The sequence below is a fragment of the Loxodonta africana genome, chromosome 3 (assembly GCF_030014295.1).
Source record: "Loxodonta africana isolate mLoxAfr1 chromosome 3, mLoxAfr1.hap2, whole genome shotgun sequence".
NCBI classification, from domain to species: domain Eukaryota; kingdom Metazoa; phylum Chordata; class Mammalia; order Proboscidea; family Elephantidae; genus Loxodonta; species Loxodonta africana.
In genome coordinates, this window is record NC_087344.1 from 3,874,292 (window position 1) to 3,940,603 (window position 66,312).

At 41.5% G+C, this 66,312-nt stretch overlaps 2 protein-coding genes and 1 long non-coding RNA gene across 5 annotated transcripts; 1 reads left to right on the top strand and 2 right to left on the bottom strand.

Annotated features, from left to right (window-relative positions):
- Positions 1-5,549: 5,549 nt before the first annotated feature.
- LOC100672764 (zinc finger protein 555-like) lies at positions 5,550-29,189 on the bottom strand. Of its 2 annotated transcripts, none has more exons than XM_023540942.2 (4): positions 29,082-29,189; positions 16,034-16,217; positions 15,399-15,582; positions 5,550-14,965 (listed from the first exon to the last, which is right to left on the bottom strand). In XM_023540942.2, the coding sequence occupies exons 2-4, from the start codon at positions 16,065-16,067 to the stop codon at positions 13,639-13,641; spliced, it is 1,545 nt and encodes a 514-aa protein (XP_023396710.1). In that variant the 5' UTR covers positions 16,068-16,217; positions 29,082-29,189; the 3' UTR covers positions 5,550-13,638. The 2 variants fall into 2 exon arrangements, with proteins under 2 accessions (XP_023396710.1, XP_010599542.1); XM_010601240.3 differs by having other exon boundaries at positions 5,560-14,965; positions 16,034-16,160.
- A 14,311-nt stretch (positions 29,190-43,500) lies between these two features.
- Positions 43,501-51,309, bottom strand: LOC104847102 (zinc finger protein 555-like). 2 transcript variants are annotated; one of them, XM_064280222.1, is made up of 4 exons: positions 51,183-51,309; positions 47,215-47,341; positions 46,576-46,759; positions 43,501-44,439 (listed from the first exon to the last, which is right to left on the bottom strand). In XM_064280222.1, exons 1-4 carry the CDS (start codon positions 51,183-51,185, stop codon positions 44,421-44,423), a joined length of 333 nt encoding a protein of 110 aa, XP_064136292.1. In that variant the 5' UTR covers positions 51,186-51,309; the 3' UTR covers positions 43,501-44,420. The 2 variants fall into 2 exon arrangements, with proteins under 2 accessions (XP_064136292.1, XP_064136291.1); XM_064280221.1 differs by lacking the exon at positions 43,501-44,439 and adding an exon at positions 44,905-45,882 and having other exon boundaries at positions 51,183-51,308.
- A 126-nt stretch (positions 51,310-51,435) lies between these two features.
- Positions 51,436-60,669, top strand: LOC135230589 (uncharacterized). The gene is made up of 3 exons (XR_010321163.1): positions 51,436-54,035; positions 54,375-54,602; positions 54,808-60,669. It is a non-coding gene; the product is annotated as an uncharacterized LOC135230589 (long non-coding RNA).
- Positions 60,670-66,312: the final 5,643 nt, after the last annotated feature.

Below are 66,312 nucleotides of genomic sequence, written 5' to 3' on the forward strand. Positions count from 1 at the left end.
AATACCAGAGATCGAATGATAAAATTTTGCAAGACCAATGACTTCTTCATTGCAAACACCTTCTTTCACCAACATAAACGGCAACTATACACACAGACCTCGCCAGATGGAACACACAGAAATCAAATTGACTACATCTGTGGAAAGAGACAATGGAAAAGCTCAGTATCATCAGTCAGAAGAAGGCCAGGGGCCAACCGTGGAATAGACCATCAATTGTTCATATGCATGCTCAAGCTGAAACTGAAGACAATCAGAGCAAGTCCACGAAAGACAAAATATGACCTTGAATATATACCACATGAATTTAGAGACCATCTCAAGGATAGATTTGACATATTGAACACTAGTGACTGAAGACCCGACGAGTTATGGAATGACATCAAGGACATCATCCATGAAGAAAGCAAGAGGTCACTGAAAAGATAAGAGAGAAAGAAAAGACCAAGATGGATGTCAGAGGAGACTCTGAAACTTGCTTTCGAACGTCGAGCAGCTAAAGCAAAAGGAAGAATTGATGAACTAAAAGAACTGAACAGAATATTTCAAAGGGCAGCTCGAGAAGACAAAGTATAATGACATGTGCAAAGAGCTGGAGATGGAAAACCAAAAGGAAAGAACACGCTCCGCATTTCTGAAGCTGAAAGAACTGAAGACAATATTCAAGCCTCAAGTTGATATAATGACAGATTCTATCGGGTAACTTTTAAACGACGTAGGAAGCATCAAAAGAAGACGTGAAGAGTACACAGAGTCAAAAAGAATTAGTCGACGTTCAACCATTTCAAGAGGTGGCATATGATCAGGAACCGATGGTACTGAAGGAAGAAGTCCAAGCTGCTCTGAAGGCATTGGCGAAAAACAAGGCTCCAGGAATCGATGGAATATCAATTGAGATGTTTCAACAAACAGATGCAGCGCTGGAGGTGCTCACTCATCTATGCCAAGAAATATGGAAGACAGCTTCCTGGCCAACTGATTGGAAGAGATCCATATTTATGCCTATTCCCAAGAAAGGTGATTCAACCAAATGTGGAAATTATAGAACAATATCATTAATACCACACGCAAGCAAAATTCTGCTGAAAATCATTCAAAAACGGCTGCAGCAGTATATCGACAGCAAACTGCCAGAAATTCAGGCTGGTTTCAGAAGAGGACGTGGAACCAGGGATATCATTGCTGATGTCATATGGATCCTGGCTGAAAGCAGAGAATACCAGAAGGATGTTTACCTGTGTTTTATTGATTATGCAAAGGCATTTGACTGTGTGGATCATAACAAACTATGGATAATACTGCGAAGAATGGGAATTCCAGAACACTTGATTGTGCTCATGAGGAACCTTTACATAGATCAAGAGGTGGTTGTTCGGACAGAACAAGGGGATACTGATTGGTTTAAAGTCAGGAAAGGTGTGTGTCAGGGTTGTATTCTTTCACCATACCTATTCAATCTGTTTGCTGAGCAAATAATCTGAGAAACTGGACTATGTGAAGAACGGAGCATGAGGATTGGAGGAAGATTAATTAACAACTTAGGTTATGCAGATGGCACAACCTTGCTTGCTGAAAGTGAAGAGGACTTGAGGTACTTACTAATGAAGATCAAAGACCACAGCCTTCAGTATGGATTACACCTCAACATAAAGAAAACAAAAATCCTCACAACTGGACCAATGAAGAACATCATGATAAATGGAGAAAAGATTGAAGTTGTCAAGGATTTCATTTTATTTGGATCCACAATCAACAGCCATGGAAACAGCAGTCAAGAAATCAGAAGACGCACTGCACTGGGTACATTTTCTGCAACGGGCCTCTTCAAAGTGTTGAAGAGCAAAGATGTCACCTTGAAGACTAAGGTGCGCCTGACCCAACCCATGGTATTTTAAGTCGCATCATATGCACGTGAAAGCTGGACCATGAATAAGGAAGACCCAAGAAGAACTGACGCCTTTGAATTGTGGTGGTGGCGAAGAATAATGAATATACCATGGACTGCCAAAAGAACGAACAAATCTGTCTTAGAAGAAGTACAACCAGAATGCTCCTTAGAAGGATGGCAAGACTGCGTCTCACATACTTTGGACATGTTGTCAGGAGGGATCAGTCCCTGGAGAAGGACATCATGCTTGGCAGAGTACAAGGTCAGCAGAAGAGAGGGAGACCCTCAACGAGGTGGATTGACACAGTGGCTGCCAACAATGAGCTCAGCGATCGTAAGGATGGCTCAGGACAGGGCAGCGTTTCATTCTGTTGTGCACAGGGTCACTATGAGTTGGAACCAACTCGAGGGCACCTAACAACAACATACACATGGACCTCGTTGGGTGGAATACACAAGAATCAAATCGACTACATCTGTGGAAGGATGGAAAAGCTCAATATCATCAGTCAGAAGAAGGCCAGGGGCCCACTGCAGAACAGACCATCAATTGCTCATATGCGAGTTTAAGTTGAAGCTGAAGAAAAATAGAACAAGTTTACAAGAGCTAAAGTACAATCTTGAGTATATCCCACCTGAATTTAGAGACCATCTCAAGAATAGATTTGATGCATTGAACACTAATGACTGAACACCAGATGAGTTGTGGAAAGACATCAAGGACATCCTACAAGAAGAAAGCAAGAGGTCATTAAAAAGACAGGAAGAAAAGTCTAAAATGGATGTCAGAAGAGATTCTGAGAGTTGCTCCTGAACATCAAGTAGCTAAAATGAACAGAAGAAATGATGAAGTAAAAGAGCTGAACAGAGATTTCAAAGGACAGCTCAGAAAACAAAGTATTATAATGAGATGTGCAGAGAGCTGGAGATAGAAAACCAAAAGGGAAGAACACGCTCAGCATTTCTCAAGCTGAAAGAACTGAAGAGAGAATTCAAGCCTCGAGTTGCAATAGTGAAAGATTCTATGGGGAAAATATTACACAGAAGCATCAAGGGAAGATGGGCGGAATACACACAGTGACTGTACCAAAAAGAACTGGTTGACGTTCAACCGTTTCAGGAGGTAGCATATGAGCAAGAACCCATGGTACTGACGGAAGAAATCCAAGCTGCACTGAAGGCACCGGTGAAACACAAGGCTCCAGGAATTGACGGAATACCAATTGAGGTATCTAAACAAATGGATGCAGTGCTGCAAGTGCTCACTTGTCTATGCCAGGAAATCTGAAGACAGCTACCTCGCCAACCAACTGGAAGAGATCCATATATATGCCCATTCCAAAAAAAAGGGTGATCCAACTGGATGCGGAAATTATCAACAAATATCATTAATATCACATGCAAAATTATGCTGAAAATCATTCAGAAGCGATGCAGCGGTACATCGACAGGGAACTTCCAGAAATTCAAGCTGGATTCAGAGGAGGATGTCATTGCTGATGTCAGATGGATGCTAGCTGAAAGCACAGAATACTAGAAAGCTGTTTTCCTGTGTTTTATTGACGATGCAAAAGCATTCAACTGTGTGGATCATAATATTTGATAACATTGTGAAGAATGGGAATTCCAGAACATTTAATTGTGCTCATGTGGAACCTTTACTTAGATCAAGAGGAAGTCATTTGAACAGAAGAAGGGGATACTGCGTGGTCTAAAAGTCAGGAAATGTATGCATCAGGGTTGTATCCTTTTACTATACACTTATTCAATCTGAATGCTGAACAATAATCTGAGAAGCTGGACTATAAGAAGATGATTGGGCCATCAGGATTGGAGGAAGACGTTTTAACAATCTGTGTTATGCAACTGACACAGACTTGCTCGCTGAAAATGAAGAGGACTTGAAGCACTTACTAAGGAAGATCAAAGACTACAGTGTTCAGCATGGATTACACCTCATCATAAAGAAAACAAAAATCCTCACAACTGGACCAATAGGCAACATCATGATAAACGGAGAAAAGACTGAGGTTGTCAAGGATTTAATTTTACTTCGATCCACAATCAACACCGATGGAAGCAGCAGTCAAGAAATCAAAGGACACATTGCATTGGACAAATCTGTTGTAAACGACCTCTTTAAAGTGTTAAGAAGCAAAGCTGTTACTTTAAGGTCTCAGGTGCACCTGGCCCAAGCCATGGTGTTTTCAGTCACCTCATACACATGTGAAAGGTAGACAATGAAAAGGAAGACCAAAGAATGGATGCCTCAGAGCTATGGTGCTGGCAAAGAACACTGAATATACCATGGGCTACCAAAGAATGAACAAATGTGTCTTGGAAGAAGTACAGCCAGAATGTTCCTTCAAAGCGAGGAGGGTAAGACTTTGTCTCACATACTTGGAACATGTTATCAGGAGGGATCAGTTACTGGAGAACATCATGCTTGGTAAAGTAGAGGGTCAGGGAAAAAGAGGAAGACCCTCAATGAGAGGGATCGATACAGTGGCTGCAACAATAAGCTCAAGCATAAAATTGATCGTGGAGATGATGCAGGACTGGGCAGTATTTTGTTCTGTTGTACACAGGGTTGTTGTGAGTCGGAACCAACTCAACAGTACCTAACAACAACAGCAATTATGTATCATTATCTAAAGGAACCTTACAGTGGATTGCCAAAAGAACAAACTAGTCTGTCTTGAAGAAGTGCAGCCATAGTGCTTCCCGGAAGTGAGGATGGCCAGATTTTGTCTCACGTACTTTTGATGTTATCATGAAGGACCAGTCCCTGGAGAAGGACATCATGCTTGGTAAAGCAGAGGATCAGTGAAGAAAAGGAAGACCCTCAAGGAGATAGAATGGCACAGTGGCTGCAACAATGGACTCAAACACAGCAACAATCATGAGGATGGCGCAGGACTGGGCTGTGTTTCATCATGTTGTACATGAAGTTGCTAAGAGTTGGAATCAACTTGACAGCTAACGACAAAAACAAAACTAACCTTCAGTTTTATATATTTCTGCAAGGAAACCATGACTTGACGTTAATGCTAAGAATAAATGCACAAATAAAAAGTAATTAAGAATAGCAAAATTGACCTTCCAACCACTTAATTGTGCTCATGCAAAAACTGTACACAGACCAAGAGCCACTAGGTTGTACGGAGCAAGGGTATACTACATGGTTTAATTCGGGAAAGGTGTGCGTAGGAATTCTATCTTTTCATCATACTTATTCAATCTGTATGCTGAGCAAATAATTCAAGAAGCTAGACTATATAAAGAAAAACGGGGCTTCAGGATTGGAGGAAGACTCATTAACAACCTATGATATGGAGATGACACAACCTTACTTGCCAAAAGCAAAGAGGACTTGAAGCACTTAACAATGAAGATCAAAGACTACTGGTTTCAGGGGGGAAAAAAAAAGGTCAACAATTACTCTGAAGCAAAGATTCTCAGGAAGATAAGGGGTGAGGCAGGGAAACTAGAAGACTGGAAACAGAACAACCAGAATGCAATTATAAAGAATGTAAATACATTGTAAAAAATGTAACTAATATCACTGAACAATCTGTATAGAAATTGTCAAATGGTAACCTAATTTCCTGTGTGTATACCATACAAAAACACAGTATTGTTAAAAAAAAAAAAAAAAAGACAGACTACTGCTTTAAGTATGGATTGCACCTGAACATAAAGAAAACAAAAATCCTCACAAATGGAGCAATAAGCAACATCATCATAAACATACAAAGACTGAAGTTTTCAAGGATTTCATCTTACTTGGACCCACGATCAACACCCATAGAAGCCAGAGCCAAGAAATCAAATGACGCATCCCATTGGGCAAATCTGCTGCCAAAGACCTCTTTAAAGTGTTAAAAAGCAAAGATGTCACTTTGATGACTAAGGTGCATATGGCCCAAGCCATGATATTTTCAATCCCCTCATATGCATGAGAAAGCTAGACAGTGAATAAGGAACACAGAAGAATTGACACCTTGTACTTATGGTGTTGGTGAAGAATATTAAATATACCATGGACTGTCAGAAGAATGAACAAGTCTGTCTTAGAAGAAGTACAGTGAAAATGCTCCTTAAAGCAAAGACAGGGGACGTGTTATCAGGAGGGATCTGTCCCTGGAGAAGGATATCATGCTTGGTAAAGCAGAGGGTTAACGAAAAAAAAGACCCTCAACAAGACGGACCCATACAGTGACTGCAATGACGGCTCAAGCATAGCAATATTTGAAGATGACGTAGGACCAGGCAGTGTTTCTTTTGTCATACGTAAGGTCGCTGTCTCAGGCTGGCTTCTCTAGACAAACAAAACCAGTGAAGTGTGTAAATATATATCCAAACCAAAACCCATTGCCGTCAAGTAGATTCCAACTCATAGTGAGTACAACTGCCCCATATGGCTTCCAAGGAACACCTGGTGGATTTGAACTGCATATCTTTTGGTTAGCAGCCATAACTCCTACCCGCTACACCACCAGAGTTTCCAACAGGTATATAGAGAGAGAAATTTGTATCAAGGAAATGGCTCATGCAGTTGTAGCTACTGGAACGTTCCAAGACCGTGGGTAAGGAAAGAGGCCTCTCCAGATGTACACAGCCACAGGGGATGACGACCCCAAGATCAGCAGGTCGGAAAGCAGGGCTCTTGTTCACAGGCTGTGAAGATCAATGAATCCCAAAGATCGGCAGGCAAGACCGTAGGTAAGCTGCTAGGTCAAGTCCCAAGAACTAGAGATTGGATGAACAGGAGCCAGCTGCAGGATCCAGAATGAGCAAAACCCCACAAGCCTTGCCAGAATATTCACTTCTATTCAATGCAGGCCACACTCCCAAGGAAATACTCTTTTAACTGACTGGCTACTCACAGCAGATCCCATCATGGAGACGATCACATTATACCAAATCTCTTCATGAAAGTGATCACACTATGATACCGCTATCAAATCACTGAGAGTCATGGCCCAGTCAATTTGACACACAATTTTAACCATTACAGTCACTATGAGTCGGAACTGACTCAATGACACCTAACAACAACTCCTATATTCGTTGGACCTAACCGTAGCAAATTAGTGACTTAGTTACCTTGTGCTGCCATAAGAAAAAGAGAAGTGGATGGCTTTAGCAAACACAAATTTAACAAAGTTTAGGCGGTCAGAAGTCCAAATTCAGGGCACAAGTTCTAGACGAAGGGTTTCTCTATTGGTTTGGGGGATGCTCCTTGTCTCCTTTAAACATCTGTGGGCCAGGGACCCTTGGAGACCTCCATGTGTCTTGAAACAAATCTTCCCTTAGGTCTAAGAGGTTCTTAGCAAGAGACCATGGGTTCAAAGGATGTGCTCTGCTCCCTGCTCTTCTTTCTTGCTGGTACTGAGGTCCCTCTCCCTCTGCTTGCTTCTCTTTCTTTTTATCTCTATTAAGATTAAAGGTGATGCAGACCAAACTCCAGGGAAAACTCCCCTAACATCAGGTCAGGCCTGTAAGCTGAGTAAGGGCATTCCATGCACTCCCTAATCATGCCTTATTAACATAACCTTTCCTCATTAACACACAGAGGTCAGGGTTTATAACATACCAGAATATGGAAGATGATTACATCTGATTACAAAATGGAGGACAGCCACAAAATACTGGAAACCATGGCCTAGCCAAGATGACACATGTTTTGGGGGACACAATTCAATGCATAACAGTGATTTAACCAGAGGTGTCTAAAATTTAAGACAAATGAGCCTAGATGGTGTGATGTTTGAAGACAAAGTTTTGAAATGGATATTGGTAAATATTTCCTTGGTTATGTATGTTTTTTGCCAAATTAACACAGGTATGTATCTTATGTATTTTATCTTATGTATTTTATGTATCTTACGCACCAACCACTAATGCCAAAGGTGAAGAAATCAAAAGATTTTTGCCAACTTCTGCACTCTGAAATTAATCAAACGTGCAATCAAGGTGCATCCTGATAGCTGGAATGCAAAAGTTGCAAACAAAGGATCGGCAGTTCGAAAATATGACGTTGGTGACAGAAACGGAGATCACGTGATAAAATTTTATAAGACTTCTTCATTACAAATACCTTTTTTCAACTACATAAAGTGACTACACACGTGGACCTCACCTAATGGAATACACAGGAATCAAATCAACTACATCTGTGGAAAGCTACGATGAAGAGGCCAGGGGCCGACTGTAGAACAGGCCACCATTTGTTCACATCCAAGTTCAAGTTCAAGCTGAAGTAAATTAAAAGTCCAAAGGAGCCAAAGTAGGAACCTGTGTATTAAAAAAAACCTACCTGTATTTACAGCCCATCTTAAAAACAGATTGGATGACTCAGAAACTGATGACCAAAGACCAGGGAGTTGTGGATCAACATCAAGGACATCATACACGAAGTAAGCAAAAAGTCATTAAAAACACAGGAAGGAAAGGAAAAGACCAAAATGGATGTCAGAAGAGAATTTGAAACTTGCTCTTGAATGTAGAGGAGCTAAAGCAAACGGAAGAAATGATGAAGTTAGAGAGCTGAACGGAAAATTTGAAAGGGCTCAAGAAAACAAAGTATAATAATGAAATGTGCAAACACCTGGAGTTAGAAAACCAAAAGGAAAGAACACGCTCAGCATTTCTCAAGCTGAAAGAATGGGAGAAAAAAAATTCAACCTTCAAATTGTAATACTGAAGGATGCTGTGGCGAAAATATTGAATGATGCAAGAAGCATCCAAAGGGGATGAAGGAATATACAGACACTGTACCAAAAATCACGAACCGATGGTATTTAAGGAAGAAATTCAAGCTGAACTGAAGGTACTCGTGAAAAACATGCCTCCAGGAATTGATGGAATATCAGTTGAGACGTTCCAACAAACAGATGCAACACTGGACGTGCTCACTTGACTGTGTCCAAAAAGTTTAAAAACAGCTACCTGGCTGACTGGAAGAGATTCATATTTGTGCCATTCCAAAGTAAGGTGATCCAAGAGAATACAGAAATTATCAAACAATATCATTAATATCAAACACGAGTAAAATTTAGTTGAAGATAATTAAAAAATGGTTGCAGCAGCACATCAACAGGGAACTGCCGGGAACTCAAGCTGAACTCAGAAGAGGATGTGGAAAAAGGGATATCATTACTGGTGTCAGATGGACTGGGGCTGAAAACTGAGAATACCAGAAATGTTTACCTATGTTTTATTGACTGTGCAAAGGCATTCAACTGTGTGGATCTTAACAAACTATGGATAACATTTTAAAGGACAGGAATTCCCTAACACTTAATTGTGCTCATGAGGAACCTGGACCTGGACTTAGAGTCAGTTCAGACAGAACAAGGGGATACCGCATGGTTTAAAGTCAGGATAGGTGTGCGTCAGGTTTGTATCATTTCATCATACTTATTCAAACTGTATGCTCAGGAACTAATCCCAGAAACTGTACTATATGAAGCACATGGCATCAGGATTGGAGGAAGCGCAGATGACTCAATCTTGCTTGCTCAAAGAGAAAAGGATGTGAGGGACTTATTTATGAAGATCAAAGACCACAGCCTTCAGTATGGAGTACACCTCAACATAAAGAAAACAAAAATCCTCACATCTGGACCAATGAGCAACATCATCATAAACAGAGAAAAGATTGAACTTGTCAAAGATTTCATTTCACTTGGATCCACAATCAACGCTCATTAAAGCAGCAGTCAAGAACGCAAACAACGTATTGCACTGGACAAATCTTCTACAAAAGGCCTCCTTAAAATGTTGAAAAGCAAAGATGTGACCTTGAGGACTAAGGTGCCCCTGACCCAAGCCATGGTGTTTTCAATCACCTCATGCATGAGAAAGTTGAACAATGAATAAGGAACATGGAAGAACTGACACCTTTGATTTGTGGTGTTGGCGACGAATACTGAATATACCACATATTGCCAGAAGAACGAACAAATCTGTCTTGGGAGAAATTCTCTTTTGTAGGGAGGATGGCTAGACTCCGTCTCATGTACTTTGAACATAAGGAGGGACTAGTCCTTGAAGAAAGACATCACAGTTGGTGTCACGGATTAAAATTGTGTCCCCCCAACATATATGTCAACATGGTTATCTCATCATTCCCAGTATTGCATGGCTGTCCTCCATTTTATGATTTTCCTACGTGTTATAAATCATAATCTTTGCTGTGGTTAGAGGATTAGGGTGGGATGTTAACACTCTTGCTTAGGTCACATTCCTGATGCAATGTAAAGGGAGCTTCCCTGGGGTGTGGCCTGCACCACCTTTTATCTTACAAGAGATAAAAGAAAAGGGAAGCAAATGGAGAGTTGGGGACTTCATACCACCAAGAAAGCAGTGCCAGAAGCAGAGTGTGTCCTTTGAGCCCGGGGTTTGTGTGTGGAGCTCTTAGTCCAGAAGATTGATGAAAAGGACCTTCCTCCAGAGCCAACAGAGAAGGCCTTCCCCTGGAGCTGACACCTTGAATTTGGACTTCTAACCTACTAGACTGTAAGAAAATAAATTTGTCTTTGTTAAAGCCATCCACTTGTGGTACTTCTGTTACAGCAGCACTAGATCACTAAGACACTTGGTAGAGTCAGCAAAAAAAGAGGAAGACCCTGGAGGAAATGGACTGATACCAAAAAAGCAAACCCAAGCCCATTGCTGTTGAGTCGATTCTGACTCATAGTGAGCCTATAGGATAGAGTAGAACTGCACATAGCACTTCCAAGGAGTGCCTGATGGATTCGAACTGCTGACATTTTGGTCAGTAGCAAAGCTCTTAACCACTATACCACCAGGGTTTCCAGACTGCCACAATGGCTACAATAATGCTACAATATAGCAATGACTGTAAGGATGGTGCATGACCAAGTACTGTTTCGTTGTACTGTATATAGGGTCCCTATGACTCTTAACCAACTTTATGGCACATAAAAATGCACTTAAAAAACGAAAATAGAATTTTTACCTCACTTATTTTTGTTAAGTGCCAGGGAAAATGTTCAGACTCATAGCAAACCCATGTACATCCATGCTGAGGACAGTTAAGGAAGATTCAAGTCTTTTCACCTCATGCACAATAAATAAGAAAAAAGAAATTCTGATGCTAGAATTGACCTATTCAGAAAAGCAGCAGCAGCAGTATAGGAATACCCCTACTGCTGGTGCACGCTGAAGTGAGATCTGTAGGTGAGTCTTACTTGCTGATGGTAAAGCTCTCTAATAAATTCTAGTAACAAAGTTCCATTATGTTGTGTGCAGGAAAGAATTAACATAGACATGGGACTTCTTATGCTTACAATGGCCTGCCGGCAAAGGTGGCCATTGGTTATCGCATGAGAACCTGGATTTCAGGATGGTTTCAACCACTATGCATGTTAAAGTGACTCACTGTGCCTGAAGTATTTATGCACACAATATGATGAATCCAGCTTTCCTAGAGAGAGTGTGGAATTTTGGTACATGCTAGGCAGTTCGTGCTCATATGATCATCTCCCAGTAAGAATCCTGGTAACTGTGTATATAATAAGCTGTGCTGTTGGACAACATTCAAAATCTATTATCATAAATCACTGCTGAAGGAATGAAGTACCACCTGGAAGACCATATGGTGAAGACTCTTAAAGACATATGCCTGCTGAAATGCCACTGAAATGTAGTATGGTGTTGTTGTTAGGTGCTGTCAGGTCAGTTCCAACTCATAACGACCCTACGTACAACAGAATGAAACACTGCCTGGTCCTGCACCATCGTCAAAATTGTTGCTATGTTTGAGCCCACTGCTGCAGCTGCTGTGTTGATACACCACCGCGTTGAGGCTCTTCCTCTTTTTCACTGACCCTCTACTTTAGCAAGCATGATGTTCTTCTCCACAGATTGGTCCCTCCTGAAAAAGTGCCCCAAGTATGTGAGATGAATTCACACCTTCCTTGTTTGAAAGAAGCATTTTGGCCATACTTCTTCCAAGACAGATTTGTTTGTTCTTCTGGCAGTCCATGGTATATTCAATATTCTTTGCCAACACCATAATTTAAAGTTGTCAATTCTTAATCAGTCTTCCTTATTCATTATCCAGCTTCATCAAGTATATGAGGCGATTGAAAACACCACGACTTGGGTCAGGTGCATCTTAGTCTTCAAAGTGACATCTTTTATCACTTTAAAGATTTTTGCAGATTTCCCCAATGCAATACGTTGTTTGATCTCTTGACTGCTGCTCCAATGGGCATTGATTGTGAGTGCAAGTAAAATGAAATCCCTGACAACTTCAGTCTTTTCTGTTTATCAAGATGTTGTTTATTGGTCCAGTTGTGAGGATTTTTGTTTTCTTTATGTTAAAGTGCAATCCATACTGAAGGCTGTGGTCTTTGATCTTCATTAGTAAGTACTTCAAGTCCTCTTGAGTTTCAGTAAGCAAGGTTTGTCATCTGCGTAACACAGGTTGTTAACGAGTCTTCTTCCAATCCTGATGTCTTCTTCATATAGTCCACTTACTTGGATTATCTAATCAGCATACAGGTTGAATAAGTATGGTAAAAGGATACAGCGCTGATGCACACCTATCTACCACACTACACCTAATTAAAAAAATCCCAACAAATTCCGTTATTATTCTAATAATCATTACTTACAAAACACTTAAAAAATTACATAAAATGCAAGCCTATGCTCATATTAAAAACGAACCTCAAAATATTCAGGGGTCTATTGACTTCAAACTAGAAAGACAAAGCTTTTACTTACTAAAGGTAAAAAAAAAAAAATACTACCTGTCAAAACTTGAGGAGCCCTGGTGGCGTACTGTTAAAATGTTTGGCTGCTAACTGAAAGGTTGGCAGTTCAAACCCACCAGTTGCTACACGGCAGAAGGATGTGGCACTCTGCTTTTGTAAACATTTATAGACTTGGAACCCCTATGGGACAGTTCTACTCTGTCCTATAGGATCATTATGAGTCAGAATTGACAAGATGGCAACGGGTTTATATGTTAGTTATCTAAAAAAAAAAAAAAAAATCTAGTACTGCTATAACAGAATATCCCAAGTGGATGGCTTTAACAAACAGAAATTTATTGTCTAAAAGTTTAAGAGGCTGGAAGTCCAAATTTAGTGCACCAGCTCCATGGGAAAGCTTGGTTTCTCTGTGAATTCTGGGGAATGCCTTTTACATCAATCTTAACCCTGTTCTAGGAGATTCTCAGTGCATGGACACCAGGTCCAAAGGATGTGCTCTACTCCTGGATCTTCTTGCTTGGTGGCAATCAGGTCCCTCTCCTCTCTGCGTTCTCTCTTTTATATTTCAAAAGAGACTGACTCGTGATATAACCTAACCCTGTAGATTGTCCTGTCTCATTAACGTAACTACCTCTAATCCTGTCTCATTAACATAATAGAGAATAGCATTTACAACACATAGGATATTTACCTCCGGTCACAAAATGGAGGCAACCACACAGTACTGGGAATCATGGCCTAGCCACAGTGACACACAGTTTTGGAGGACACAATTCAATCCATAACAGTTTGTTTGGACGAAACTTACATACTATAGTTAAAAGAGTACTTACAAAATTATTTCTCCCTTAGTATTTATTTCTGAAAAGTAGTAAGCAGAAATACACAACCTACCAAACCACTTTAAGGATGAGGTACTAATGAAGGCAATAACACATTTACAATTTTTATAAGATTTTCATCCTGGCATGAATTTTACAGAGCATGATACATTAATTACTTTTTAGGATACTTTCCCATCATACATTTATAATATTCCTCTCTTGTATGTGTTCCCGTGTGATATTTTAAAGCAGAAGAAGAATTAAAACCTTTCCCACATTTCTTACATTCATATGGTCTCTCTCCAGTGTGTAGTCTCATATGTGTTGGTAAAGATGAGGGACTCTTAAAGGCTTTCCCACATTCCTTACACTCATAAGGTTTCTCGCCAGTATGAATTCTCACATGTCGTCGAAGGTAGAATGGTTGAATGAAGCCTTTCCCACACTGCCTACATTCATAGAGTTTCTCTTGGCTGTGAGTCCTTTCATGGCTTCGAAGGGATTGGAGATACGAGAATGCTTTCCCACACTCCTTGCATTCATAAGCTATCTTGCCGGAATGCTTTCTCATATGTTCTCGTAAGGATATACGCCACCTGAAGGCTTTCCCACAATTTTTACATTCATAGGGTTTGGCTCCAGAATGTGTTGTCAAATGGCTCTGTAAGGAACACTGCCAATGGAATGTTTTCCCACACTGATTGCATTCATAAAGTTTCTCTACAGTGTGCACTCTCATATGTCTTTGTAAGTATATGGGTGAACTGAAAGTTTTCTCACATTGTTTACATTCATAGGATTTCTCTCCACAGTGTGATTTCTTATGTGTATGTAATGATATGGGCCAAATGAAAGCTTTCCCACATCGCTTACATTTGTAAGATTCATCTTTGGTGTGTGTTCTCATATGTGTCTGTAAAGATATAGGCCATTTGAAGGCTTTGCCACAGTGCTTACATTCATAGGGTTTATCTTGACTGTGCGTTCTCATATGTCTTGTTAAAGATGAGGGCCACTTAAAGACCTTCCCACACTCCTTGCATTCATTGAATTTCTCTTCACTGTGAGTCCTTTCATGCCTTTGAAAGGATTCGAGAAAACTGAACGTACTTCCACACTGCTTACATCCATATAGTTTCTCTTTCCTATGAACCATTTCATGCCTTTGATAGGATCGGACATGAAAGAAGGTTTTCCAGCATAACTCACACACATAAGGTCTTTCTCCACTGTGAATTCCCACATGCCTTTTTAGTTCCGATGGATAACAATAGCCTTTCCCACATTCCAAACATTGATATGGTTTCTGTCCATTGTGACTTGCAACATGTCTCTTAAATGATGAACGAGAAATAAAGACTTTTCCACACTCAGTGCATTCATTTGGATTGACTCTAGTAGCTGTTTCCATGTACAGATTAAGATTTGGAATCTGGCTGAAGGTTTCTCCCCATTGATTACCTCCATTACTTTCACAGAGTCTCTCAACCATATAATCTCTGTTAAAACACAGAAGGATGTTATTAATGATCTATTAATGATTAACATTTGTTAAGAAGTATTCCCACAGGATTCTATAATAACCATTTTTGTAGTAAATATGACTGAGACCTTCCCTATTTTCTATTCTAAGCGAATTGTTTGAAAGTGGAATAAGCTGAATGCTTTGAAAGAAGACTCAACCACTTCCATTTTTAAAACAGTGTTTCTTATATGAAGTTTTTTTAATCATTGTTTTCAACAGAACTATGTTTCAAACACTCAACGTCTAAGTCACATTTAATGAAAAACTGGTGTGAAAATTTCTTGTGAATAAACAAAGATGGAGGTAGGCATATCTGGGTTTTTTACTCATTCGTATGCTTTTACTAATTTCATGAAATACTAAGTTTCTCTCCTGGGATACTGTGTTCTCTTGTGTGTGCTACTCACCTCAGAGGTATCCCCTGTTTTTTATGTGGATCTTTAATGCTAAAGCCTTCCCAAATTTTTCCTAAAATGGAAGCCCAAGAATCGTTTCTTGTAAATAGTAGTATTTTATCTTCCTTGGATATTTTTTTGTCATGAGTATTCTGTTGAGAAACTGACCCAATGGCCTTAAATGGATTCTCATCATCTGAAAGCAAAAAGTGAACAAATTTTACAAGGAAAAATGCTCCTATTAGCAAAAAAAAAATACAATAAGTTAATAACACTTCATTAATAACAGGCACAAGGGGTCAAAATGGAAAGCAACTTCACAGACTCAGTAAAATTTTCACAAGGTATTCAAAACCAAACTTCTTTGGGACCCAAAATGACCTGTGAAACCTATATCCACACTGATGACCATAAAGGAGAGACAAGTCTTCTAACCAAGGCAAAAAAGAAAATTCAGTTTAATACATAAATTCTCATTGTCATCGAGAAACAATGACATTCTATCTCCATGATGGTGGTGACCATGTCTGTCCTACTGATCAATGTATTCCTCTTTCCACATTCCAAATTTTGGAACAGGCCTTACGAACAAAAAAAAAAATGCTTGTTCTCTAAATAACTAAGTGAAGAAATAATGTCATCCTTACCTACTGAGGCCAGGTTCCTGAAGGTTTCCAGCATCACATCTCTGTACAGCTTCCTCTGAGCAGGATCCAGCAAAGTCCACTCCTCCTGAGTGAAGTCCACAGCTACATCCTCAAAGACCACAGACTCCTAAAACATACAACTTATCTGTGCAGGAGGATGGGACAGCACTCAAGCCATAGGAACCTGAAACAAGATTCTGGGATTACCTAACAACTACCCTGTGACGAAGTCATCAGATCTCTTAACCCCGTACCCTGTGTTTACACACGCTAACACAAAAACTAAATCATCACATCTCTTAACCCTGTACCCTATGTTTACACGCACTAACTCATAAACTAAGTCATCAGATCTCTTAACCCTGTACCCTGTGTTTACAAGCACTAACTCATAAACTAAGTCATCAGATCTCTTAACCCTGTACCCTGTGTTTACACGCACTAACTCATAAACTAAGTCATCAGATCTCTTAACCCTGTACCCTGTGTTTATACACGCTAACTCAAAAACTAAATCATCAGATCTCTTAACCCTGTATCCTGCATTTACAAGCGCTAACTCAAAAACTAAATCATCGAATCTCTTAACCCTGTACCCTATGTTTACATGCACTAACTCATAAACTAAGTCCTCAGATCTCTTAACCCTGTACCCTGTGTTTACATGCACTAGCTCAAAAAATAAGTCATCAGATCTCTTAACCCTGTACCTTGTGTTTACACACACTAACTCATATACTAAGTCATCAGATCTCTTAACCCTGTACCCTGTGTTCACACACACTAACTCATAAACTAAGTCATCACATCTCTTAACCCTGTACCTTGTGTTTACACACACTAACTCATAAACTAAGTCATCAGATCCCTTAACCCTATACCCTGTGTTTACACGTGCTAACTCATAAACTAAGTCATCAGATCTCTTAACCCTGTACCTTGTGTTTACACACACTAACTCGTAAACTAAACAGCACTGCTAATACACGGAATTTGTCTCTACATTTTCACTTGACCACTTCATGTCTCATTCCTCTCTATCAGAAGGCTTCAGGGAACAATGGAGAAATAAATACTATACAATTGAAACAACTCTTTCCATTTTAAGACCATCGATGCCTTGTGAAGAAACTATTTCATCTGCTCTCCTACTGCTCACCACATCATGGCACTACGTGAATCACAGGATCAAACCTAGATGAGCTTTTAAGAAACAAAAACACTTTCAAGGACTGGCAGTTTTTCCTTCTATTTTCACCACGTGTGAGGTAAACAGGCCTGTAGAAACCCAGCTTGCAACAAGGGCCAGCTACCTACAATATCTTTAAAAGGTCAGGCCATTAGAAGTGGACAAAGCCAATCAGCTAAATGAAAGTATCTTTTTGGGGCAGTTCTAATTTTAACTCATTTAATAGTTATCACACAGTCACTATCTACCCTTCCTCTTTGAGCTATTTAATGGAAACAGGGTATTAATGAGAAACTAGAGCTAAGAAGGAAAAAAACATCAGAATTTAAACACCCACACATTCCCTACACCCGAGCCTCCGTGCTGCTGCCCACCAATCTTTAGTTCACACTCATGCGCACACACACATGCTCTAAGGTTATAAGCTGCCGCAGAGCTTCTTCCACAAGAGCCATAAAAAGTACTCTGACTTTGAGGGACAGGTTATGAGTTCAACTTTGATGAGCAGTTAAGTGAAGTCCAAAAACATTGAACTGTGAATTTTCCCAGAATTATAACATACATAAAGGGTTAGTAGTGCTTTTCTCTAAAAGAACATACTCCCTGCCTCAATTTCCAGGAAGAAGTGATACTCCAAAGCCACTCTGGAGTATCCCAACTTCACTCATTTTCACACTCACTGTTGAGCACACAAGCCTAACAGTCCAACCCTTGAACACGAACCATTGTGCAGCATGTCTCTGGAAGAGATCATCAGCCCACTCACATCCACGAGCAGGGAAAAGAGAAAATACTTCCATGCAGAAATTCTGATGCTAGAATTCACCTATTAAGAAAACCAACAGCAGTATAGGAATACCACTATTGTGGTACAGAGCAAAAAGAGCTCCCTGTTGTTCTTGTAGAGTTGGTGCCAACTCATAGCGACCCTATGTACAACTGAATACTGCCTATTCCTATGCCATCCTCACATAGTTGTTATGCTTGGGCCCACTGTTGCAGCTACTATGTCAGTCCATCCCACTGAGGGTTTTCCTCTTTTTTGCTGACCCTCTACTTTATTAAGCATGATGTCCTTCTCCAGGGACTGATCTGTCCTGATAATATGGCCAAAGTATGTGAGACAAAGTCTCGCAATCCTCACTTCTAAGGAGCATTCTGGCTGTATTTCTTTCAAGACAGATTTGTTCGTTCTTTTCGCACTCCACGGTATATTCAATATTCTTCGCCAACACCATAATTCAAAGGCATCAATTCTTCTCCAGTCTTCCTCATTCATTGTTCAGCTTTTGCATGCATTTGAGGTGACCGAAAATACCACAGCTTAGGTCAGGCGCACCTTAGTCTTCAAGGTGACATTTTTCCTTCTTCATGCTTTAAAGAGGTCTTTTGCAGCAGATTTGCTCAATGCAACACATAGTTTGATTTCTTGGCTGCTGCTTCCATGGGTATTACAGGTCTAAGTAAAATGAAATCCTTGACAACTTCAATCTTTTCTCCGTTTATAATGACACTGCTTACTGGTCCAGTTGTGAGGATTTTTGTTTTTCTTATGTTGAGGTGTAATTCATACTGAAGGCTGTAGTCTTTGATCTTCATCAGTAGTACTTCAAGTCCTCTTTACTTTCAGCAAGCAAGGTTCTGTCATCTGCATAACGCAGGTTGTTAACGAGTCTTCCTCGAATCTTGATGTCCTGGTCTTCTTCGTACAGTCTGCCTTCTCGGATTATTTGCTCAGCATGCAGATTGAATAAGTATGATGCACACTTTTCATGACTCTAAACCACGCAGGATCCCCTTGTTCTGTTCAAACAACTGCCTCTTGGTATATGTACAGGTTCCTCATGAGCACAATTAAGTGTTCTGGAATTCCCATTCTTCACAATTTCATCCATAATTTGTTATAATCTATACAGTCAAATGCCTTTGCACAGTCAATAAAACACAGGTAAACATCTTTCTGGTATTCTCCGCTTTCAGCCAGGATCCATCTGCCATCACCAATGATACCCCTCCTTCCACATCGTCTTCTGAATCAGCTTAAGTTTCTGGCAGTTGCCTGTGGACGTACTGCTGCAGTGGCTTTTGAATGATCTTCCGCAAAATGAGCTCCACAGGTCAGCCGTAACTACTGATGGTAAACCTATCTTACACGCTGTAGTAACAAAGTCCCATTGTGTAGTGTGCAGAAAAGAGTTAACATAACATGGGACTCCTTATGCTTACAAGTTGGCCCTTGATTACTGTGTGAGAACTTGGATTTCAGGATGGTTCCAACAACCACTAATGTTAAGAGTGGCTCACTGAACCTAAAGTCTTTATGCACACAATATGGTTTATGCTGAATCCCTGCTTTCCCGCAGTGAGTCTGGAACTTTGGTACATGCTAGGCACTAGGTGCGTACAGGGTCACCTGCCACTAGGAATCCTGTGTCTCTAATACGCTGCTCTGTAGGATAACTCACAACTGTTATCATAAATCACTCCTTAAGGAATGAAGTACAGCCTGGGTGATTCTACTGTGAAAGGACTCTGCAACTTAAGCCTGTTAAACTGCATACTTAAATACGGATAAAATTTAAAAATCACCCTTTATATACACATATACGCATATATAAACCCACAGTAATGTTTGTAATAAAATGAAATCAAAGAACAACGTGCACTGTCTACTATGGATGTTTCCTTACGGGCACTTTCCCTGAGTGCTCTTTGGCTGTAGTAACAGTTGTGTGACTTTACCCCAAATCCTCTGAGTCTGCCTAGTGAATCACTGTACTGGGAGCTGGTCTTCAGCAGCCCTGGTGCAGACAGTGTGAGGGTGGGTATAAAAATGGTGGGAGTCATAATAGGGTCGGAACCTGTCTTAACCCCAGGTGGTAAAATGGGCACCACGATCAGCCCAAGGCTGATTCCCAGGAGGTGGTGGTCGGCCGTCCCTCCATTCTCCAACCTTTCTACCGCTTCTGACACAGGCCGTCATCCCTGCAGCACTCTCTACTTCTCTGCTGGGTTGATAAACTGCTGCAGTGGCCACCCAGGGCTCACAGGCTATACTTACAGTTAAATGGTTTGTTAAGGGAGTAACAGAAAAGAGTAACAGAGTACAACTCAGATCAGGATCAACAGACTACAACTCAGGACCAGGACCAGGGTCAGGAAGCACATAGACGAAGTGTCCCTTCTTCACTGTGGGACAGGTGTCTCAGCTCCTTTTGGCCATGCAGGCCTCCTCTCAGCCCCCTCAGGACAGGCCTCCTCTCAGCCTCGAGGACAGGCCTCTCTGCCTCCCGACTCCCTACTGTCAGCACTGCCACAAGGCTCCTTCCAGGCTTGTCGCCACCTTCAGTGTTATAGCCTTGACCTATGTTACAGTTCTTTTAGGACATTCCTTGCCTCCTCCTCCCTCTCTGCTTCTTTCTTCTTTCTTCCTTCTGCTTCTGTCATCCAATCTCTGTGGGGTTGGCTGCATACATAAGCAAGTTTTTCATCAATTTAAGGCATGGCCCTCGTACAAGGGCCACAAACTGACCAATCCCCTCTCAGTAGGCCAGACACTTCATCTGTATAATAGACTGTAATCACTTAATTTGCATACTCTATATAGGGTCGCGATGAGTCGGAATCGACTCAATGGCAGTGGGTGGGTTTTACAGTCACCTTGGAGCCCTGGTGGCTCAGTGGTTAAGAGCTATGGCTGTTAATCAAAAGGCCGGCAGCTCGATTCACCAGCTGCTCCTTAGGAATCTTATGGGGCAGTTCTACTCTGTCTTCTGGGATTGCTATAAGTTGGAATCGACTCAATGGCAATGGGTTTGTTCGTAGTCACTTTAGAAGGGTCCCTGATAGTGCAATGGTTAAGTACTACAATGCTACCTCAAAGGCCAACAGTTCAAACATACCAGCCACACCGAGGGATGATGATGTGGCAACCTGCTCCCATAATGATTACAGCCTTGAAATCCCTTGAAATGGGGTAGCTCTAATCTGTCCTACAGAGTTGCTATGATTTGGAATTGACTCATAGACAGTGGGTTTGGTTTATCAGTCCCTAGAGAAGGACATCATGCTACGTAAAGTGGAGGGTCACGAAAAAGAGGAGGACTCTCAATGAGATGGATTGACACAGTGGCTGCAGCAATGAACTCAAGCATAACAATGATCGTGAGGATGGACGCAGGACCAAGCAGTGTCTCGTTCTGCCGTACATATGGTCACTACAAGTCGGGACCGACTCGAGGGTACCTAACAACAGTCAACATTGTATTATTGATCCAATCCAGTGCCACCAGAAAATAAACAAATGTACGACACTCATAAGTAAAAAAAAACTTTTTCTTTATGTGTGTAGCTTTAACAAGTGTGCATGGAAGACCCCAAGAGAACAAAAACGTTATCAAAGAATAAGATTTTTAACAAGATTCCAGTACAGAAACAATACAAAAATACCTCATTACCTTTTCAGACAATAACAATTTTAACTGCAAAAATTAATTGTAAAAAGCTAATGCATATTGTGGTAAGAAGGAAATTTAATTAGTCTAATAAAGAAATAGAATATGAATGCAAGGGAAAAACTGTGAAACATTACTGAAAAAGACAGGGACTTCCAAGTTCTGGTCCGGCTTGTAAAGACCTTGGATGTCAGCATTCACATGGTCGCGAGAAGGACAAAACTGAAAATCAACACTCTTCTCAGATCCAGCAGAGACCTGAGGTCACAGGGCAAACCAGCTGCCCCAAAACTGAAAAGACAGGCTGATACAGAGAATCACCACTTAGTGGAGGTAGAAACCGTGCAGGTAGGAACACTTAAAGGGTATATGACTAATTCCTGGAGGCAGAGTGGTCTAGCTTAGAGAAAAACACTCCTGGACGACCAGTGGCTTCGTTATCCAGTGCTCTAACACAAGTAACACCCGTAAGCGGCAGTAAAGAGAAGTCACTTTCTCACTGTTCCGTTTTTAAGTCTATGTCTTTCCTTCTGAATTTTACTATCAGGAGAAGCCACACCACTTCTAAAGGCGATGCTCGAAAATCTCCTCAGCCAAACATCCAAGTTCATTACTTACAAGCTTTAACTTCCACAAAACATTCAAACAGAATTTAGAAATAATTTCCTCCAAGTCCAGTAACATGTTCACTGTTTCCTTGTAGAGCCGCACCAACAGCATGTTTAACATCCACGTTTTAGCAACGTTCTGTTTATGATATAAGTCTTCCCCATGGCTCTCAATTCTGAGTCATCTTCAGAATCACCCTTAATGCCCATAATTCTACCAATAACCTCAACAAGACAATCTTAGGCCTTACTATCAAGCTCATCAAAATTCCTCCTGCTTCTACCAATTACCCAATTGCAAAATCACTTCCACATTTCAGGTATTTCATACAGCCAAGAGCCCACTTCCTGGTCCCACATTCTGTCTTAGTTACCTAGCACCTGTTTATAACACAAATACCACAAATGAGTGGCTTCAAAGAACAGAAATTTATTTTGTCACAGATCTGGAGGCTAAAAGTCCAAATCGGGGTCACAGCCATGTCATTTCCTTCCTTGTCAGCAGCTCTACACATTCCTTGGCCCCTTGGCCTTCTCTGGCGTGCACACAATTCTCATTCTGGTCTTTTCATGGCACAGAGGTGACAAGTTTTAGTATGCACAGTACATTAGCCTGACCTTAAGTGACTGACTACATTTCCTTACACTGCATTACGGAAGGTGATTACATTACAGTATGGAAGGTAACCTGCTCTACCCAAGGCCAACTGATTAAATCACATGTAACTATACCACGACAGCAACTAGACTAGTGTTTGGCCAAACACCCGGGAACCTCAGCCTAGCCGAGCTCACACACAAAATTAACTGTGACACCCAGTCTCAGAGGACACCAGACTTTCCTGAGTTTTGTCTCCAAGAGCCACACCAGGTTCTCTTTGTAAAGCTTGAAGAAAAAAATAATTCAGACTTCCACAGGGGGAAATGGGAAAAGTAACCATTATAAGATAGTGCTCCGTTCTCCTTAACAATGGCCTCCCCTCAAGGGAAAGTACTTTAGCAGAGCCTAACTGACCTGCAGGAAGGGACATACGCTGCCTCAGCCCCCCAGCACTCCACAAGTGAAAAGGGATCATCCATCCACAGCCCCCTCCTGGCCTTCTATCTTAGCACAGTTCTACCCTGACACACTGGATTCAACTTGACGGCAATTGGTGGCTAATCTCGCCTTGCAAGAAATGCTAAAAGAAGTTCTTCACAGAGAAGGAAAGTGATATAGACCTGGCATTCAAATCTACATAAAGGCAAATTCCACCAAGTTTAAGAAACAACACCAACCCTTACAATAAAAAAAAATAAAACCCAAAAATCAAACCCGCTGCCATCGAGTCGATTCTGACTCAGAAGAGGAAGGAACACTTCCGAACTCATTCAGTGAGGCCAACATTACCCAGACACCAAAACCAGACAAAGGCATAAAACCAGGAAAAAAATTACATACCAATTATATCTTAAGAACATAAATAGAAAAATCTTTAAGAAAATATTAGCCAACTGAATCCAACAATTTATAAAAAGAATTACACACCATGACCAAATGGGATGCACTGCTGGTATGCCAAACTGGTTCTACATCTTCAAAACAATTAATGAAAGTTATTACATCAACAGGCTTAAAAAAAAACCATACGACCATATCAACAGACACATAAAAACTAACAAAATCCAACACCCATTCATAATAAATACTCTCATAAAACTTGGAAGAAAGGAGAACTTACTCCACCTGGTAAAAAAAAAAATAAAAACCTACAACTAACATTATACTTAATTCTGAAAAATTAGACATTTTCCCCCTAATATTGACAAGACGAGAACATCCCTTCTAACCACGCCTATCCACCACTGTAACAGAAACCAAAAAAATCCACTGACATCGAGTCGGTTCAGTCTCATAGCAACCCTACAGGAAAAACCGGGACTACCGCACAGGGTTTTCCAAGGTCGTAAATCCTCATGGAAGTAAACTGCCACATCATCCTCCCCGGAGCAGCAGGTGGGTCGAGCCGCCCACCTTTCAGTCAGCAGCCAAGTGCTTAACAACTGTGCCACTGGGGCTCCTAGGAATAGTATAGTCTTTTAGGTTTCAAAAATTTCAAGGGACACATACACACACAGAAACTGTCTATGGAGACCACGGTCTACTTTTGGACATCGAGGTCAACTGGCGTAACGTAGTTCACACAGAAAATGTTCTACATCCTACTTTGGTAAGCGCCATCTGGTGTCTTAAAAGTTTGCTAGTAACCATCTAAAATACACCTGTTGGTTCCACATTCGGAGCAAAGGAGAACGAAGAAAACCAAAGACACAAGGAAAATACCAACCAAAGGACTAAAGGACCACATGAACCACAGCCTCCACCAGCCGCAGCCCAGAACAACTAGACGGTGCTCGGTTACCACCCCTTACCGCCCTAACAGGGATCACAAAAGGTGGTTCTGCATAGAGCTGGAGAAAAATGTAAAACAAAACTCAAATTCACAAACAAAGAACGGACTTCTGGTTTGACAGAGACTGGAGGAACCCTGAGACTATGACACCCAGACACTCTTCTAACTCAGAAATGAAGCCACCCCCGAAGTCCACATTTCAGCCAAAGATAGACAGACTTATAAACCAAATAATAACACATGCAAAGAACACGCTTCTTAGTTCAATCAAGTATACGAGATCAAATGGTCAACACCCACACAAACCAATGACAAGAAGGCAGGAATGGACAGGAAATCTGGACAAATGAACACGGGGTGTAAAGGGAAAGGGGAAGAGTGTTGACATATCGCAGGGACTGCAACCAATGTCACAAAACAATATATACAAATTCCAAAAGAGAATCTAATTTGCACTGTAAACTTTCACCTAAAACACAATGAAAAAAGAAAAAAAACTGTCTATAAAAAGTGTGTCTGAGACGTGAAATATACCGTTCTCATATACTGAGGCTTTCTCATCAAAAAGGAAAAAAACTGTTTGTTTCCAGAATTCTTGTTTTACTTACATCTTCTGTCATTCCATTTATATTTCTCCTAAGAAAATAAATATGTTACACAAACAACAGAAGGCGATTACTGACCAAATCTTTAGGGAAACAACGGACATGGCGGCAATACCGATAAAGGAATACAAAGGGAAGGAAAGCAAGCACTTGAACCAGCTCACATGAGCAGCCTGCTTAACACAGTTTACCAGGAAAACCCACACTGAGAAGGTTAAACCCATGCCCAGTCCAGCCTCTTGCTGCTGAGACACAATCACTAGGTTGGGTCACTCCCTGGCCATGGAGGGTGGAGGATCTAAGCAGCCACGGGAATTAACACTGGGACCTCCACACTCCCTTCTCCCCACCCCTCGGCTTCAACTGTTATGAGGTCATTCTCACCCTGAGTCAGCTTGGGATTCTGAAACACAGCTGAAATCTTAGATTCATACAGAGCTTCTCCAGAAGACAGAACCTAAAGGAGTCCACCCTACCTCTGCCCTCAGACACATTACACCCTCATTGTGCCAACTCTACGAAAGCACAAAGCAAGCCTAGTCTCAAAACAGCCCCAAGACGAGGGCAACAACATCCTCAGAAGAGCATCCCCCACAAGCAGAGCCACGTGAGGCTCTCCAACTCTGCAGGGCTCCGGAGCTTCCCTCAGGACACAAGGCTCCTTTTGACATAGGTGTGAACAGCTACAAGACCTGCAGGGGATGCTGCCCAGTAACAACCACCTTCGTTCACCTCCCTCTGCTGGCGTGAGACTGGCTTTAGTTTGGAATCACCGTCCTCAGGCAAGTGACTACCCAGTCAAGGTTATTCACTCACTATGGACCATCACAGGCGCCCGGTGGCTCAGTGGGGAAGAGCTCAGTTGCTCACCCAAAAGTTCAGTGGTTCTAATCCACTGCTGCTCCTTAGAAACCCTATGGTGCAGTTCTACTCTGTCCTATACGGTCATTATGAGTTGGAATCGACTCAGTGGCAACGAGTTTTGTTTTTTTGTTTTATGGACCATCAAAAAGAATGTAAGACTGGTGCAAAAGGACAAATATTATATGAGAACACTACTATAAGAACTCAAGAAAAGTTTTAAACACATAAGAACATATTTTTTGATGGTTGCAAGTGTGCAGAGGGAGAGGAGTATTCACTAACTTGATAAGAATTATATTAGGTGAAGGGAAGGACAACACACGATACCGGGGAAGTCAGCGTAACTGGACTAAACCAAAAGCTAAGAAGTTTCCTCAATACAACCAAACACTTCAAGGGACAGAGTAGCAGGGGTGGGGGTCTGGGGTCCATGGTTTCAGGGGACATCTAGGTCAACTGGCAGAACAAAGTTTATTAAGAAAATGTTCTGCATCCCACTTTGGGAAGGAGCATCTGGGGTCTTAAAAGCTAGCAAGCAGCCATCTAAGATGCATCAATTGGTCCCAACCCACCTGGAGCAAAGGAGAATGAAGAACACAAGACATGAGGAAAATATAAGCCCAAGAAACAGAAAGGGTCACATAAACCAGAAACTCCATCAGCCTGGGACCAGAAGAACTAGGTGGTGCCTGGCTACCACCAATGACCACCCTGACAAGGAACAAAACAGAGAGGCCCTGATGGAGCAGGACAAAGGTGGGGTGCAGAACTCAAATTCACATAAAAACTTAATGGTCTGCCAAACTCTCACAAAAAAGACCATACTTAATGGTCTGACTGAGACTAGAGGAATCCCGGCGGTCAAGGTCCCCAGACCTTCTGTTGGCACAGGACAGGAACCATTCCCGAAGACAACTCATCAGACATGAAAGGGACTGGACAGTGGGTAGAAGAGAGATGCTGATGAAGAGTGAGCTATTTGTATCAGGTGGACACTTGAGACTGTGTTGGCATCTCCTGTCTGGAGGGGGGGATGGGAGGATAGAGAGAGTTGGAAGCTGGCAAAATTGTCACGAAAGGAGAGACTGGAAGGGCTGACTCATTAGGGGGAGAGCAAGTGGGAGTATGGAGTAAGGTGTATATAAACTTATATGTGACAGTTTGACTTGATTTGTAAACGTTCACTTGAAGCTCAATAAAAGTTAATAATGAAAAAAAAAAAATGGTCTGACTGAAACTCAAGGGACCCTGGAAGACATGGCCCCTGAACTGTTAACCCGGAACTGAAACCATTCCCAGAGTCAACTCTTCAGACAAAGACTAGACTCGACTATAAGACATAAAACGATACTCCTGAAGACAGTGCTTCTTAGCCCAAGTAGATACATGAGACTAAATGGGCAGCTCCTGTTCTAAGGTGCGATGAGAGGGCGAAAAGGGACAGGAGCAGGCTGAATGAGCACAGGAAATCCAGAGTGGAAAAAAGTCTGCTTTCACATTATAGACAGCAACTAGGGTCACATAACAATGTGTATATGAATTTTTGTATGAAAAGCTAACTTGAACTGTAAACTTTCACGTAAAACCCACCTACTGCCGTGGAGTTGATTCCGAACTTGAACTGTAAACTTTCACTTAAAGCACAATTAAAAAAAAATCTAAGACCAGAAATTCTAATTTTTTCCCCCTGAAATTCACCCCTTTCTTGCCTCTTTCAAAATATTTTCTTTCAAGCTGTATTAACTCAATGTATTTTATATTTGGTGACAAACCCAGGGAAGGGCAGTGGTGACCTGGAATGCAGACACGTCTGACTCAAAAATCAGGCCCCAAGTCAGGGCACCACCACGTGGCACATCCCCTCCCCAGCCTGCACCTTGAGCTGTTCCTGACCAGACTCCAAACAACACTGGACAGCGCCCCACCCTGTGTGCGAAGTGTGGGCTGCTTTTCAGGGTGTTCTATCCTCCTCACTGGTTTTCCGTATCCTTGGGGCTAGTATTTCTCCTATCAGTGCTTTGTGAGAACCCGGAGGGCAGGGATAATTTTCATATTTTCCCTTAATTTACAGTGTCCTGTCAGCTGAAGACTAATGAGTCTCCAAAGACTGAAAACAGAAATGGTGAAGAAAATCTCCACAAAGCCTTTCTCAGAGGAAAGTGATATATCAAGACATTCCCATTCCCACTCCGGATGGGAGGAGGGGAAGTCCTCTGGAAGGTGATAATCCAGGAGCTGAAGTTCACGACGTTTCCCAAGAGAAATGGCAGCTTTGGCTTCTGGGATTAGCCCTAGGCACTGAGAAGTAAAATGTTCACAAACATAGAACAAATCTTTTAATAAGAGCCGCCCATTACTACTAGAAAAATAATAAACTGAAGTTTTACAGCTTGTTCACAAACAGTTGACAAGGCTATGACTTAAAGCAGGGGAGCTGACATTTGGGAATGGAGGGAGGGATGTGGGATGCGCAGATTTAATGCCAGCCCTATAAATAACTAGGGAAGGAGTACAGGGTGGTGGATTGGGCACCTACTTCCCCCACATCCGAAAGCTTCGGGGGAAACCAGATCCCCTGGGGCATCCACAGCCCATCCTGACCGGCTCACCGCTTTTGGCTCTGTGGAGAAGGGGTCCCGGGAGCACCCCCCACTAGCATCCCCTTAACGAGTCGAACCCTCCGCTCAGTGTGTGCGGGACTCGGGGCTCCGGGCTCCGGGCTCGGTCGTCGGGAGCAGGGACGGACAGGACGCCCGGGTCCCGGCTGCCGGCGCAGTGTGGCGCCCCGTGCGGGAATGCCGAGGGCCCAGCCGCCCGTTCGCGGGCTCGGGGCCGGAGACCGGGGTGTAGGCGGAAGGCCGGGGCCGCACTCATGGCAGGTTCCCAACAAGCCCTTTCCCTCGCCCCGTCTCGGGAGACCCTGCTCCGCGCTCACCATCTCTGGGCTCGTGAAACCCTCCGGGGTCCTCTCCGCGGGAACCGGACACCAGGAACCCAGCGGCGCACGTCCCAAACGTTCGCGCCGCGACCGCGCAGACCGATGACGTCCGAGCGGGGCTGCGGCGCGCCGGCCCACCCCGGGCCCTGATTGGAGAGTTTGCCAGGCCGCCCGGGCGCTCCTGATTGGACAAAGCGGCTGTGACCCCGTGTCGGTGAGTGACGTGCGGCGTCCGTGGACGCTCCGCTGAGCTGACCCGGCTTCCGCCCCGCCCGGCTCCCCTGACGTCCGCCTCTGACACGCGCGCTCCGCCCGGGACCGACACCGGCGCCTCCTCCCTGGACGCGGGGCTTCGGGTGCGGCAGGGAACCCCAGACTGGGCGTTCAGGAGACCGACCCCGGCCAGAGCAAGTGGGGCGAGCGCGCGGAAGCGTCCCCAGGGTCCGGGGCTCGGGCAGGGCTGCGGGGCCACCCAGGGACCTGCGTCCTGCTGGGAACACACACTCCACAGTGAGGGCACCGCGTGTGATGAGGGGTCTGTTTAATATTTTCCCAATGCAATGCGTCTTTTGATTTCTTGACTGCTGCTTCCATGGCTGTTGATTATGGACCCAAGTAAAATGAAATCCTTGACAACTTCAATCTTTTCTCCATTTATTACGATGTTGCTTACGGGTCCAGTTGTGAGGATTTCTGTTTTCTTTATGTCGAGGGGTAATCCATACTGAAGGCTGTGGTCTTTGATCTTCATTAGTAAGTGCTTCAAGTCTGCTACACTTTCAGCAAGCAAGGTTGTGTCATCTGCGTAATGCAGGTTGTGAATGAGTCTTCCTCCAATCCCGATGCCCGTTCTTCTTCATATAGTCCATCTTTTTGGGTTATTTTCTCAGCATACAGACTGAATATGTATGGTGAAAGGATTCAACCCTGACCCATACCTTTTCTGATTTTAAACTACATAGTATCCCCTTGTTGTGTTCCAACGGCTGCCTCTCAATATATGTAAAGGTTCCCCATGAACACAATTAAGTGTTCTGGAATTCCTATTCTTCACAATGTTATCCATAATTTGTTATGATCCACACAGTCGAGTGCCTTTGCATAGTCAATAAAACACAGGTAAACATCCTTCTGGTATTTTCTGCTTTCAGCCAAGACCCATCTGACATCAGCAGTGATATCCCTGGTTCCACGTCCTCTTCTGAATCCTTGAATTTCTGGCAGTTTCCTGTCAGTGTACTGCTGCAGCTGCTCTTGAATGACCTTCAGCCAAATTTTACTTGCATGTGATATTAATGATATTGTTTGATAACTTCTACATTGGGTTGGATCACCTTTCTTTGGAATGGGCATAAATATAGATCTCTTCCAGTTGGTTGGCCAGGTAGCTGTCTTCCAAATTTCTTGGCTTAGTGAGCACTTGAAGCACTGCATCTGTTTGTTGAAACATCTCAATTGGTATTCCACCAATTCCTGGAGGCTTGTTTTTCACCAATGCCTTCAGAGCAGCTTGGACTTCTTACTTCAGTACCATGGATTCCTCTTCATATGCTATTTCCTGAAATGGCTGAACGTTAACCAAGTCTTTTTTGGTATAGCGACTCTGTGTATTCCTTCCATGTTTTTGAAGCTTCCTGCCTTGTTTAATATTTTCCCCGTAAAATCCTTCAGTATTGCATCTCAAAGTCTGAATTCTTTTCTTCAGCTCTTTCAGCTTGAGAAATGCTGAGCATGTTCTTCCCTTTTAGTTTTCTATATCCAGATCCTTGCACGTCATTATAATAATTTACTTTGTCTTCTCGAGCCACCTTTTGAAATCTTCTATTCAGTTCTTTTACTTCATCATTTCTTCCTTTTGCTTTAGATACTCAACATTCACGAGCAAGGTTTACAGTCTCCTCTGACATCCATTTGGGTCTTTTTTTTCTTTCCTGTCTTTTTAATGACCTCTTGGATTCTTCATGTATTATGTTCATGATGTCATTCCACAACTCATATGGTCTTTGGTCATTAGTGTTCAACACGTCGTATCTATTCTTGAGATGGTCTCTAAATTCAGGTGGGATATACTCAGGGTCGACTTTGGCTCTCGTGTACTTGTTCTAATTTTTTTCAGCTTCAACTTGAACTTGCATAGGAAGCAATTGATGGTCTCTTCCATAGCTGGTCCCTGGCCTTGTTCTGACTGATGATATTGAGCTTTTCTATCACCTCTTTCCACAGATATAGTTGATTTGATTCCTGTGTGTTCCATCTGATAAGGTCCATGTGTATAGTTGCCATTTATGTTGTTAAAAAAGGTATTTGCAACGAAGAAGTCATTGGTCTTGCAAAATTCTATCATGAGATCTCCGGCTTCGTTTCTAGCACCAAGGCCATATTTTCCAACTATGGATCCTTCTACTTTGTTTCCAACTTTTGCATTCCCATCACTAGTAATTATCAATATATCCTGGTTGCATGTTTGATCAATTTCAGACTGCAGAAATTGGTAAAAATCTTCAATTTCTTCATATTTGGCCTTAGTGGTTGGTGCGTAAATTTGAATTAGCAGTCGTATAAAGTGGTGTTCCTTGTAGGCGTATGGATATTGTCCTGTCACTGATGGCGCGGTATCTCATATCTCAAATGAGATGCTGATTAGCAAATTACAGTAATCTTTGCAGTGCTACGAAAACAGTTAATACGGTAAAAAAAGGAAGAAGATTAGCTATGATTTGCTCTTTAATAAGACACAAAAGTGTTCCATTTTTTTCTCTTCTCTACCTAGTGCCGAAAGTGTCAGCATTGGGATGTGATACCTGTGAAAAAGGAAAACGGGTGTTTGGGGTTTTGTCAGGTATTTAAACAAAAAGCTTCCAGCTTCTCCTCCTGTAAAATGCATTGATTTTTTTTCTTTTTAGAATATTAAATATACCTTCTTCTCTACTAAATGCTACTTAGTGTGATAATTTATGCCTGGAGGTCACCTTCAAACCACAGGAAAGGCTCGGTGGTTCTGTGTGTCTTGGTAACGGAGCTGCTGCTTTACCAATGCTTCTACCGGCACCGAGTCTTACCTTTACCGGTGGCTTCTACCTGCACTGAGTCTTATCCTTACTGGTGGCTTCTACCTGCACTGAGTCTTATCCTTACCGGTGGCTTTTACCTGCACTGAGTCTTATCCTTACCGGTGGCTTTTACCTGCACTGAGTCTTATCCTTACCGGTGGCTTTTACCTGGACTGAGTCTTATCCTTATCAGTGGCTTTTACCTGCACTGAGTCTTATCTCTACCGGTGGCTTTTACCTGCACTGAGTCTTACCTTTACCGGTGGCTTTTACCTGCACTGAGTCTTACCTTTACCGGTGGCTTTTACCTGCACTGAGTCTTACCTTTACCGGTGGCTTTTACCTGCACAGAGTCTTACATTTACCGGTGGCTTTTACCTGCACTGAGTCTTATCCTTACCAGTGGCTTTTACCTGCACTGAGTCTTATCTCTACCGGTGGCTTTTACCTGCACTGAGTCTTATCTTTACCGGTAGCTTTTACCTGCACTGAGTCTTATCCTTACCAGTGGCTTTTACCTGCACTGAGTCTTATCTCTACCGGTGGCTTTTACCTGCACTGAGTCTTATCTTTACCGGTGGCTTTTACCTGCACTGAGTCTTATCCTTACTGGTGGCTTTTACCTGCACTGAGTCTTATCTCTACCGGTGGCTTTTACCTGCACTGAGTCTTATCTCTACTGGTGGCTTTTACCTGCACTGAATCTTACTGCCTTAGACTAAATACTTTTACAATTTTCAGTCAAAGAATTATGTTCATGACCTGAGAACATCTACGGTGAAGTGAGTTCCCTTATGTGGCCTTTCGCCTGTAACAAAGGGCATTTGACATGACTGAGGCTTCCGACTAAAGTGTAGGCCTAATTCCATCTTAGTTTAAGAGACTCCATTGCTCCATTTTGTTATTTTTTAAATACAGCTTGTGTTGTACAATACAGCCTTGTCACTTTTGTAAATTTTCCACTGCACCCCTTGACCTAGAAACAAGCAAGTTCTACAGAAAAGTGTGGCTTTGTTATGAATAGAAATGACCGATGTTGACAGCAGCTTTTACAGGCATTAGAGATATGACTCCAGTTTGTATACTGATTCTCAGAAAATGCCATCTTTGCTCCCCTTCCAAAAATGCTTTCCTGACCCCATTATAATATTTTCTACTTTCCCATAAACCTTGTTCAGCCTAAACCTAAGGGGGATCTAACTCCCACCCCTGCCCCATTAAGATTTGTGATCAGCCAGCTGCCAACTCTGTAAATGTCTGCCAGCCAAACAGTGTATACTTATTACCAGCTCCTTTGTGGTTTTTTCCTTCATTAAGCCTTAGTATATGAACAGCTCCCCAGAGCACCCTGCAAAATTCTTTGCTGTGTGTATCCCCAACTCACGTTGTGATTTCCTTCATTAAATCTCTCTTGTTAAAGTTTTAACAGAGTTAAGAGTCACTCTTTGACATTATTGGTGGCAGTGGTGGGTTCCGAAGGTGTATGTGGCCAGGGTGCCAAGGACTCAGACATCGTGCCAGCTGGGTCGTTTAGACCCTCCATTTCCACCCACAAAAATTTGGGAGTCATCTCCAGGTAAAGCCTCTCAGGTCGAGCTTTGCTCTCGTTTGTGTTGAAACTCTCTGAGGCAGTTTTACTTTTTCCTTAAATTTCCCTTTTATTTTTGGTTTCCCCTGTTGAATTTAATTTGGTTCTGAGATGGTTGAGAGCATCTTTGAATTTGGTAATTTGGTTCTAGGATGCTGAGAACACCTTTGAGTCAAATGTGAGCGTTGTGCTCAACCTTTACCGGAATGTTGCTAGAGGAGACCGTCCTGGTATGCTAAAGTGGTGAGAATACTCTCGAATCTAGTCAAGGTTTCTTTAGCTTGTAGGTTTAGGTCAAGATTTCCCACATGCAAAGTTAAATGTAAAATAGTATAACCTTGACAGGGATAGTTTGGATAATATGTTACCACTTTGGGGGATATTTTAAACTTTCAAAATTAACTTTTCTACTCAGTTAATTAGAAAAACAAGGCTCCAAAGTCAGACAGCCTCAATAAAATACGTATTTTGATTGGTATTTAGAAGCTGCAGAAAGACAACAAGAAAATAAAATAATAAAAGGGCTTCCAAGGGAGAAGGCATTTCCAAATTAACTAGACCAGTGACAAAAATGCAATACCAAGCACCTTCTCGCATTCCTCCTACTGCTGTTCCGCCCAGTCCTTTTCCGGTTGACCCTTCTTTGTATCTTCTCTTGCCCTCCTCTCCTTTGACAACACTGTGATTGAGCTTCCTTTCCTCCCTAAAGAATCAACAGAAGAGCCATTAAATAAACTTATGACTGCTGCTTGTCCTAAAATGTCCTTTAATGTAACAGAGACTGATGTTTGATGTTATTATGAAAAACTTGGGCATCCTCAACTGGCATTATTGCAAAAAGTCTGGACCCTGGAAAAATTGAGGAAGAAATCCACACCTTACTAGAGATGCCTTTTAAGGATAAACTCCCTGGGGTGCCCAGGGGACACCCTGAACTGATGGCCTTTTGGCTACAATAGCTGCAGTCTCCCAATCAAAATTAGAAAAAAAAAAAATCCTTTAACTGCAAGCCTGGCACTTGCAATTATTATTATAAGAAACCTGCACATTTGAAATGGGAATGCGTTAAGCTAGGAAATAAAATTAATCTTTTACCACCTGCTAGTGAGTTACATAAAACTGAACTCGAGGAAAGTAACAGGAGGCTTTTCACATGGCAGGACTTAACTCACAAGGATAACATTTCTCTTTTTCAAGTTTCTTGTTTTGCCGATTTTATCTTCTGTAGAGTTAAATGTAGCTGTTTTGAAGAAAAAGCGAATTGTAGCTCTTCCTGAATTAAAATTTTTAAGTAATGTATTGTGGACGCTTGTATAGATTAAGGATTAGAAACTAGTGTTTTGTTTTCAGGATTTTTCATAAAAGATATCAGAAAATAATCACCACAAATGTTCCAAACATTTTTATAGTTGTAGCATATACCTGAAGTTTATCATGACTGCTTAACAACGTATGTGGTTTTTCTGTTTTGGTTTTCTAAGTTTTGTCTTAGCAAGTCATAACTGGCATTCACTATGTTTTTGTTTTGTTTTCACGTCTTATAAGGCAGTCTTTTAAGTCTTAGGTTTTTTCTTCTTCTAGGAAAAACACTTTTTTGCTTCTATTTTATAATCTAGACTTTTGAAAACTACTGTAAGAAATTTTAATACAAACCAATTTGTCTGAAAACTGCACTGGAAAAAAGATAATTTGAATTGGTATTACAAGGCCTTCAAAAGAGACAAATTATTCTAAACTTCTTTAAAACATCCTAGAAAGCTTGGTAACAAGCTTCATAACAAGGGTTATGAAAATAATTTCATAACTCTGGGTGGTATTAAATTGGAATATAATAATTCTTTAAAGAAATTGCTGTCCTTAGTTTAATAATAAGTGCTTACATAAATTAAATGCTCCTAACATTCCCAGGAATTAATGAAAATAAACTTGTTCTGACAAAGATGTTTATGGCATCCTTGAAAACAAAAATGCTAAAAACAAAATCTTTCCAGGTAACTTAGATATTGTATGAAATGTGTTTTATTTAAAGGAAAGGAGTTATTTTTATTAATAAGAAGACTAAAAAATAATAATAAAGGGTTTAAATGGAATTATAGACTATTTAGACAAACTTTACTCCAACAATTATTACATTTTTTAATATATAGGCTAAAACTAATTTCTAAGATTTTTAAGTAACTTAACTGGTATTAAATTGTTAATGGATATTCATTATAATTAAAGCTGTAAGTTCTCTTTATGCCACAGACAAAGGATACTAATAATGAAAGTGTTCATTTTTCCCACCTAAAGGGTTGTGCTTTAAGAGGTATTTAAAAATGACAGAAAATTTTTAATAGTCTTTTAAAGGGAATTTATTTGATATGGTCAAAGTTCTTGTTTGCTGCTACTAAAAATTTAATGGGTCAATTTGTGAGAATTTTTATAAGTTTTAATGTCAAGTAACACATAAGGCAAAAAATTGAGTTTCTCGATGTTTACATAACAAAATTTTCTTTAATCACTAGGTTAAAGAGTTAATTTTACTTTGTGCATTCTGCCTCAAAGGGAAGGGTCAGTAAAATAAATTCCTGAATGGAAAATCAAGCCACATGGCTTTAGAAAAAGCTAATGTTTTTACTTTTAAAATCTTTAATTAAATAACTCTAACACTGTTCTTCAATGACCTATAATGAACTCCTGACAACTTTAAAATTTTATGAAAGGCCACAAAGGATTTGCTTTATAAAAAGAAAAATGATGAAAGGGTTCATTTAATATATTACAAAGTACATAAATTACTAACTTGAATCTATCATCATCAAAGCCAATAATTTAACTGGAAATTCACATCATTCACCCATTTTATTGTTTTACTATTCAGATGTTCAGCGACTTAGTAATCCTAGTATATTCTTAGTGTATCCTGTTTAACACAGGGTCACTGTGAGTAGGATATGACTTGACAGCAATAGGTCAGTTTTTGTTCTGTTTCTCAAGATTATATGTTGTATTTAAAGCTTTTTGAAAATAAGGCTAATCATTATATTATTTAATGTTTTATTGACTTTATTTGGCCTTACCTTACTCTTGTAATTCCCATCAGGTCTTTCATTTTTAACAATCATTACTGCAAGCTAACCATGGCCATCTTTAAGTCTGTCATTTGCAGATAAATTCTACTTTGCTGATTCATTAGAAATGCTCGACTAAAATATTTCAACAAAAATAATGAACTACATCAGACTCACGAAAAGGATCACGATGTCTGGAACAGGATGTCACTGAACTGCAGTCAAGATCTCTAGAACCCTCATGTAGAAACTGATTAAGTTTTCAGACTGCTGCTAATCCAGAATTGCATGGAACCAAAATGAACTTCATAAAACTGAGTAAACTAAAAGAATTACTGTAAAGTTTCTTAGAATCTTTCTCATTTCTATTATTATAAAGTAACACATCTGTCACACTTAATTCGGCTTTAAAAGAGTATTTTTCACAAGCTAAAGAATCCTCTGATGACCAAGAATCGAAATGCCAACATCTACTTAATGTTGCCCCAAGAAAATACATATTGGGAAGGACTACTAACCTTCATGCTACCAAATTACAGAGAATTATGGCTTGGATCCACCTGTCCCAATTAAAAAAAAAAAAGTGGGGGGGAAGGGCTAGAGCTCCTGCTTAGACTGTTCCACCAACTGAAGGACTCAAATGAAAATGTAAACACTGACAGGATCAGAAGCAGATGGCATCTGCTGCGGACCACTTTTCCCAAGATCTCAGGACCAGGCCTGCATCTAATCTTTGTTAATATGAACTTCTAAAATCACTGGCCTTTGTATAGCTTTAGAATTACTTTATTTTAATGTAGGTATTTTATACATGTTTTATTCCTTTAAGAATCTTAGTCTTTCTCTTTTAGATGCAAGTTACTTACTTTGACATCATTGACTTTCTGTTCAATATTACAGCTATTTGGATATTAACTACTCTGTTATGTTGCTGTTATGTGATTTCCTGCTTTCTCATACAAATAATAATTTTAATAATACTTGCTTTTAAGATAGCTTTTAGCAATCAAGCTTGGTATACCATTTTTATTTGAAATAACCTTCTTTTATATACTTAATAGTACTTACTAATATCATTATACTTGTCTACCAATTCACATAGACATAAAAGCCAGTATTACTACCATCTATTGAATAATAATTTTCTATGCTGACTATCGATACCCTTGCAATTTGCTTCATAATTTTTGCCATTCTCCTTTAATTGCAATGTGGTCTCGTTAGTATTATTTCTTACTTTAACATTTTATTTTCTTTTTTCCTTGTAAACCTAAATCCCTCATTTTCAATGCAAGTTATTGAAACAATAGCTCTTTACATAATCCATATTGCATTTGAGTTAGTTTTGTTATATCAATTAGGTTTCTTTCCCTGGTAACCAAGTTTTGCATAATACAATTTTTTAATTTTTGCATTTCTGCTTTCTGTAATTCCTACTAATGCTTAGAAAAAAATGCATTTGTTAAGTAGACTCAAACAGTAGCTAGTGCTGAGAACCTTACTGTTGGGTCTGTCATCCTTCTCCAACAACCAAATACTGCAACACTTGGCTGGGGACTGCACTAAGAGGGTCACCTTATTTGCTAAATCAGTTATTAAATTATTAAGACAGAAGTGGACTCACCAGAACCCTAACTTGACTCCTTGCCCAGGTCGAATAATTTCTCTGTAATCCGGCCTTCCTTCCAATCACTCTCTAGATTTAACTTTTGACCTTACATTTGGTTAGAAACCTCCTGCCTGTCAAGTTGTTCCTCGCAGTTCAGCCTTGTTCTGCTCATATCCCCAATATAGAGGATCACTGAAGCAGAGTGTTCAAGGCATGGCACAATGAACAGACATAATGAAATGATGTCTAGGGTTTTAGAGGCCTAAGAAAGACCATCTAAAACCCACAAAATCCTTGCGGAAAACAAGTTACTCCTTTGTTGGTAACGTAAGACTTGCTCACACTGAAGATGAAACTCCACGTATAGCAAGGCAAATAATTAGTCCATGCAGAAGAAGGCAGTCTTACAATGGTAACTGATGAATTTCTATGGATATCCTTGATCAAAAGGGTGGAATGACAAAAAGCATTCTAATATTTCAGACATTTGACATGACTACGGTTTCTGACTAAAGTGCAGGCCTAAATCCACCTTAGCTTAAGAGACTCAATTTTGTATTTTTAAATACAGCTTCTGTCAAACAATACAAGCTGTCACGTCTGTGAATTTTCAGCTGCACTCTGTGACCTAGACACAAGTTCTACAAAAAAATGTGGTTTTATTAGGGTTAGAAATGACCAATGTTAAAAGCAGCTTATACAAGTGTTAGATAATACTTTGTACTTTTCCATAAACCTTTTTCAGCCTAAGCCCAAGGGGGATCTAATCACCCTTAAGACTTGTGGTCAGCCAGCTGCCAACTCTGTCAGCCAATCATTGTACCTGTGACCGACTCCTTTTGGTTTCTGCCTTCATTAAGCCTTTGTAAAAGAACAGCTCCTCAGAGCACCCTGCAAAATTCTCTGCTGTGTGTATCTTCAACCTTGGTTGTGATTTCTTTCAATAAATCTCTCTTGTTAATATTTTAAGAGTTAAGGATCACTCTGACACTTTGGTTCTTTAGAAAAATAGCTTCAGAGATTTTTCCCTTAAGCTGTAAGCAGTTACCTTTGTCCTCGTTTTTTACCCCACAGGGTTTTTTCCCAAGTTGATTGACATTTTCTGAGTAAGATGTAAAAAACTTGATGATTTGATACATTTTCTCTGGCCCTAGATTAGTAAGCATCTTGCAAGGACTGGTCAATATACTATGCAAATGAAGTGGCAATGGTCCACCGAGGTTTTTGGTCAGTTTGCAGCCCTGCTGGGAGGGCCATGTCTTCAAATTGACAAGGATTTTACCTAAATAAGTAGCCTGGCCCACAGAGGTAAAAGAAAGGAGAAAAGGCAAGAGAAGCAAAGAGAGGAGAGGTGAGGAACACCCTAAAAGAGCTATAACGTGGATCACAGGGCTGTAATACAACAGCAAGAAGCCTGGAAGTGGACCTGCTCTGTAGCTGGTGATGCCTGGCCCAGGATGGATCTTGCAGCAGAGGTGGTAGTAACAGCAGAAACCTATTAGGAATGAAACTAAAAGAAAGCTGAACAAAGCTGCTACTCTGGCTATGAGCTGGGTCAATTAGCACTGGAGAGGCTGATGACAGGCTAAAGGTGGAGAGGCCTACATGGCTGAGGGGGTATTCACAATCAAGAGGAGGCCTGTCTTGAGGGGACTGAGGCCTTTATGGCTGAGAGGGGGTGTACATGGCAGAGAACAAGGGCCTGCTTGCCTACATGGCTGAGAGTGCCGATGTACACTGATGAAGGGAGGGATATGCACTCTACTTCAGGGGAGCCTTCCAGACCTCGCCTATGTGCTTCCTGACCCTGATCTGAGTTGTAGCCTGTTGATCTTTATCCTGAGCTGTACCCTGTTACTTCTTAAATGTGACAAACACCTTAAGGAATAAGATGTCAGTAAGGATTAAGGTGCACCTGACCCAAGCCAAGGTGTTTTAAACACCTCATATGCATGCAAAAGCTGGACAATAAGGAAGACCAAAGAATTGATGCATTTGAATTATGGCGTTGGTGAAGAGTATTGAGTATACCACAGACTGCTGGAAGAACAAACAAATCTGTCTTGGAAGAAGTACAGCCAGAATGCTCTTTAGAAGTGAGGATGGCAAAACCTTGTTTCACATACCCTGGACATGTTACCAAGAGGGACCAGTCCATGGCTTCAGGTGGCTTCTAAGTCAATTGGCAAAATAAAATCTATTAAGAAAATATTCTGCATCCCACTTTGAAGAGTGGCGTCTGGGGTCTTAAACACTAGCAAGCGGCCATCTAAGATGCATCAATGAGTCTCAACCCACCTGGATCAAAGGAGAATGAAGAACACCAAGGTCACAAGGTAATTATGAGCCGAAGAGACAGAAAGGGTCACATGAACTAGAGACTTACATCATCCTGAGACCAGAAGAACTAGATGGTGCCCGGCCACAACCGATGACTGCCCTGACAGGGAGCACAACAGAGAATCCCTGAGGGACCAGGAGAACAGTGGGATGAAGACCCCAAATTCTCCTAAAAAGACCAGACTTAATGGTCTGACTGAGACTAGAAGAATCCTGGCGGTCATGGTCCTCAAACCTTCTGTTGGCCGAGGACAGGAACCATTCCCAAAGACAATTCATCAGACATGGATTGGACTGGACAATGGGTTGGAGAGAGATGCTGATGAGGAGTGAGCTACTTGTATCAGGTGGACACTTGAGACTGTGTTGCCTTCTCTTGTCTAGAGGGGAGATGGGAGGGTAGAGAGGGTTAGAAACTGGGAAAGCGGTCACGAAAGGAGAGCGGAGCGGGCTGACTCATTAGGGGGAGAGTAAATGGGAGTATGTAGTAAGGTGTATATAAGTTTATATGTGAAAGACTGACTTGATTTATAAACTTTCACTTAAAGCACAATAAAAAAAAAAAAAAAGAGGTACCAGTCCCTGAAGAAGGGCATTGTGGTGGTTTAGATTGTGTGTCAGCTTGGCTAGGCCATGATTCTTAGTGTATATATATATACACACATAACACACACATATATATATATATGTGATCACCTCCATGATGGAATCTTCTGTGAGTAGCCAGTCATTTGAAAGGGATTTTCCTTGGGTGCTTGGGCTGCTTCCAGATATAAGTGGACATTCTGGCTTTTACCCTTGTGGATCCTGCAGCTGCCTCCTGTTCGTCTGACCTCTGGTTCTTGGGACTTGTCTAGCAGCTTACCTGCCGAAATTGGGATTCATCGATCTTTACAACCGGTGAGTAAGCGCCCTGTTCTCCAACCTGCCGATCTTGGGTTTGCCGACCCCTGCAGCTACGTGGATCAGGAAAAACCTTTATCCTGATCCACAGACTTGGAACATTCCAACCTCTACAACTGGGTGAGCTGTTTCCTTGATTAAAATTTGCTTCTCTAGAGAACCCAGCCTAAGACAGATACCATGCTTGGTAAAATAAAGGGTCAGGGAAAAAGGAAGACCCTCAACGAGATGGATTGACACAGTGGCTGCAACAATGTGCTCAAGCATAACGATTCTTGAGAGTGGCATAGGACAGGGCAGTGTTTATTCTGTTGTACATTGGGTCACTATGAGTTGGAACAGACTGGACAGACCAAACTCCGCCCTCCATGAACACTCGCACACCACACCAACCCCGCCCTCCGTCAACACTCACAAACCACACAAACCCTGCCCTCCGTCAACACTCACAAAAATCACAGAACAATTGCCTCATTCTCACTACTTTTAAACACCCTGTGACAGAGCCATACAACAGTCCTTTATCATGTGCGTTCCTTTCAACCACTGCAACTCGATACACCAATTTTCTTTAACTACATGTGTTATCTGAATGGATTTTGTCTAGAGAGCACTGAAAAGCTATTTTTTTTTATTTTTAACAGTGGATAAAAAATTATTATCGTAACAAATAATGTATAAAAGAATGAAAAAAAATAAGATTTACATGAAAGGAAAATCCCTGAACTAGTACGCACCTAGTGATATTGACTCAGAACGTACAATGCTTAAGTTGAAAAACTTAGGGCTGATCTGAAATCTATCATTGCAATGGGATCTTTAAATATATACTCTCAATAAAGGAAAAGTTAGGAGAATAACATTTGTTAACAACTGATTATATATATATCCGCAGTTTATTTTGGGGAAGTACACACTATTTTTAATGAAATGAAATCAAATGTAACAACAGGACACATACTGAGGGAATTAAGAAAAGAAAGCTGGAAGCTGGTGTCCACAAACCCCATATGCATCAGTTTGTCTCCCTGTATCGTGGCTCCAAAAATATAGGACTAGGTTCTTCACTTCTGCCTTAGAAATCTCAAGTTGGGATACTGGGATATTGAAATATGGAACCATAAAAGGAAGAGATTCTTGTCAATGTAATTTCCAACATGTCCCACATTGACACAGCACAATTCAAGAGTGCCATCTCTAACTCCTGATTTCATTAACGTTTCAAGGTTTCTCTTAAAGTAAAGCATATTGTCTAATTTACAAACAGAACCAAGGACAATGGGCAAAGGTTGCAAAACACAATTCACTTCAGCCTATACTTTTGCAAAGTTTGGATAATTAAAAATATCTCCCAAGTATTTATTGCAAAGTGGAATAAAGACATCAGCAATTAAAAAAAAGATTCAGGAAGAAAAGTAGACTCAATGTGTAAGTCATATCTACCACAGTAGGCCTATTAAAAAATCCAAACAAATACCACATTGTTATTGTTCTAATAATCATTACTTATAAAACCCCGTAAAAGTTAAGACCCATTCATATTAAAAATAACCTTAACACATCAGTCTGTGGAAGTCAAAATAGAAAAACTTTTACTTACTAAATAAGAAAAAACATTACCTGTCAAAACCTGTGGAGCCCTTGGTACCACCACTTTGGAAATCAATTTGGTGCTTCCTTAAAAAGCTAGAAATAGCACTACCATACAATCCAGCAATCCCACTCCTTGGAATATATCCTAGAAAATAAGAGCCTTTACACGAACAGATATGCACACCCATGTTTATTGCAGCACTGTTTACAATAGCAAAAAGATAGAAGCAACCAAGGTGCCCATCAACAGATAAATGGATAAATTATAGTATATTCACACAATGGAATACTACGCATCAATAAAGAACAGTGATGAATCTGTGAAACATTTCATAACATAGAGGAACCTGGAAGGCATTATGGTGAGTGAAATTAGTTGCAAAAGGACAAATATTGTATAAGACCACTATCGTAAGAACTTGAGAAATAGTTTAAACTGAGAAGAAAACATTCTATTGTGGTTACGTGGCAGGGGGGAGAACGGAGGGTGGGAGAGGGGTATTCACCAATTAGTAGATAAGAGCTACTTTAGGTGAAGAGAAAAACCACACACGATACAGGCGAGGTCAGCACAACCGGACTAAACCAAAAGCAGAGAAGTTTCCTGAATAAACGGAGCCCTTTGAAAGTCAGCGTAGCAGGGGCAGCAGTTTGGGGACCATGGTTTCAGGGGACATCTATGTCAGCTGGCATAATAAAATCTATTAAGAAAGCATTCTACATCCCACTTTGAAGGGTGGCGTCTGGGGTCTTAAACACTAGCAAACAGCCATCTAAGATGCATCAATGAGTCTCAGCCCACCTGGAACAAAGGAGAATGAAGAACACCAAGGACACAAGGTAATTATGAGCCCTAGAGACAGAAAGGGCCACATGTACTGGAGACTACATTATCCTGAGACCAAAAGAACTCAATGGTGCCCAGCTACAGCCAATGACTGCCCTGACAGGGAACACAACAGAGAACCCCTGAGGAAGCAGGAGAGCAGTGGGATGCAGACCCTGAATTCTCATAAAAAGACCAGACTTAATTGTCTGAGACTAGAAGGACCCCGGAGGTCATGATCCCCAGACCTTCTGTTGGCCCAGGACTGGAACCATTCCCAAAGCCAACTCTTCAGACAGGGATTGGAGTGGACAATGTGTTGGAGAAGGATGCTGGTGAGGAATGAGCTTCTCGGATCAGGTGGACACTTGAGACTATGTTGGCATCTCCTGACTGGAGGGGAGATGAGAGGGTAGAGGGGATTAGAAGTTGGCAAAATGGACATGAAAAGAGAGAGTGGAGGGAGGGAGCGGGCTGTCTCATTAGGGGGAGAACAACTGGGAGTATGTAGCAAGGTGTATATAAGTTTTTGTGTGAGAGACTGACTTGATTTGTAAACTTTCACTTAAAGCACAATAAAAATTATTAAAAAAAAAACTTGAGGACCCCGGGTGGTGCAGTGGTTAAGGCACTTACCTGCTAACCGAAAAACTGGCAGTTAGAACTCTCCAGCTGCTCTCCAGAAGAAAGATGTGGCATTCTGCTTCTGTAAAGACTTACAGGCTTGAAAAACCTATGGGGCAGTTTTACTCTGCCCTATACAGTACCCATGAACCACAACAGAATGGAAGGCAATGGGTTTTTTTTTGGGGGGGGGGGGTAAAAGCTTACGTACTGTAGTTTAAAAAAAACGCACAATTCTTTCTCCCTTAATGTTTATTTCTGCAAAGCAGTACATAGAACTACACGACCTATCAGTTCACTTTAAGGAGGAGGTACTAATAAAGGCAATAAAACATTGATCATTTTTGTCCGCTTTTTCTCCTGGCATGAATTTTCTAGAGCATAATAGACGACTTTTCAGAAGGCTTTCCTACCCTACGTTTGTAATACTCCTCTCTAGCATGTGTCCTCATGTGGTATGTTAAAGCCGAAGAAAATGCAAAAGCCTTGCCACATTTCTCACATCCGTATGGTTTCTCTCCAGTGTGTATTCTCATGTGGACCGGCACAGATAAGGGGTTCTTGAAGGCTTTCCCACATTCCTCACACTGGTAAGCTGTTTCTTCAGTGTGTGTTCTTACATGTGTTTGTAAAGATACGGGCCATTTGAAGGCTTTCTGACAGTGCTTACATTCATAGGGTTTCTCTTGACTGTGTGTTGTCATATGTCTCCTCAGAGATGAGGGCCACAGGAAGACTTTCCCACACTCCTTGCATTGATTCAGTATCTTTTTGTTGTGAGTTCTTTCGTGCCTTTCAAAGAATTTGAGAAAACTGAAGGTACATCCACATTGTTTACATTCGTAACATTTCTCTTTCCTGTGAAACTTTTCATGGTTTAGGTAGGAGCGGTAATGAAGGAAGGTTTTCCAGCATAATTCACATGCATAAGGTCTTTCTCCATTGTGAATTCTCACATGCCTTCTTAGTTCTGACGGGAAGCAATAGCTCTTCCCACATTCTGAACACTGATGTGGTTTATGTCCAGTGTGACCTGCGTTGTGTCTCTTCAATGACGAACGAGACAAAAAAACTCTTCCACACTCAGCACACTCAAATGGATTGGCTCTAGTAGTTGTTTTCTTGTACCGATTAAGATTTAGAATCTGGCTGAAGGTTTCTCCCGACTGATTACCTTCATTATTGTCACAGAGTCTCTCAACAATATAATCTCTGTTAAAACGCAGAAGCGTGTTATTAATAACATATTAATGATATGTTAATATTTGCTAATAATAACTAAGATTCCATTTTAACCATTTTCATAATGAATACTTATTTTCCAATCTGTCTTGGAACAAGCACAGCCAGAAAGGTCCTCAGAAGCAAGGATGGTGAGACTTCGTCTCACATATTTTGGACATTTTATCAGGAGGGACCAGTCCCCGGAGAAGGAAATCAGCAAAAAAGAGGAGGACCCTCAATGAGATGGACTGACACAGCAGCTGCAGCAATGGGCTCGAGCATAACAACGATTGTGAGGATGGCACAGGGTCAGGCAGTGTTTCATTCTGTTGTGCACAGGGTCGCTATGAGTTAGAACTGACTCGACAGCACCTAAGAACAATTTTCTACCTCATGTGAATTATTTCACAGTGGAATAAATTGGATGTTTTGAAAAAGCCATTATTAAAACAGTGTTTCTTAGATATGCATTTTTTTCATCAGTTTCCAATGGAATTATGTTTCAAATACTCAATGTCTAAGTCACATTTAATGAAAAATTGGCTGTGAATATTGCTTGGGATAAAACAAAGATGGAGCTAGGCATATCTGGGTTTTTTGCTCATGTGTATGTTTTTTTAATTTCATGAAATACTAAGATTCTCTTCTGGTATGTTGTGTTCTCTTGTGTGTGCTACTCACCTCAGAGGAATCTCCTGGTTTTTATCTTGATCTTCAATGTTAAGACATTCCCAAATTTTTCCTAAAATGGAGGCCCAAGAATAGTTTCTTGTAAATTTTAGTATTTTATCTTTTTTGGATTTTTTTTTCTTGTGAGTGTTCTGTTGAGAAATGGACTCAATGGCCTTGAATGCAGTCTCATCACCTGAAAGAAAAAGTGAACAAATCTTACAAGGAAGAAGGCTCCTGTTAGCAAAAAAAAACCCAAATGGGCTCACGAGTTGAGGTATTCAAAAACTTCATCAATAACAGAAACAACAGGATCCAAATGGAAAGCAACTTCGTAGACACTGAAAAATTCTCACAAAGTTTCCAAAACCAAAATTCTTCAGGCCCCAAAATGATCTGTGAAACCTATATCCATCTGATGACAGTAAGGGAGATTCAAGTCTTTTAACCAAGATAAGAAGAAAAACTCAGTTTAATACAGGATGCTCACTGTAACAGAGAAACAACGAGATTGTACCTCTATAATGGTGGTGACCCTATCTTACTGATCAATGTATTCCTTCTTCCATATTCCACATTTTGGAGCAGGCCCAATGAGCAAAAACTGCTTGTTCTCTAAAGAACTAAGTGAAGAAGTAATGTCATCCTTACCTAATGATGCCAGGTTCCTGAAGGTTTCCAGCATCACATCTCTGTAGAGCCTCCTTTGACCAGGATCCAGCAAAGCCCATTCCTCCTGAGTGAAGTTCACAGCCACGTCCTCAAAGATGACAGACGCCTAAAACATACGGCTTATGTATGCAGACCCCCACGCATCTGTCAGTTTGTCGTACTCTGGGGGATTATACATTGCTGTGATGCTGGAAGCTATGCCACTGGTATTCAAATACCAGCAGGGTCACCAAGAGCTAACAGGTTTCAGCTGAACTTCCAGACTAAGACAGACTATGAAGAAGGACCTGGCAGTCTACTTCTGGAAGGAATTAGCCAGTGAAAACCTAATGAACAGCAGCAGAACACTGTTTGATATAGTGCTGGAAGATGAGCCCTTCAGTTTAGAAGGCACTCAAATTACATCTAGGGAAGAGCTGCCTCCTCAAAGTAGAGTCGACCTTAACGACTTGGATGGAGTCATGCTTTCAGGACCTTCATTTACTGATGTGGCACAACTCAAAATAAGAAAAACCGCTGCAAACATCCATTAATAATTGGAACATGGCATGTACAAAGTACGAATCTAAGGAAATTGAAAATCATCAAAACTGAAATGGAACACGTAAACATCAATATCCTAGGCATTAGTGAGCTGAAATGGGCTGGTATTGGCCATTCTGAATCAGACAATCATATGATCTACTACTATGCTGAAAATGACCATTTGAAGAGGAATGGCGTCGTATCCATCATCACAAAGAACATTTCAAGATCTATCCTGATGTACAACACTGTCAGTGATAGGATATGACCCATACACCCACAAGGAAGACCAGTTAATACCACTATTGTTCAAATTTACATACCAGCCACTAATGTCAAAGATGAAGTTGAAGATTTTTACCAACTTCTGCAGTCTGAAATCAATTGAATGTGCAATCAGGATATATTGATAATTACTGGTGACTGCAGTCCAAAAGTTGGAAACAAAGAAGAAGGATCAGTAGTTGGAAAATACAGCCTTGGTGATAGAAACGATGCCAGAGATCACATGACAAAATTTTGCAAGACGAACAACTTCTTCACTGCAAATACCTTTTTTCAACAACATGAACAGCGACTATACAAGTGGACCTCGACAGATGGAATACACAGGAATCAAATCGACTACATCTGTGGAAAGAGACAATGGAAAAGCTCAATATCATCAGTCAGAACTAGGCCAGGGTCCGACTGCAGAACAGACCATCAATTGCTCATATGCAAGTTCAAGCTGAAGCTGAAGAAAAATAGAACAACTCCAAGAGAGCCAAAGTAGGACCTTGAGTATATCCCACCTGAATTTAGAGACCACCTCAAGAACAGATCTGAGGCACTTAACACTAATGACCTTAAGACCAGAAGAGTTGCGGAACATTATCAAGGACATCATACACGAAGAAAGCAAAAAGTCATTAAAAACACAGGAAAGAAAGAGAAAACCAAAATGGATATCAAAAGAGACTGAAACTTGCTCTTTAACACTGAGTAGCCAAAGCAAATGGAAGAAATCATGAAGTAAAAGAGCTGAACAGAAGATTTCAAAGAGCACCTCAAGAAGACAAAGTATTATAATGACATGTGCAAAGACCTGAAGTTAGAAAAACAAAAGGGAAGAACACACTCGGCATTTCTCCAGCTGAAAGAACTGAAGAAAAAATTCAAGCCTCAAGTTGCAACACTGAAAGATTCTACAGGGAAAATATTAAACAATGCAAAAACAAAAAAATGCAGGAAGCATCAAAAACAGATAGAAGCAATACACAGACTCAGTACAGCAAAAAGAATTGGTTGACGTTCATCCATTTCAGGAGGTGACAGATGAACAGGAATCCAAGGTAATGAAGAAGTCCAAGCTGCAATGAAGGCACTGGGGAAAAACCAGGCTCCAGGAATTGACCAAACACCAACAGAGACGTTTCAACACACAGATGTAGTGCTGGAAATGCTCACTCACCGACTCCAAGAAATCTGGAAAACAGCTACCTGGCCAACCGACTGGAGGAGATCTGTATTTATGCCCATTCCAAAGAAAGGTGATCTAATCAAATGCAGACATTATCAAACAATATCATTAATATCACACACAAGTAATATTTTGCCAAAGATCATTCAAAAGCGGCCACAGCAGTACATCAACAAGGAACTGCCAGAAATTCAGACAGGGTTCAGAAGAGGACATGAAACCAGGGATATCACTGCTGATGTCAGATGGATCCTGGATGAAAGCAGAGAATACAAAAAAGATGTTTACCTATGTTTTAATGACTAGGCAAAGGCATTTGACTGTGTGGATCATATGAAATTATGGATAACATTGCAAAGAATGGGAATTCCAGAACACTTAATTGTGCTCATGAGGAACCTGTACATTGGTCAAGACACAGTCGTTTGAACTGAACAAGGGGATACAGATGTTGTTTAAAGTCAGGAAAGGTGTGCATCAGGGTGCACCACACCTATGCAATCTGTATGCTGAGCAAATAATCTGAGAAGCTGCACTACATGAAGAAAAACGGGGCATCAGGATTGGAGAAAGATTCATTAACAACCTGCGATACGCATATGACACAACCTTGCTTGCTGAAAATAAAGAGGACTTGAAGTACTCACTGGTGGAGATCAAAGACCACAACCTTCAGTATGGACTACACCCCAACATAAAGAAAACAAAAATCCTCACAACTGGACCAACAAGCAACATCATGACAAGTGGAGAAAAGATTTAAGTTATCAAGAACTTCATTTTACTTGGATCCATTGTCAAAATTCCTGGAGGCAGCAGTCAAAAAATGAAATGACACATTGCACCGGGCAAATCTGCTGCAAAAGAACTCTTTAAAATGTTAAAAAGCAAAGATATCACCTTGAAGACTAAAGGGACACCTGCCCTAAGCCATGGTGTTTTCAATCACTCCATATGCTTGCAAAAGCTGGACGATGAATAAGACCAAAGGAAAACTGATGCCTCTGAATTGTAGTGTTGGCAAAAGTATTGACTGTACCATGGACTGTCAAAAGAACACACAAATCTGTCTTGGAGGTACATCCGGAAAGTTCCTTAGGAGCAAGGATGACAAGACTATGTCTCAATACTTTGGACATGTTATCAGGAGGGACCAGTCCCTGGAGAAGGACATCATGCTTGGTAAAGTAGAGAGTTAGCGAAAAAGAAGACCCTCAACAAGACGGACCGACACAGTGGCTGCAACAATGGGCTCAAGCCTGACAACTCTGAAGATGGTGCAGGACTAGGCAGTGTTTCTTCTATTGTACATGGGGTCACTAAGAGTCGGAACCTACTAGACGGCACCTAACAACAACATTATTCCTAGTAAAAATAATCAACAATTAAAGTCTTACAGCTTGTTCACAAATAGTTGATAACAATGTTGTGACTTGGAGGCGGGGAGCTGGCCTTTGGGAAAGCAGGGAGAAATCCGCGACGCAGATTTAACGCCAGCAGTAGAAGGAGGTAGGAAGGGGGCACAGCGTGGTAGAGTCCCACACCAGGAAACCTCGGGGGAAACCAGATCCCCCGGGGGCATGCACAGCCCATCCAGCCGGGCTCACCCCCGTCTGGCACTGCGGCGGGGGGCGGGCGGCTGGGGGCTGGGGTCCTGAGAGTACCTCCCACTAGCAGCCCCAGATCGAGCCGGACCCAGCCCCCAGGTGTCTGCGTTACGCCGGGCCCCGGGGGGAACTCGCCGCGAGCGGGGACGGACACGACACCCGGAGTCCCGGCTGCCGGTGCGGCGCTGCGCTGAGTGCGGAAATGCGGACGCTCGAGCCGCCCGGCCGCGGACTCGGGGCCGGAGACCCGGCAGTGTAGGCGGGGGGACTGAGGCCTGGCTCAGACTAGCTCCAGCCAGCTGGAACCCGCCCCTCCCCTCGAATCCGTCTCGGGAGACGAAGCCCGCGCTCACCATCTCCGGGTTCTAGAGGCCTCCGGCGTCCCCTCCGCGAGCCCGGAACACCAGGGACCCGGGACGCACGTACGAAACGCTCGCGCGGCGACCGCGCGGAGCAATGACGTCAGAGCGGGGGCGCCGAACGCCGTCCCTCCTTGGGGCTCCTGATTGGATGGTTTTCTAGATTCCGCCCAGGCGCTCCTGATTGGACAAGCAGGCTCCGCCCCCTCCACGTTGGGGGAGCGTCGTGACGCGTGGGTGGTCGCCCGACCGACGTGACCAGTTTTGCGCAGTGCGCGGGTTCCCGGGCGTCCGCCTTGGTCACACGGGCTCCGGCCCGGGGGGCACCGGCGTCACCCCCGCAGCTTGGTGGTCTCCTGCTCTCGTCCCTGGCTGCAGGGACACAGGTGGGCTGCAGGGACAGGTGTGCCCACGGAACTCCAGTGTCTCAGAAAGAAAAACTTTCAGTGCGGTGAGACGGCGGTATAATATTCTGACCATGCTATCTCATTTTAATCTGGCTTTCTAGTCTAACAGCTATGTTTTTTGAGAAAAAGCAGCTTTTTCTTCAGTGGTCAAAACGGAGCTGTAAAACCATATGCCCCAAGGGGTCTTGACCAAAGACCATCTGCACCCTCCAAAACACGCGTACTGACGAAGAGCGTCCCAAAGCTGAAACACTTGGCACGACTGGGATTTCTAGCTAGGGCCTGAGCACAATCCTTTCTTGTCCTAAAGGACTCCATCTTAGGTTTCTAAGTGTGAGTTTCTGTCATACAATGCCGCTTTTTCTTGTACTCCGCTAGAGGAAGTGCTTGCGGTTATTCATGGCCGATGGTAAATAGAGGATTCAAGACCAAGCAGGCGTTAGACAGAAGTTCAAAACATGTGGCCTAATTACTATCCAGTTCTCCAGTAAAGCCCCCTTCACCCTCTCACGGGTGATGAAGGATCTGGCTCCAGGGTAAACTCTTTAAAATTTGTAAATAAATATTGAATCCTCAGATGAGGATAAACAGAAACTACACGGCAGTAAGTTCAACTTAGCTGTTGGTAATAGGAAAGCTGAGGCCCAGACTGACACAGGCATCAAGCCTTCACAAACCCGCTCTCTGGGAAAACCATTGACACTGAGTCCATCCAACTTATAGTGATTCTGTAGGACAGAGTTTATAGGACAGAGTAGAAATGCCTCATAGGTGTTTCAAGGAACAGTTCGTGGATTTTAACTACCAACCTTTTGTTAACAGTTGAGCTCTTAGCCACTTTGCTACTCAGGCTCACACTTTTCTGGGCAGACTTATGTTAACCATAAATTTGTTCAAAATTCTACTTTGTATAAGTTTAACTTCACCAAAGGGTAAGTTAGTCTTGCCCTTGTCTCCTGAGAAGGCAAATTCTAAACCTTTGGAATTTCCTGAGCAGCTGAGGTGCTTTGGAAACCCTGGTGGTGTAGTGGTTAAGTGCTACAGGTGCACACCAAAAGGTCGGCAGTTCAGATCCACGAGGCGCTCCTTGGAAACTCTATGGAGCAGTTCTAGTCTGTCCTGTGGGGTCGCTATGAGTTAGAATTGACTCCATGGCAATGGGTTTTGTTTCTTTTGGTTTTGAGGTGCTTTTGTTATTTTAAAAGCTAAGGGGTACATCTGAGAATGTATGCAAGTGAATAAGTTCCCTCCCTCCCACTTCCCCACCACCTCATCCCACCACTCCCACTCTGCCAGGCCAGAGGCCACCTAGATCTCGGAAAGGGTGCATGGGTCAGTCAATCACATAAAATAAAGTGAATGATTAATTTTCTACTCTGTTTCTTCTTTCTTGAAAACTTCATTGTTACTATCTTTTTTTGCAGTGAGACTTTTGTTTTTGTAGAAACAAAATGGTCTCCCAGTATGCGTATAGATTAACTGCTTAAATCAATCCTGTATACTTTATTTTCTTTGTGCTTTGATTATTTTTTAACATAACAGTGAGCTTTCCGGAACCTGACTTTAACTTTATTCCTAGGGGATTTGACTTCTGGATATATGTTTGTAATTGTGTTGTTGTAGAATAACCATCCATAACTCTGATTAATGTAAAATTGAGAGATTTATTGAAAGTAAAAAGATAGCTTGAACTAGAAAAGAACTAGAGATAGACTGAATTCCATGTGATGGAACCCAATAATCCAGTGTGGTGACTCAGCAGTGACATTTTATGAAGGGGAAACAAAGAACATGAAGTACAGTATTTGGTATTTGCAGACTTAGATCATTGAAAGACATTACTTGATTGCACGGAAGCCCTGGTGGTGTAGCGGTTAAAAGCTACGGCTGCTAACCAGAAGGTCAACAATTTGAATCCACCAGGTGCTCCTTGGAAACTCTGTTGGGCAGTTCTACTCTGTTCTACGGGGTCACTATGAGTCATAATCGGCTTGACGGCACTGGGTTTGGTTTTTAATTACAGGCTTAGATCATTGGAGGACATTACACACTTGGTAGTAGATCACTTTAAGGTGGGTCTTCCTGTGGTGGGAACTCATAAGGCAGGTCTTCCTGTGGGGGGAAATCCTAGGACAGGACTTCCTGTAGCAGTCCTTCATAAGGTGATTGGCTTAAAAGGATATATGTGTCTTTCTTAGATTGGTTATAATGTGTTAATCAGAAGGGTATGTGTGGTGGGGGGATGGCAGGGTACTTATGTCATCATTACCAGACAGTCCTCTCTCAGGGGAGGTGCAGTGTAGTCACATCATCGTTGCCAGACACTGCTTAGTCTCATGATTATGTATGCACAGAAAATGGCTGTTGCTAGGATGGAAACGGAACTAGCCACAGAGGAGTCTCACTCAGTCCTCAAGTTGGCCACCTCAGATCTTCTCAGGTACCTCAAATTTTAAAATCCCCATACACAATGTTATCTACTCATATTCTTGCACTTAATACGCGTGTCATGGATGTGACATGGCTTTACTGGGACAAATTGGTATAAGAATCCCATTATTAAACAGTAGTTGGACAACAGAGCAGGATGACCCATACCAATGAAGGGTCCAATCCAGCAGCCTCCAAAATGGGGAATCACATGCAAGCCAGAGTTCAAGCGGATCCAAGGGACTCATGAAAATAAACGTCTGCTTAACATGACATTTTCACTGAACACAAAAAAGGATAGAAACTTACAAAAATCTGATGTAGATTTGTCACTACTGATTGTTGTTAGGTGCCGTCAAGTCCGTTTCAACTCATAGAGACTCCATGTGACAAGAGTAGAACTGCCTTATTGGGTTTTTTTGGCTGTCATCATGGAAGCAGATCACAAGGTCTTGCTCCCACCACTGATTACCATCGGGCATACAGTGGATTTATGAATATCTGGAAGAAAAATCAGGTGTTACCAAACCAAGTCACTAAAGGGACCCCTAAGTCACTAAATTCTGCAATATATTGGGTAAGTGGATTTTTTAAATATATTGTTTATCATTATGTAACCAAATTTCAGTTTTATATATTTCTGCAAGGCAGCTATGACTTAACATTAATACAAAGAATAAATGCACAAATAAACAGTAATAAAAATGACAAAATTGGTCTTTCTACCCCAGGAATCATTATTTGATAAATTTCACATTCTGTTGGATCACCTTTCTTTGCAGTGGGCACAAATATGGATCTCTTCCAGTCAGTTGGCCAAATAGCTGTCTTCCAAATTTCTTGGCAAAGACAAGTCAGTACCTCCAGCGCTGCATCCATTTGTTGAAACATCTCAGTTGGTATTCCGTCAATTCCTGGAGCCTCGTTTTCACCAATGCCTTCAGTGCAGCTTGGACTGCTTCCTTCAATACCATTGATTCTCGATCGTATGCTGCCTCCTGAAATGGTTGAACATCGACCAATTCTTTTTGGTACAGTGTCTCTGCATCCCTTCCATCTTCTTTTGATGCTCCTTGAATCATTTAATATTTTGCCCATAGAATACTTCAAAATAGCAACTCAAAGCTTGAATTTTTTCTTTAGTTCTTTCAGCTTGAGAAATAACTGAGTGTATTCTTCCCTTTTGGTTTTCTAACTCCAGGTCTCTGTACCTGTCATTATAATACTTTACTATGTTTTCTCAAGCTGTCTTTTGAAACCTTCTGTTCAGCTCTTTTATTTCATCATTTCTTCAATTTGCTTTGGCTACTCAACGTTCAAGAGCAAGTTTCAGAGTCTCTTCTGACATCAGTTTTGGTCTTTTCTTTCTTTCCCATCTTTTTAATGACCTTTTGCTTTTTTTTTATGTATGATGTTCTTGATGTCGAAGAATGTTGAATATACCATGGACTGCCAAAGAATGAACAAGTCTGTCTTGGAAGAAGTACAGCCAGAATGCTCCTTAAAAGCAAGGATGGTAAGACTTCCTCCTGCATACTTTGGACACGTTATCAGAAAGGACCAGTCCCTGGAGAAGGACATCATGCTTGGTAAGGTAGAGGGTCATCGAAAAAGAGGAAGACCCTCAATGAGATGGATTGACACAGTGGCTGCAACAATGGGCTCAAACATAGCAACCATTGTGAGGATGGTGCAGGACCAGGCAGTGTTTCATTCTGTTGTACATAGGGTCGCTATGAGTCAGAACCAACTCGATGGCCCCTAATAACATAATATAATAAGACACGTGAAGTTAGTTATGTTATTACGTTTAAATTAATTACAATGAAATAAAATTAAGAATTCAGTTCCTAAACTGCTTTAGTCACATCTCAACTGCTCAACAGTAATGTGTAGTTAGTAAATCCAACATAAGCAGTGCAGAAATCTGACATTTTCCTTTTCATCACTAGAGAAGTTCCTGTTGCACAATGCTGGTAGGTGAAGTCTTCTGTTCTCATGATACCATTTCAAACTGTTCCATCCATTTCCAAACACACTGTTCTTTATTCCGTAACATACAAATTGGGTAATCCTTTATACTTATCATATTAATTGAATATTGTGAGCATGTTCATATTTATTCCTTTATTCCTTCCTTTAACTTATAGTTGTTTCTTGTCGACTGTGTCTCAGGCACTGAATTAGTTTTTCTCTTTGTATTAGTGAATAAAAGGTTTTAGATATGCTTATAGTCTAATAAGGAGGGGTAAAGGGTTTAACAAAAAGATATGCAAATGATATTATGCTTCTAATTGGAATAGGGAGTGTGTGTATGGAATTTAAATTTTGAGGTGTTGGTACATCTCAAGGGAGGTTGCAGAACTAAAATTAGGCACACCGTTCTGAGGTTAACTGAAAATTTCTCTTCTGCTCTCCTGATAAACATTTGGCTTCTGTTAAGGTTTTACTATCTGGGGGGAAAAAACCGCTCAGTGCCTAATATGTTAACGATGTTTCCACAGAGAAGGCTCTCGTTAAGATGTTAAATAAGTTAGAGCATAGATAAACTTGTTCTTTTAACTACCTCCAAGGAATTTCCCAAACAAGCACCTGGGGTTTACCTCCTTTTCCCTTAGCTGAATAAGGCAAATGTATACTTGAAAAGACATAGACTTAAAACTGATCTAATCTTATTCTTTCCTAACTAATGGTTGGTTTTGTATCCAAAGACTACAATTAAGTGGACCCAGGCTGCAATTCATCACTATACCTTCATATGTCAAAATGTTTAAAACATTTCATTTTAGAAATCTTGCCTTAGTTAAATTGTATTAAGAATGAGAGATTTGAATTAGGCTAGAAATTGATGTTAAGAAAGTTGTAGCTAATTGCCATTTGTAAATTCCTTGGTTTTCCTCTGAATCTGTTTGATGTACTCTAGTTACACTGCCTGCTGAAATACCTCTTTCTTCTGCCTGCAAAGCAGAACATACTTTGGCAATTGACTTGAATACCTCGTATTTCTCCCATAGAATTATTCCTTCAATAAAATTCGATGGGAAACACCTATGCTCGTCCAAAGACTTCACCAAAAGAGTAAAAAGATTACCTACAGACGGGGAAAAAGTTTTTAGCTATGACATTTCCAATCAGCGCCTGATCTATCTACACGAAACTGTAAAAACTCAACTACAAAAAGACAAATAACGCAATTAAAAATGGGCAAAAGATATGAACAGACACTTCACTAAAGAAGACATTCAGGTAGCTAACAGATACATGAGGAAATGCTCACGATTATTAGCCATTAGAGAAATGCAAATCAAAACTACAATGAGCTTCTATCTCACTCCAACAATGCTGGCACTAATCCAAAAACACAAAATAATAAATATTGGACAGGCTGTGGCGAGATTGGAACATTCATACACTGCTGGCAGGAATGTAAAATGGTACAACCGCTTAGAAAATTGATTTAACACTTCCTTAAAAAGCTAGAAATAGAACTACCATACCAAAAACCAAAACCAGTGCTGTTGAGTCGATTCTGACTCATAGCGACCCTATAGGACAGAGTGGAACTGCCCCATAGAGTTTCCACGGAGCACCTGCCAGATTCCAACTCCTGACCCTTTGGTTAGCAGCCATAGCACTTAACCACTGTGCCACCAGGGTTTCCAGAACTACCATAAGATCCAGCAGTCCCACTCCTTGGAATATATCCTAGAGAAATAAGAGCCTTTACATGAACAGATAATGTGCACCCATGTTCATTGCAGCACTGTTTACAATAGCAAAAAGATGAATAGATAAATAAAAATAGATGAACAGATAAATAAATTATGGTATATTCACACGATGGAATACTACGCATCGGTAAAGAACAGTGAGGAATCTGTGAAACATTTCATAACATGGAGGAACCTGGAAGGCATTATGCTGAGTGAAATCAGCCAGTTGCAAAAGGACAAATATTGCATAAGACCACTATTATAAGAACTTGAGAAATAGTTTAAACTGAGAAGAAAACATTCTTTTGTGGTTACAAGAAGGGGGAGAGGGGTGGGAGAGGGGCATTCACTAATTAGATAGTAGATAAGAACTACTTTAGTTGAAGGGAAAGACAACACAATACAGGGGAGGTCAGCACAATTGGACTAAACCAAAAGCAAAGAAGTTTCCTGAATAAACTGAATGCTTGGAAGGCCAGCGTAGCAGGGGCAGGGGTCTGGGGGCCATGGTTTCAGGGGACATCTAAGTCAATTGGCATAATAAAGTCTATTAAGAAAACATTCTGCATCCCACTTTGAAGTGTGGCGTCTGGAGTCTTAAACGCTAGGAAGCAGCCATCTAAGATGCATCCATTGGTCTCAACCCACCTGGAGCAAAGGAGAATGAAGAACACCAAGGACACAAGGTAAATTACGAGCCCAAGAGACAGAAAGGGCCACATGAACCAGAGACTACATATCCTGAGACCAGAAGAATGAGATGGTGCCTGGCTACAACTGATGACTGCCGTAACAGGGAACACAACAGAGAACCCCTGAGGGAGCAGGAGAGCAGTGGGATGCAGACCCAAAATTCTCATAAGACCAGACTTAATGGCCTGGCTGAGACTAGAAGGACCCCGGTGGTCATGGCCCCCAGACCTTCTGTTGGCCCAGGACAGGAACCATTCCCAAAGCCAACTCTTCAGACATGGATTGGACTGGGCAATGGGCTGGAGGGGGATGCTGGTGAGGAGTGAGCTTCTTGGATCAGGTGGACACTTGAGACTATGTTGGCATCTCCTGCCTGGAGGGGAGATGAGAGGGTAGATGGGGTTAGAAGCTGGTGAAATGTACACGAAAAGAGAGTGGAGGGAGGGAGTGTGCTGTCTCATTAGGGGGAGAGCAATTGGGATATATAAGTTTCTGTGTGAGAGACTGACCTGATTTGTAAACTTTCACTTAAAGCACAATAAAAATTAAAAAAAAAAAAAAATTCAATTGGAATGTTGGTCCAGTAACTCTACTCGGACATGTATTGTTGACCGTGAAGGCACCTGAAGGATTTTACCTATGCAGCATCTGGGGCAGCGAGAAAATCAGAGCTTCTGGAACCAGCAAGACCTCTCGGGCCTGTCTGGTTTTTGAGGGATCCTGGGAGTTGTGGCAGATAAACACCTCTTGGGTCCAAGCCCCTACTTACTTTGTGTAGAGGTTCCCCAACTTTTGTTGAAGGATTTGTCTTTCTGTCTTCTGTCTTTTGAATGGAGCACAAGTTTCTTTGTTTTGCATACCATATGGTCATTGCTTAAGGACCTCAGTACCACAAAAAGCTACATTTTTCAACTCTTTGGCAGTCTGTTGCTAAAGAAATTAGTTGGTTCTGAGAAGCTGAGACCTCTGAGCTTTTGTTTGAAAAGTTCCGAAGCTAACCTGTACTGCCTCTGGAAATTCGAGAAATGCTAAGTCTAAGAGCAAGGCTGAGTTTCCTCTGAAAACTCCTGCTCATTATGTGAACAAGCATTTTGGTTCTTCCTCTTATTTTTGCCTGTTTGGCATGATTTGATGAAAGGCAGTTTGCATGAATGGTCTATCCAATGGGACATTTTTTATGATTGGTGATTTGAAGCTTCTAAACTGACTGAACATAATAAAGAATTGCAGAATTCAGTTTCTGAATTAACTAATAATAAAGAATTTAAAAGCCAGAGCTCTGCTGTATTTACACCCTTCACTGCAGCTTCCTCTGCTACCCTTCCCCCACCACTACCGGCAGCCTCTTCTCTATATCCTCTTCTCCCTCTTAATCCTTCTGAAAATTCTCTGCCTGCACTTGCTTTCTTTTCAAGAAAATCTACTAAAGGAGATCCTATTTATGAAACTTCTAAACCAGAGAATGCAGCACCAAAAAGCCCAAAGCTAGTTAGACCAAAGTCAGAAAGTACAGAGCCTATTACTGAAATGCCTTTTAAATTTACCCTGCAGAATGTGGAGTAGGCACTAGAGAAAGTCCAAAGAGTCCTGTTATTTTTTTCCCTGGACCTGTACGGAACTACATAATATCAGCAAAGATTTCCCAAATTTATGTGAGGAGCCTCATAAATTTGCTAAAGAATTCAAGGTCCTTATTCATGCTTACCAGATTGGATTAGCTGGTCTGTATCAATTCATACGTTAGTTGACCCTGGTAAAGCAAAATTATAGTTAGAATGTGCTGAATGGAAAGATCCCCCAAATGATTTAGCTTTAGATACAGGCAAAACAGCCAATGTCCTCAAAGCAGCTAAACACAAAGCCAAAGAGTTGCATGATGCAATCCTTGAGGCCTTTCTCTCAAAAATCAACTGGACAAAAGTTCACTCTTGCATACAACACAAAAATGAAAATGTTTATGATTACCAATTCTCATTATTCCAAAAGTTTTTGGAATATTGTGGGTTGAATCATCAGATGAGGAAATGAAAGAGGCTTTTAATGCAGTATTTATTTCTGGTCTCAAGCCTAAAATTTCAGCATTAGTTAAGAGGTATTGTTTAGACTGGAAATTAACTTCCATTGAGGAATTAACTATCTTAGCTCATTAGCTTGCCCAAATTTTAGAAACAAAGTAGGGTGCTCAAACTAGCAAATAAGTTAATGATCCTTCAGTTACAACAGTTACATGGGCCTATTCAGAAAAAAGATTTAAAACCCTCCAGTGGACCTAAAACTGGTCTCTACAACTACTGTAATAAATAATCTGGTAATTGGAAAAGTGAATGCTTTAAGTTAAAGAATAAACAGAGGGTTTCCACCTCAGCCACTCCTCTTCCTCTGATTCAGAATGAAGGGGCTCCAGGAACAAAACAAGAACTTTTCCTATGGTATCTCTAAGCTATCAAGGAAAAATGTCTACGTACATTAATGGGGAACTTTGTAAATTTTAGTTGAATCAGGGGTTACCTTATCTGCAATAAATCCCACATACCTGAAAAAGCCCATGCCCTGGAGTAAAAAGACTTCAGTTATAGTGGGAATTACAAATAAGGAACAAACACTATTTCATTCTTGTGCCAATTTCTTCAGGATCTAGAGAAGATTTACATCTCTTCCTGCTAAGCCTTGAAACATCTGTTAACTTATTAGGAAGAGACATTTTATCTAAATGGAATTGCCATCTACAATATAATAAAAAAGGGGAAGTATTTTTAATCTTGCTTGATAATAAAAACTCAGGAATAGACAACACTCAGAAGGAAGTGGTTATTTGCCATACGCAAGCCCTTTCAATACCTCTACAAAATTCGATTCCAATAGGTCCTGTCCCCCTTGAAGTTACTTCTGAAGTCCCCAAAATTCTGTGGGCCATTAGGCTTACAAATGTTGACAGAGTTTTGTCTGCTGAACCTATTAAAATTCAAGTGGACACATCCAAGTCTTTACCTAAGATCCCCCAATACCCACTTAAATGATAAGCAAAAGAAGGAATAACTCCTATGATTCAAGAATTTCTTTCTAAAGAGTTAATTGTTCTCTGCACTAGCTTTTGCAACACCCCTATCCTTCCAGTTAGGAAACCTTATGGGAGGGGGTGGTATTTTGTTCAAGACCTACATGCGTAAACTAGTTATTCCTAAGTACCCCGTTGTCCCTAACCTGTACCTGTTATGTTACTTTCTAATATTTCCCCTGAAGCAATGTGATTTACTGTTATAGACCTCTGCTAGTGCATTTTTCAGCATTCCTGTTGAACCGTAAAGTAGATATCTGCTTTTATGAGGAAATCAACAGCTAACTTGGAATGTCACACCTTAGGGTTTTACAGAGGCTTCTAGTTATTTTTCTCAGATTTTGTATGCAGATTTACAACCTTTGCAATTTACAAATAAGACTATTTTATTACAATATGTTGACGATCTGCTGATGTGCTCAATCTCTCAGTAGGCTTGTCTAGAGGACAGTAATGAATTGCTAAAATATATTTAGCCTTTGGTGGACATAAAATTGCAAAAGAAAAATTGCAATTAGCTCAGCCTTCTGTCAAACACCTAGATGGTTTAATCTCTGCAGAAGGCATTTATATTGACCCCAAGAGAAAAGAGGCTATTGCCACTTTTCCCTTGCCTAAAACAAAGAAACAAGGGGATTTCTGGGTCTTTGCGGTTATTGTCCAGCTTGGATTCCTAATTATTCCCTTATGGCACAGTCTTTATATAAATATTTGAAACCCTCTGAGCTTGATTCAGTCTACCTTACCCTAGAAGATCAAGGAGCAATAACTAAGTTGAAAGAGGCTTTCATTAAAACACCCGCTTTAGGATTTCTGAACTATCATTCTGACTTTGCACTTTTTGTACATGAAGTTTCTGGTAATGCATTAGGTGTTCTCAGAAACACGGGACAAAACAGGCCTTTGGATTACTATAGCCTGCAGCTGGGCTCCTGTAGCCAGGATCTACCCCCCACACCTTAGAGCAGTGGCTGCTACAAGCAAAGAGTAGAAAACACAGTGGATATAGTCTTGTGAAACATTTTGAATGTATGTGCACCCCGTGTTGTATCTGCATTTCTTAATTCTGCTTTAATCAACAATTATCCACAGCAGACTCACTTCTTATGACGTGGTCCTTCTGGCAGCTGCTAATATTACGTTACATACAGCAGCTACTTTAAATTCAGCTATGCTTCTCCCACGCAGTGTTGGTGGTATAGCTACCTTCCAAGCAATTGACCCAGGTTTGATTCCCAGCCAACACAGTGGGATGATGTTTTGGAGCTCCAGTGGCACAGTGGTTAAGAGCTCACCTGCCCACCAAAAGATCACCAGTCTGAATCCACCAGCCACTCCTTGGAAACCCTATGTAGCAGTGCTACTCTGTACCCTAGGGTCACTATAAGTCAGTGTGATGGTTAAGATTGTGTGTCAACTTGGCTGGGCCATGATTCTTAGTGTTTAGGCAGTCACATAATGTCCTACATATTTTGGACATGTTGTCAGGAGAGATCAGAAGGACATCATGCTTGGCAAAGTACAGGGTCGGTGGAAAAGAGGAAGACCCTCAATGAGGTGGACTGACACAGGGGCTACAACAATGAGCTCAAGCATAAGAACAATTGTTAAGGATGGTGCAGAACCGGGCAGTGTTTTTTTCTGTTGTGTATAGGGTTGCTATGAGTCGGAACCAACTCAACAGCGCCTAACAACAACATAATGTTGTGATCACTTCCCTGTGGAGATTTGATACGTGATCACCCCCATGATGGGATCTGCTGTGAGTTGTTACCAGTGGGGGTGGGCCCTGTGGCAGCTCACCGACCCCCTCAGCCTTCATGTCTCCACCCTCCACCGCCTAGCTCTTCCTTCTCTCCTTTCTGGGGCTTTTGCTTGTTCTGGATCCTGCAGCTGGCTCGTGTTCTTCTGATGCCCAGTTCCTGGGGCTTGAGCTAGCAGCTTACCTGTGGTCTTGCCTGCCAGTCTTGGGATCTGTCAACCTTCACAGCCTGTGAGCAATAGCCCTGCTCTCCAGCCTGCCAATCTTGGGTTCACTAGCCCCTGCAGCTATGTGAGTTAGGAGGACCCTCTTTTCTGACCCACAGTCATGGGACGCTCCAGCCTCTAAAACCATGTGAACAGTTTCCTTGATATAAATCCCGCCCCCCCCCCCCCATGTATGCTTTACTGGTTTTGCATCTCTAGAGAACCCAGCCTAAGACATTTGTACTGAGAGTGGTTCTGGAGAAATAAAATTGTAAGGACGAATTTTCTAAATTGGCTCTCAACTCTGGTTAGTCTTAAACATGTTGATAATTCTGCTTCCAGTAGTAAAGAGGGCACTGCTAATTCATGGTATGAGGTGGCAATAGAAATAGGCAAAATATCACTACCAATAGATCAGGAATTAGTGAGAGGTGAGGCTCTGGGTGATCACATGTTTGATACTATTTCACAATTTTGTCATAATGAGAAGTACAAGGAAGCTGGTTGGCCCTACTTTCACTAGAGAAACTGGTGAAAGAAAGAGATGAGTTCAGGACTTTAGAGTCACAGCTCAAGTGTCACATAAATGACCTCAAATTTTCCACTTGTGCCTTGAAAGAAAGCCTTATTTCTTGTAGTAACAGAGCTGATATTGCCAAAAACCAAGCCCAGAGTATTATTGTAAGAGTGGCTGAATTACAACGCCAACTCAACTGCCAACCTTGAGAGGTGTCTGAAGTTAAAGTGAGGGCATTGATTGGGAAGAATTGGGATTCTGAAACCTTGGATGGGGATATATGGGCAGATAATCAGGAAGCTGGAGTCACTGAGCCCTAAATCGCACAGAATCACTCCTGCCAACAGAACCATTAGCCCCTCCACTTCCATCTAATGAAATTAACCCAGCTGCATCTAAAGGGCCTTTGAGTCATTGCCTGGGACATCGCCTGAGGCAGATGCTTTACAAGACAATGCTGAATGTTCTGAAAACATTTCCCCACGGATTTTGGCTTCTAGACCTATAGCTAGACTTAAGTCCCAGCAAGCCCCAAAAGGTGAAGTACAAAGTGTAACCCAGGAGGCGGCACGCTACACTCCAAAAGAACTGCTTGACTTTTCTAATATGTACAAACAGAAACCTGGGTAATATGTGTGGGAATGGCTATTAAGGGTGTGGGACAATGGTGCAAGGAACATAAAGATGGGTCAGTCTGAGTTTACTGATATGGGTCCACTAAACATAGATTCTTCATTCAGTGTTTCAGTTTGAGAAGTTAAGAAAGGATATAATAGTTTATTTGATTGGGTTGCTGAAGCATGGATTATGCCGTGGCCTACACTAAATCAAGTTTGAGTACCAAAACTACCTTGGTATAATGTGTAAGAAGGTATCCAAAGGCCTAGAGAAATTGGCATACAAGTGTGGATTTATCAGGTTAAACCCACAGACTCATACATAGAGTGCCCAGGGGACACACCTTTTACCAAAATGGTGAGGAACAAATTTGTACAGGGAGCCCCAGCATCCTTGAAGACTGCTGTGACTGCTGATTTATGAAAGCCAGATTTGACACAGGGAACTGCCCTAACTGAATTAAGACACCTAAATAAATGGGGCTAATTGGACCCTGTGGTTGTGGGGGCCAAGTTGTGGCACTTAATAGACAAAGACAAGGTGGGCATGGTTACCGTAATGGACACCACAGTCAAAGCAGTAATCGGAATAGTCTGATTCGTATGGACTTGTGGCTTTGACTACTTAGTCATGGTGTTCTGAGGAGTGAAATAGATATGAAATCCACTAAATATTTACTTGATCTGTACAAACAAATGAATTCTAGGTCAAGTGAACAGCAGTGTAACCCAAAGTGCCAGAATACAGTCATGACCCCTCAATCAATTCCCAGACTTGAGCAAGTTTACAGATCCACAACCCCTTGATTAAAGGGGAGGCCAGGTCCCCTTGAGGAAGGACTCCAATGCGAAAAACTTATACTGTTAATCTTTCTCCCAGCCTTCCCCAAAGGGATCTACTGCCTTTTATGAGAGTGATTGTTCATTGAGGAAGAGGAAATAATCAGACTTTTGGGGGATTACTGGATAGTGACTCTGAACTGACACTAATTCCAGGAGAACCAAAACATCACTGTGGCCCACCAGTCAGAGTGGGAGCATATGCAGGTCAGGTTATTAATGGAGTCTTAGCTCACATCAGTCTCACAGTAGGTCCAGTGGGTCCCCGAACCCAACCTGTAGTGATTTCCCCAGTTCCAGAAAGCATAATTGAAATAGGTATACTCACCAACTGGCAGAACCCCCACATTGAATCCCTGACAAATGGAGTATGGGCTATTATGACAGCAAAAGCCAAGCAGAAGCCTGTAGAACTGCCCCTACCTAGGAAAATAGTAAACCAAAAGCAATACTGAATTTCTGGAGGGATTGAAGAGATTACTGCCACCCCCAAGGACTTGAAGGATGCAGGGATAGTGATTCCCACTACATCCCTATTCAACTTGCCTATGTGGCCTGTGAAAAAAAACAGATGGATCTTGGAGAATGACAGTGAATTATCCAAAACTTAACCAGGTGGTGACTCCAATTGCAGCTGCTATTCCAGATGTAGTTTCATTTCTTGAGCAAATTACTCCATCTCCTGGTACTTGGTATGCAGCTATTGATCTGGCTAATGCCTTTTTCTCCATACCTATTCCTAAGGACCATCAGAAGCAGTTTGCCTTTAGCTGGAAAGGCCAGTGATACACCTTCAGTTATCGGCCTCAGAGGTACATCAACTCTCCAGCCTTATATCATAATTTACTCTGCAGGAAACTTGATCACCTTTCCCTTCCACAAGA

Coding starts and splice junctions, on each gene's coding strand:
- LOC100672764 (XM_010601240.3), bottom strand. Junction 15,583..16,033: donor CAGGAACCTGGCCTCAGTAG/GTAAGGATGACA, acceptor TTTTGCTTTCAG/ATGATGAGAATCCATTTAAG. Junction 14,966..15,398: donor AAACAGGGGATACCTCTGAG/GTGAGTAGCACA, acceptor GTGTTTTAACAG/AGATTATATGGTTGAGAGAC.
- LOC104847102 (XM_064280221.1), bottom strand. Junction 46,760..47,214: donor CAGGAACCTGGCATCATTAG/GTAAGGATGACA, acceptor TTTTTCTTTCAG/GTGATGAGACTGCATTCAAG. Junction 45,883..46,575: donor AACCAGGAGATTCCTCTGAG/GTGAGTAGCACA, acceptor GCGTTTTAACAG/AGATTATATTGTTGAGAGAC.